We start from the raw sequence: 72,089 nt of genomic DNA, 5'->3' as shown, positions 1-72,089 counted from the left end.
AAAAAACATCTTCTCTCTTCAACAATGCGGCCACTAATTGAGAATGCTGACTTTGATGCATTGTCGAAATTGGCACAGATAAAATGTCACGTGCCATTTTGGCTACTATAGGGAATTGACTTGCATTGTGGTTCCACCATTAAAGCACATTCATCTCACGTTTTTCCTTCGTGGTCATGTAGGACATGTCAATTTGTAGGTACCGACGCAGCTCATTTGGTCCAAGTTATTTGTACGAGCTGCTACTTCCACCACCACGCTGTCATGTTCCACAAACCTCCATATGCTCTTCCCTACCATCCTTGGTCTTCATTAGGGTCTTACTACTCTGTTGGTTTTGGACGCTACTCCAATGTGCCTACTCTGATACAAAGATAAAGGCTTTCTAATTTTCTGTTAAATTCTATCAAAAGAAGAACTATGGTCATATTGTAAATTATGGCTTATCTTAGCAACCGTACAATTAAATACGCTTGATTTAAATCTAGGATCTATAATAAGACCTAATCCATATAAGAATAAAATATCTAACCAATATTTCCGGTATTTTTTTTCCATTGCAACAACAATATCGCGCAAATCTTTATTATATCTATATGTAGCAGAAGTTGTAGAAATTCGAAGTAAAGCATCTAACGCTACGTTAGTAGTAAGATATTAAATACCACTTAATAAATTAGTGGAATTGTAAAAAACTTTAAGAAACAAAAAAATAGTTTGCAAACCTTCCAATCGGATTCGTTGACGACTACCTTCGGATAGTTCTTCTGGTTGATAAACTCTGTAATTTGTCTTGCGGTTAGTATAGCATTTTCCAACATTAGGTAAGTGGAGTTTCAACGGACAGGCATGTCCGTACTTAACTTCTTTGGTTGAATCAGTGGATCTTCTTGGCGATAATATTTGCAAAATTCAGTCCATCTTGAATTACTATCAGCGATGAATTCGATAGTCGCACACCCCCTTTCAATCCTTGAATGTATAACTTTTAAATCTGCTTTAACAATCAAATTGATGATGTGACAAGCACATTTCTAGTGAAAAAATTGCCTTCACCATACGGATCCAATCTCTTTTCAAATAAAGAAATTGCCAAGGTGTTAATAGCTGCAGTATTAAGTGTTAGCACCACTACTCTCTCAGATAATAAATATTCTTGCAGAACTTCAATAATTGTAAAATAAACAGTTTCAGAACTATGTTTTTCATATAATGCTTTAAAACCTATCAATTTTTCTAAACAATATATTTGTGACACTCAAAAAACCTGTTTTCATCTAGCAACCCATATATCTGAAATAAGTGCAATAGATATATTCCTAAAATTTTGAAATTCATTTTTTTAAGTTTGATTTTTTATTTTATCATAAAGGTTTTTTATGTCCCTTCTAGTTGTAGCTCTACTAAAAGGGGTAAATGTTGGACAAAAAACAGTTTTAATCATGTAAACAAAATAAAGATTTTCAGATAAAGAAATAAGAGAGTCTGTAGCATATATGAATTTTGCTATTTCCTCTCGTGTTGTGAGTGTATTGTAATTCCATGTTGAGAGAGTTGATGATTGTGGATTAAAATTAAGTTTGAATTTGCTTATCTGGTGCGGTGCTTGAACTTGAACTAGACTGGCGGGACTGCTGCATTTGTACGAGGTGCTTCTTCTCCAAGTGCTGCTGTATCATCGAAGTCCCATTCTCAACATTGATAACGGTTGAACAAAAATTTCATTCCTCTCACATCTCTTCACCAATTAACTTTGGCCGTTTCAATTTGGCGAAGAATTGCCATACCCAAACATGACCCTCTTTGACGGTCAAGCCATGGAGTCGTAGCTTGGACCCAGTCCCAACCGTTTGTGGTAGTGGAATTGGAGTTGCTACCTCTTGAAAGGTTGAAAATAAATTGAACCCTTCTATATCTTCGATGGATGGAACGTAAAACTGATTTGCGGATGATCATCTAAATGCATAATTTTGGGAATCCATTATGAATTTATAAGAAAATAATAAATAATTAAAATGAAGAAATTGAATAATATAATTAGTAATATAAATAAATGTAAATATAAATTGAATTGAAGAGAATTTGAGAATTGGAGTAGAGAGATTGAGAGAAAATAATAGATTGAGAGTTGAGTTGTGAAGAAAAAGTGAAATATAAGGGGTGCTTTTGTGGCTTCAATAGTCAGTTCAATGGTCAGTTGACCGTTGCATTGAGCGGGCAACAGTCAGTTAACCGTTGGCTGCTCAATGCAATATTGCAATATATTTTCTTTTTTGTAAAATATCAATTTAGCCCCTATATTTATTGAAAATTTTTAAAAAATAAGGGGTTTTGGATAATTCACCAGGTAGCATTTAAAAAAAAAGGTTTGGCCCTAGCCTGGCCCTCCTCCACTGTTTGGGTCAGGTTTTGGGACTAGACCTCCTAGGACTAGTCTTTGTGAGACCGGTCCTGGCCCGGGTTTTTGGGTGGGCTTTTTGGGTCTAGTCCTAAATGTCCACCTCTAATTGGAACAAATTATGTATTAAGATGGACTGGACTAAGTCTTTTGAGCATATACTTTCCAATATGGCTGAATTTTTTATTTTTTTTGTTGTTGTATAGATTCTTAAATTCAGTCCCATTCAATGAATAATATAACTCATTGTTTATTCCCTTGTTTCATAGTCCTCTTTTTGTGCTTTTTTTCTTCTATATGTAGCCTAATAAACTATCGGCCGAAGTAGTCATTTTAGTCAATTAAATTAAGTTTGAAATTTAATTGAGTTTAAAATTGGAGAAAAATGATGTTATCATAAACCCTAATTAAGTTTGAAATTGGGGCAAAAGGGGTGCAAATAAAAACTTTATTAAGCCTAATTAACCTTAGTTAAGCATAGAGATGAGCGTTTTATCAGAGCTCCACCTCGAATGGAGTGGCGATAGACCTGGAAAATGGGCGTGTACAGGCCGGGTAGCAATGGGTGATGGGTATAGGTATTTTTTTTTTCATGGGTAGGAAAATGCATGACCCATACCCGCGGGTCACCCACAAAAATTTTTTCATTTATTTTTTTCCCTACTTTTTGTTATTCAAATTTCAAACTTAAAATTTATATTGTATTAATTTGAAAACTTGGTATAAAATTCCTTTATTAGGCTTTCAAAACTTGGTTAATTTGATTAAATTAATGGACAAACACAAAGTTGATTAAATTAAATTTGATTAAATTTCACCAAACATCATTATCAACATTTTATTTCAAAAACATCATTATCAATATTCAACATACATATTAATACATTCAACATTCAACACAATTCCATCATCAATTTCACCAAACATACATAGTAAACAACTTCATAGTAAACATAGTAAACAAAAATAGCGACAGAATTCTTCAATCGAATTGACAAATTTTATTACACAATGAAAGTGTTAGAAGACGCTATTGATTCCCTTATCTCCGCTTGGGTTAATGGCACAAGAAGCTGAGCATCATCAACTTCATCTTCTACAATTAACAAAATTTAAAACATTTAAAATATAAGTTAACTATCTTAGTATATTAACAAACTAAAATATTAAAACATGTGAAATATAAGTTAGCATGTTACCTTTAACTTCAAATCCAGAAATCCATATCCTAGTGCATATCAAAGACTGTGCATTCTCTAGTAAAAGTGAGTTTCGATACTTACTAAGCACTTTGTTGCCAACACTGAAACTGGACTCCAAAGCAATAGTTGTTATTAGTATACTCATGATATCATGGGCCATCATGGAAAGTATCAGGTAACGATCACAATATTTCTTCCAATGGTCCAGGATATCCATATTGTAAAATTTGATGCAATCAAACCTTGCCTCTCTCAAATAAGTATCCAATTCGGACTTCTTAGTAGCACTAAAGTCATTCTTGTAGTGGTCAAATTCCTGCACCATTTAAATATTGAAATTTAATAAGCAAAATTACAAAATAAACAAAACCTTATTAATCACAAGAATATAAAAATGTATAGTTAGTAGTGACTTACACAAATATCATCTCCAAGAATATTAGGACTACTAGTCTGTACCAAAGGGTCGGCGAGAACTTCATTGCAATTTAGACCCTCATAAGCAGTAAAAAGCTTATATAACTCCCGCTTGACCGACTCCAACTCTCTTGTTGCAATATTGGGTTATCAACTTTTTTGTAACAAAACTCAACAAACTCAAACTTGAAATGTGGGTCCAAAATTGCTGCAATAGTTAACACAACACTATAAGAATCCTAATATTTGTCTAACTTTACTTTCATTTGACTTGCCATAGTACTAACAATTTCATCCTCATTCTCTATCTCTTTGTATAAACGCACTTGAACTCTCCACACATTTCTAAGGTACAAGTTTGTTGTGGGGTATTTGGAACCCGATAAAAAGAGTAGTGGTTCCATAAAATGGTTGCAAGAACTTGCAAATCCTCACCCCCTTCCCATTTTTCATCTGAAGGACAATTTTTATAATTGGGATCTATCAATGACAAATGAACAAACACAAGATGGTATATTAATGCACTTTCAAGCATAAATAAGTGGAATTCCATCTTGTGGGAACATCCATTAGGCAATCCTTTTGAGCTTATCACACCAATTTGTGCAGCAAGTTCTCCAAACTTGATTATTTTAGCCTCACTTCCTTTAACATATTTCACAATTTCTTGGATCTTATGTAAAGCCGCGCTACTAACTTTTAACCCTTCTTGGACTATGACATTCAAGATATGTGCACAATATTGCACATGAAAAAAAGAACCACCACATAATAAAACATTTTGCACACAAAGTTGACTCTTTAAAATGTCTTCCATCTTATCATTATTACTTGCATTATCCAAAGTAAGAGAGAAGACTTTCTTTTCAATTCCCTAATCTTTTAAGAAACCATAAACAGTTTTTGACAAAAGAACCCTTGAGTGTGGAGGAGGAATATGGCAAAAATTGAGAATTCTACTTTGTAACTCTCAATTCTCATCAACATAGTAAGCCGTTAAAGAAATGTACCCGTCAATCATACAAGAACTCCAAATATCAGAAGTCAAGCTTACTCTACCTGGAACCCACTCTAAAGCAAGCTTAATCTTTTCCTTCTCCCTACTATATGTCTTTAAGCAATTAGCCTTAGCGGTGTTCCTAGTATAAAGCTTAACTTCATGATTCAAATACATATGGACATCCCTAGTTCCTTCATGCCCCATTATTGAATATGGGTAATTATGTTTTATGATTCCTATTGCCATCTTCTCATGATAAATCTCTTGAGAAATCCTCAAACGTTGCAATTTAGTATCACAATCCATCATTAATTGATCCACATTTCTAATGGTACGTTTAGGACAACCTTCCATATGACGCTTCAAATTTTTAGTCCCATGAGTGGAAATACCATATGCAGAAGAGTTACTACAAATCAAATAGTTTGCCTTCTCATTCCCTTTCTTATCTAGAAATATTGTAAATTTACCCCAAACATCTGGAATTTTATGTTTTTTTGGACAAATAGTACTACCACTGGAAGGAGGTTCAACTACATTACGACCACTTTCTATCACCTCCTTAAACATATTTGTAGACTTCTCCATGCCAATCTAAAGGACACAATAGAGTATTTATATTTAATCAACCAACCATAAGAATTCATTCAAAAGAATCAAAAACAAAACACTCCAAAATATTTCACAAGCAAACCAGCCCTACCAAAAGGCTGGATTTTTCCAACTCAACAACAGTAAGAAACAAAAGCAGCACTAACTAAAAACAGTAAGCTTTGGAACAAAGTAACTTGCGTATAATTCAAAGGGTTCTTCTGCAACTCAGTAAGCTTCAGGACAAACTAATTGTGCTAGCAAAATATAAGAATTAAATATCCATAAGAAATAAGAAATAAATATCCACAAAATAGTAAATATCCATTCGACATTCACACAAAGAATAAATCAGTAGTTAAATATACCAAAGTGAGGAGTTGCTGCCTTGCTAGGTTGCAATACGGTGACTGTGAGAGCTACTGGGTTGTAGTAATACAATGAGTCAGCTGGCTTGATGACGGTGGCCGTGAGAGTGAGTTGGTGATCGAGAGTGAGACAACGACAACGTGATACGATGATGGTGTCGAAGTGATAGAGATTGAGAGATTGAGTTGCTTCAAATGGCTACGGTGTGAGAGTAACAAAGATTAAGAGATTGAGCTGCGTGGGACGATGATGGCTTCAAACGACAACAGAATGAGACAATGAGAGTGAGAGAGATTGTCAGATTCAAAGCCGCTGCATGCAACAATGTGACCGTGAGAGTGACTGAGTAAATTGGTGACCATCGTCTGTCGGAGCTCCACACCGCACCGAAAAATACCCGCTTTGAGAATTACCTGCCCCACCCCACCCGAAAATATATAATTAATTAGTTATATGTTTTATAAAATTTTGAATAAGATAATAGATTTTGTGTAAAATGATCATCCTATAAATCATGTGATGCAATCAAATTTTATAATTGTTATCTTAAGTTTATTATTGAATATATTAATTTATGTATTAAGAGTAACTATAAGGCATAAAGTGAATATATTTTGATATTTGATTAAAGATTAATAATTTATTCTGTTTTATAAGGATACTTAATACTTTTGAGTAAAGATTAATAATTCAAAATAGTCTTAGTAATATATCTCTCAGTCTCTCCCTCTCTAATTAATAGATTAAGTAATTATGTTTTAGTGCCAAATATAATTACCATAATTATGCAATTAAAAGAAAGTCATTAAATTATTCATTTTTGATATATTTATTGAATATTATAAAACTAATCACTATTGAAATCTTCAATAATGAAATAATATTTCCCTTATGTGAAGTTTTATTATTTTTAGTAGAATAAACGACATATTCCCACCCAAGGTTTGACGAAATCCTAAGTTAGTACCATAGGTTCCATTTAGTCCAGATTCCCATCCTTAAAGTGACAAAAAAACATTTGATTGGTCATTTTACATGGACGACGCACGTTAGCAGACCACCACCTGTAACAGTCCTCCGGCGCACATTAGCAGCTGGTGCTCCCGACGTTTTTCGCTCTTTTTTCGGCGATTCTTCCACCCAAAATCACCCTTGTCACCGCCATTTGACTCCTTGCATCATCCCCTACAAAACCCCTAACCTTTCCAGCCACGGCAGCTCACCGTTTGCCATCCACAACTTCATTGAAAAACGGCCGATGAACACGAACTCTCGGTCGGCGAATGACGACAAAACGGTTGCTGGGGACATAGAGGTTTTATAGATTTGGAGACGGTGGTTGCATTGGTGGTGTCCAATTGGATTTTTGCGCCGGAATCGATCAGAATCCGGTGAGGAACACCTAAACCCTAAGCCTAATGGCACCGGCGATTGGAGGATCAAATGAGTCAGGAACCAGAGGGGTTTTGGACGATGGACTACGGGGAAGGATGGAGGTGACCAGGGGGTTCGACGTCGTCGAAAACAGCCCAGATCGGGCTGTTTCCGACGAGGGTGCGTAGTGACCGAGAGTGTTTTTGATATAATTTGAAAATAAAATGGTAAGTTTTATAATTCTACTAATTTAGGGTTAAGGGCATTATGGTAATTGCACCCTTTAAACCCTAAAAATTCATAACATTGTTACTTTAAGGGTGGGAATCTGGAATTAATAGAACATATGGTACTAACATAGGATTTCGTCAAACCTTGGGTGGGAATATGTCGTTTACTCTTTTTAGTATTATTAATGCAATGAATTAATGAATTATAGCCTATAATGAATCACATTAATATATTCTCAAAATAAGTAAAATATATTATGTCATTATACATTTTAATTTAATAATTTTTGATATATTTATTGAATATTATCAAACTAATCACTATTGAAATCTTCAATAATGAAATAATATTTCTTATGTGAAGTTTTATTATTTTTATTATTATTAATGTAATGAATTAATGAATTGTAGCCTATAATGAATAATATTAATTTATTCTCAAACATAAATAAAATATATAATGTCACTGTACATTTTAATTTAATAATTTTTAAATTAAATATAAACTATTAACAAAGTAACATAATCTAATAGAAATTGGAACTCTTAATCTAAGATGTATGAATTCACAAGTCCAAAACTCCAAATTGTCCAATGTCAAAATTTATCAAATTATTTATTTATTTGTTTTTTGGAAGAGATTGATTAATATTAAACACATTTATAATTAATTGAAAATATTATCTAACCAGTAACCCTCTAAATTTATTAAAAAGAAAATATTAATAAAAAAAAGTTATATATATATATATATATATATATATATATATATGTTAAACAATTAATCTCTCAAATTGACATATTTTTCATACAGAATTAGCTTCTAATGATTTTTTGGGGATTTTCACAACAAAAGGTTCTGAATGTAGGTTATGTCCTATGCAACACTATGTTTAACTTAACAGATAAACTAATTAGCCCTATTTTAGTTTATATTTGATTTATTTTGGATACTTGGATAATTGTTGGACTCATGGCAGTTGCAAGTTCCCCGCTATGACTCTTTAAGATGTTTAAGGCATAAAGCTGATGCAATTTATATAGAAATTAGAAATGGCCAACAAGGATTATTCCCCATCTGTGGGGAAATTTCCCCAGAGGGACTACTTCCCAGTAGGGGGGTATTCCCCACAGGCAGTATATTACATGAACAGGGGTGGGTAGGGAATGGGGATCATCTAATCCCTACGGGTCGGGGATGGGGATTCCTTGACACCCCCAACTCAAGTACATGTATTTTCCAAAGAGTCGGCTATGGGGACGAGGACCCTATTCCATAACCCCAACCCGAGCCGCGCCCATCTCTAATTAAGCAAGACTATATTTAATATTAAATGGAGTTTAAAGAGAAGTTTAAAAAAAATATAATAATGATGTATACAACAATAGGAGATAATGATCTATTTGATAAGGGCTAATGGTCATTGCCTGGATTATATATTCTACTCCCGTACCATTTTGAAGCCCAAAAAGCATTTGTTCTCCCGATCCTAATTGACCCAAAAATTCTCTGAATAAAAAAAGAAAGTACTATTTTTTTTATCCCAACGGCCAAATGTTCATTGGCGCCAGGTCCAGCTGTTTAAAGGAACCTGCAGGTAACAAATTCATTCATTCACTGGTACTCTCAGATTATTTTTTGCGTTCTCGCTCTCTCTATAAGTGATAATGGCGACACGAAAGAACCCAAAGAGACTACAATGTTTGAAGAAGAAGAGCAAGGAGTTGAGTATTCTTTGCGACATTGGCGTCCTTTTCAATTGCAAAGATATCGATGCATCTTCCATTTTCAGTTTCCTTTGATTCTTGGACTGAAGATTCAAAATCTTGTTTGGAACTGATTGACAAGTACGAGAAATCCATCAAGCATGGTGGTTCTTCTTCTGGTTATGGTTCTAGTTATGTATTGGGGAAGAGGGGGGAGCGGAGTGATACCAAGGAGGAAGGAAAAATGAAAAAGACTTTGAAAAGAGAGTTAAAGAGTGTCTGAAGTGAAGCGGATGAGGCTATCGATGCACTCTGGTTGGATGTGGAATGGTAACGAGCCGGTCCATTGATCAGCATGGGATGTTGACTGGTGTGCTGTCATAGGCACCCAGAATTAAAACCCTAAACATACACGTAGTAGTGTGAGTAGGGATCGTTCCCACGGAGAGTGTCGAGCCGAATTTTATGTTATGTGAACAAGGCTTTTTTTTTTTTTTTTGGCGGGGGGGGGGGGGGGGGTGGGGGGGGGGGGGGGGGGTTGTTGAGTAAAACAGAAACAATTTCAGGAAAAAAAACAATTCAAATTAAACTAACGAAATCAATCAAAATAACGAACCTTGGTTTAAGTCAACATCCACCATCAGAATCTTATAACTTATCATTGATGCAAAAACAACTGATCATTGATGCAAAAATAAATCAATTCTTACTCTGAGTATTCACCGTTGGAACTATTCCTATCTCTCCTTAGTTTTAGTTAATTAGGAAACAAGCGATCTAATTAATCTTACTACTAAACAACATAGACAAGCGCTAAAGAGGAATTGGTGGCAGCCTTAAGAACTAAAGAGATCGATGAAGCTAAACAACACAAACTCAAGCGGTTGTATTTAATTTAGTTGAATGTTCTTCTTAAGACTTAATAATTCCTGATGTAGCAAATTCTTAAACCCTAATTGCTTCACAAGTTAAAGGGATCAAACAATTACGGATTTGATATCTAACTTAGCAGTAGATTGCAACAAATAATAAACTAGTAGGCCTCCTAGTAATTAAACGCAACAATCATGACAATATGCATAGCAAAACATCAAATACTCAAAACTTAAATTGAACACTAAAAAAAATTAAATTAGATCTCACAGTTTTATTGATTCTGAGGCCTCCATTTCCTTCGACCAAGTTCTAAAAGTTTAGCCGCTCATGGCTATGAAAAACTCAAAAGAAATCGAATTCCAGCCAGAGAGAAATAGAGGCGTGTGTGATTATGTGTAATCCCTAATTTGATCTCCCTCTCTCTAAAAAATCCAATTCGAATTTTAATTCTACTAAATCTAAATCTCCTAAAAATATTCTAAAATCCCAAAATAACCTTTATCCTAATCTGAGTAATTGAAAATAAAATAAAGCCTTAATACAAAATAGAAAAGTGGTGATTCCAGTTGTAACTTGCGCGCAACAGGTCTTCAAATCTTCCAATAATAAACTGTCTATTTGACTTGCATGACAAGGCAGAATGTTCCAGAACGTCGGTAGTGCAAGTGCGTCAACTTCAAGCCCGATTACAACCTTGATGCAGTGAGTATCTCTCCAAACTAAAAACATGAAAGTTGTAGATCTCTTTCTTAGCGTTCCACATAATTTTGAATCATCTCAATCGGAGCTTGGATGAGAGAGTTATGCCCAGATTACGAACTGATGTCGAAACTATCCGAATTCGCTTAATTAGTTCCGTTTTACAAGTAACGCCTCCATTTGCATCCTAAATCAAAATAGAATAATAATGAGTACATTTAGGTAGAAAATAAGTATAAAAGACTAGAAATTAAGGGGGTAAATATGACATTTTGCATTCTCATCATTGACTGATGTAGATTGCAATGGCGACCTAAGTCTAGGCTGTTGATACGCCCGTGGAGATGTTGTCGCTATGGTTGTGGTTGGCAGTGTGCACCACAAGGCGTGCTTCGACACTTGCACGCTCTTGGTGTCGGCCTACAAGCTCCTCATTTGGCATTTCTTGGAGCATGAACAAAGGAGTTTGACATGCGTGCGAGTCAATGGGCTAGTGAACGCGTAAGGCACAAGGAAACTGATTGGTGGTATCCCTCACAGGTTGCACTGCCAATCGAACTTGATCTTCTATGAAGGGTTCGAGTGTGAGCATGCCTATCGGGAACTAAAACATGGTGAACTATGCTTGAGTGGGGCAAAGCCAGAGGAAACTCTATGGGAGGCTCGCAGCGATACTGACTTACAAATCATTCAGCTGACTTGGTTATAGGGGCGAAAGATTAATCAAACCGTCTAGTAAATGGCTGCGTCTGAAGTTTCCCTCATGATAGTTGTAGCCTGCATATGAATTCTTTCAAGTAAAGCCAATGATTAGAGGCATTGGAGGCTCAATGCACTTGACCGATTATCAAACTTTAAATAGTTAGTACGATGCGATTGCTTCATTGAGTCATGCCACAGAATTGAGAGCTCTAAGTGGGCTATTTTTAGTAAGTAGAAATGCGATGTGGGATCAATTGGAAGCTGGGTGATGGTGCCCAACTGCATGCTAACTTAGAACCCATAAAGGGTGTTGGTCGATTAAGACAACACGATGCTAATCATAGAAGTCGAAATCCCCTAAGGAGTGTGTAACAACTCATCTGCCGAATCAACTACCCTCAAAAATGGATGGCGCTTATGCGTGTTGTGATTTTTACAAGTGTACAAAATCGTGCAAGTAATAAAGTGTACGAATATGGATGTCGAACCCAAGGGAATTATTACCATCAATTACCAAATTAAACTATCCTATTACTATTTAATTAATCCAAATTTTATTAAGAAAAACCTAAATTAAAATAAACAATTGAATTTTAATAACAAAACTGAAAAGAAAACAATTAAATAAATCCTTGGTTTTAGTGCAAAATGACTGGACCTAGGGCATAGATTTCACACCAACTCTTATTCTTATGTATTAATAACTTATGCTAATTTCATTAAGCTGTTTTTACAGGCCAAACTCCTTAAATTTCCAATAATTTTCTCCCGAACAATTATCAAATTTACTCCTAATTACTAACCTGAATTATCTCTAATCAAATTTAAGCAACTAAAGATCGTTACGCTCTATGGAGTTTACCAAAACCACATAAATCATAAATCGCGGTAACCTATCCCTAGCGTTCTCTCAACCTATGGTTTTACTACTGTAGAATAACTAAGTATCATCTCTCGATCTCAACCTAGTCCACTAATTCATTCAATTCTTGGATCCTTAAGAATCAAAAGCATTAGGCATAATAATAAAACTTAGGAAGAAATCTTAATAAAAATTAACATAAATAAATCAACACATAATCTGGAGATTGGGCTACATCTTAGCCCTAGAAAATAAAATTCGTTTCATAGAAAATATAAAAGAAACAACCATCTTTATTGAAACAAAAATCATGAGTGTAAACAGGAACAAGGAAAAACTTCTCTATGATTTTGCTCCAAAAGCTCCAAAAATTATGATGCTCTTTTCTTTTCTTCTAATAGTTTTTCTTTTGATCTCTCCAAAAATCCCCTAAAATAATGCTAAAAGCCTTCTGTTTATATCCCACAAGGTTAGGGTTTTGTTTTCCTTAATTCTACTCAATTTAGGACTCTTGAACCCTATATTCCTAGTCAAAAACAAAAAATAAATTTCTAGTTGTTGTGACTGTGCCCCGGCACTATGCTGTAGCATTGTTGATTCTGGACTAACTGTGCTATGGCACAGTGCTGCGGCATGATGATAAATTCTTCTTCTTCAATTCAAACCCTGTATCATTCCTCAGCACTCTAGAGATAGTAATTTTTTAGCATGATAACGACAGAATCTAGAAAACTGGTAAACATGTGAAATGTATCCCTTTGAATCAGCTTTCCAATAGTCCAAGAATAGTCTTAATCTGAGTCTACAACATGAGTTATTGTCGAACCACCAAAGCATGCTCAAACTAAAGCTTAATCTACAATCTCCTCTTTAACTTCAAAACTCCATAACTTCTTCAATTCAACTCTGATTCTCGATCCGTTTGTTTCTACCCATCACTCATTCCGTTGCTAACATAATTCTTCATCTGAGCATAATATTTAGCATAGATACCTTGAAAACACTTAAACATACCCGTGATCCCGTAAAAGACATTTATGAAATAATTAAGCCAAATTAATTAATTTAAACCTAATTTTCCACAAATAATCCCTATAAACCATTTAGTAAATATGTATTTTCAATCTCTTATCACAACCCCCAACTAACTTCTTGCTAGTCCCTAGCAAGCTAAGCGACAAAGCAAGTTTTTTAACTTGAAAATTAAAAATAAAATAAAACCTATATCTAAACTATCCTAAATCACTTCTGTAGATTGACATTGTTGCATTTAGCGTATGCACAAAGCCTTTAAACCCCTAGGTGGCCCTAGCTGGATGAGTGGTAGTCTTGTGAGGGTTTTCAATGATGATACCCACAAACATCCAAATCAAACCTAGACTTAAAAACAAATGACTCATACAAAAAGTTTAGAACCATAAATGTATTTGTCTCAAAGATTTTGTCAATATGAAAGAATTTAATAATTAACAACATGCAAATATAAAGAATAAGCAAATTTCAACTACATTTTTGTTATTGACTCTCGCATAATCATTCACAAACCATTCATCCAAAACCCAGATGATTTTATGCATAGCTTTCATAGGCAAAGTGAGAAAAACAATAACAAATGTACAATCAAACTCCATAGGCTCACTTTTCAAACCACTCTCCACTAATGTAGAATCCATTCACTACCTCGGATCATTAGATCTTTATCATGGTTGTAACATTAGGCTAGGGTAATGGTTTATGAAAGAACGAAAAGGAATTTTAACAAAATGTAAGAGACTTAATATTTTACAGTAAATGACCATGAACAATCTCCTCTTTGCTTTCCTTCTCATTCACCCACTACTATTTCACATTCATTGAACTCTTTCTTCTAACAACTGCACCAACCCTCATTTAATGTAAACCTCATTCCATGTTCTTCTCACTACCTACTTCTTCCTATTTTTCTGCAATTTTTTTTTTCTTTTGCACTTTTTTTTTTCATAGGAAGATAGTAACTTGTAAAAACAATTGTCTACCCCACCTTGCTTCTACTATTTTTTTTTTCAACCCCCAACCTATCTCATTGCACATACTCAAGTTGTGGTCCAAAAGATACATTTATGTTCCTCTACCACACTTCTTTTCATGAGTTTTTCTTCTAATGTCACACCAAATTAAGTCTCTCACAATAAGATGGGTCGGGAAAGTGTTTTAGGCTTCATCATCAAGCTAAGATATAGTACGTTTTAAAAAAAAAAAAATAAGGCTTACCAAGTCTATATAATAGGCTCAAAGGGTTACCTAAGGATAAAATAATAAAGGTTGGCCTGAAAGGCTCAATTGTTCCAAAGAAACTTATCCTTCCCTATGAAATATGGATTCTAGGATTTCGCCTCAAGTGGTTATCAAATGAGTTCTAGAGTTTATGCATTATTTTCACAAAAAAATTATTGCCCATAAGAGCACACATAAAACGTCTCTAAGCTTCCGAATTATTAAACTAATCAAACCCATCACAAGAGAGTCATAACTAGATGCAATTGTCATCCACTACCATCCTTACACTACGCGAAAGTTAATATATTCTCAATGTTACAAATGCATCGCAATCATGGTCTTATCATTGACTTGTGTATGAGTTGCAAAACAAAACAAAATACATTGACTCTTTGACCCTACAACACACCTAAAACAATTCCACCCAAAAGATTCTAAAGAGATAATTAAAAACAAAAGATATTCAAAGATTTCCATCAAACGAAACTAAATTTGGCCATAAAAAAATAATATTCCTTACCCCCAATGTTAGATATGGGCATTGTCCTTAATGTGCAAAGAGAACAACTACAATACCCTTCATGCGCAACATTTCTGTGGAGATAATCTTGTGAAGGCATGCATAATGTTTGTCATGTCCAATAGTCATCGGAAATCTAGTCAAAATAAAACAAACTATACGTCTTTCTTGGCCAATTTAGTGTACATAAAAGAAATTATGGATGAAACATAAACAACTAACATATTAAACCAAACTAAAGTTATCACAACCTAACACATTAAACGAAAATCTAAAATAAATTCAAAACAAAAATAAAAATTAAAGTAAAGAGCTACAATTGCCTCCAAAGAAGCGTTTTATTAGAGTCGTAAGCTCGAATCTTTGTTCTCTTCAATCTGGAGCGTCAAGGAGAATCACAACCCATTCATCTTCAAATCCACCATCTTCATAAGGTTTTAATCGCTGACCATGCACCCTCTCATTCTCGATTTCGGCCTCTATAATCCTAGAGTTGGCTAAACAATTTTCTAGGGGTGGACTTGGGTAGTTTTCTTCTAATGGTTTACCCACAGTCTCATTAACAATGCTAATCTTAAAGCAAGACTCTACCCCAGATGGGTATTTCATAGCATCAAACACATTAAATTCTACTTGTTCATCCTCTACCTAGATTAGTTTTCCTTAATGAACATCGATCAACATTCTACCCATAGTTAGAAAAGGTTTTCCTAAAATTAGAGGCACCTCTAAATCTTCTTCCATATCTAATACAATAAAATCTATCAGGAAAAATAGTTTATCTACTTTTATTAAGACATCCTCTACTACTGCCCTAGGATATTTTATAGACCTATCTGCTAATTGAAGATGAACAGTGGTTGGTTTTACTTCCCCTAGGCCTAGTTTCTTATAAATTGAAAAGGACATCAAATTTACACTAGCACTTAGATCACATAAAACCTTATCAAAATGTAAACTACCAATAGTGCATGGAATCATAAAACTCCCTGGATCTCTGAGTTTTGGTGGTAATTTCTTCAAAAGTAGCACACTACGCTCTTTGATAAGCATAATCATCTCATGTTATTCAAACCTCCTTTTGTGTGTAAGAATCTCCTTTAAGAACTTGGCATACTTCAGCATTTGCTCCAACATATCTACAAAAAGAATATTTATGTGTAAGCTTTGAAACATATCCATAAACTTACCAAATTACTCATCCAATCTCTTTTTCTACACTCTGTGAGGGTATGGAAGGGTCGTTTCATCATTCGTTGCAACATGAGGAGTTTTGTCAGATTCTACTGCTGTGCCGCAGCACTCTTGCTTCTGTCCTCTGCTATGTCATGGCACTGTGCCAGAGCATGCTTGCTTCTGGTTTCTTATGTGCTGTGGCATGGTCACTTTTGTCCACTTCTAGTTTTTGCCCTTTTTCTTCTTCCTTGCTTGATTCCTTCAACTCCCTACCACTTCTCAACATGATAGCATTGAGTTTCTCCTTTGGATTCTTCTCAGTATCACTTGGAAACGTTCCTTGAACTCTTCCCACCAAGACATTATTATAAAGCTAGTTGATAAGGTATTTCAAAATACCAATCTTTTATAACAATTAATCAATGCTTGGACTGTTATGCAATTAAAGCAATGACAATTTCAATTTTTAATTTGAGAAATGGTTGTTATGCAATTAACTCAATAAAGTTTTTGGAGCTTTAAATAGTTGGTGGCAGTTTCAGTTTTTTTATTTAAAAAATGGTTGTTACATGTGGAAAATTAAGAGGGGAAAAACAAAAATTGTCAAGTATAAAAAGGGGGTGTTGTTCTCTTTTCAACATACAATCTTCTCACTTGACATAATTTGTATGTTGCTTCTTCATTTTTCTTCACTCTCTTATTCTTTCCAACTCTCCTTCACCACAACTATTTTGTCTTATATTGTTCTAGACTTCTAAAGAGTGTGCACTGTAAAAGGAGGTTCATCATTGTATCCTAGAGGTCAGTCTGCTGTTGAGACTTTTTGCATCAAGAAGATTCTTCCAATAGGGGTGGAAATTTGATCTTAAGAACAGTGCTTTTGCACACCTTGAGGTTGCTGTTTTGTTGCCATTTCACTACTATATCATTGCTATTTTGTTGTTGTCTTGCTGCTATTATTGTTGTTGTTTTCTTGTTGGTTTTCTATTGTTTTGCAGTTGTTCTTCCACTGTTTCGTTGCTAGATTTTCTACTAATTTGCATTAAATTTCAATAATCTTAAGATCAAAATTTAAGTGAAATCTGTCAAAATGGACATTGTAATTCTCACCACGAAGTCTCTTCCTGACATCTCCAAAATTGAGCCCTTTGCCGGAGCTCATTTCAAAAGGTGGCAAGAAAAATGTTCAACTCCCTGGATGTGCTTGGTTTTGTAGAGTACCTCACATCAGAAGAACCAAAACCTAAAGTGGACAATTTTGATCAAAAACTTGACACATGAAAGAAAGGAAATAAGGTATGTCATCATACTATCCTCGGTACATTATCGAATGAGCTTTATGATGTTTATTGCGCTTATAAGACTGCACATGAGATATGGACAACATTGAAAGAGAAATATGTTGTTGAGGATACTGGATCACAAAAATATGCCATAGGAAATTTCCTAGATTTTAAAATGGTAGAAGAAAAAGAGGTATCCATGCAAGTCCATGATTATCATTTACAAATAAATGACTTGAAAAATGAAGAAATAATTCTCCCTGAAACTTTTGTAGCTGGATGTTTAATTGAGAAACTACCAGATTCGTGGAGAGTTTATAAGAACAGTGTGAAACATAAGCGAAAGCAAATGAGCTTAGAAGATGTGATAGTACATATTAGATTGAGAAGACAAATAGGCTTAGAGATAAAGCCGATAAGGCCAAGGAATTGACATCCAAGGCTAATGTTGTTGAAAACCAAGTGGTTCCTCCTAAACCTAAGAACAAGAAACTGCAAAGTTTTAAGAACATTAACAAGAGATTTTTTAACAACTAGAACCCCAATACTTTCAAAAAGAAAGGACATTGTTTTGTGTGTAGGAAAATTGGACATTTTTCTAGCCAATGCAGATACAGAAAAATTGGAGACAACAAAAATCCTCTTAAAGCTAATCTGGCTAAGGGAGATGATGTTATTGCTGTTGTGGTTGTCTCATAAGTGAACATGGTTGATGAAAAGAAAGAATTGATAATTGATTCTGGGGCCACAAAGCATATTTGTGGAGATATAAATTCTTTCTATGAATACATACTAGTGAGGGATGGAGAAGAATGTGTTTACCTTGGTGATTCCCGCTCTACTCCTATTTTGAAAAAGAGAAAAATTCTTCTCAAACTTACTTATGGGAAAACCCTCTCACTAAGTAATGTTTTACAGGTTCCAAAAGTTTGATATAATCTTGTATTTGTTTATATATTGGGAAAGGCTGGAGTGAAAGTCTCCTTTGAGGGTGACAAAATTGTAATGTCCAAGAATGGGGCTTGTGTTGGGAAGGGTCATTGTTCTGGAGAGTTATTTAAACTCAATGTACTTAATATTATTATGAATGAAAATGCATCTTCTTCTACTTATGTTATTGATTCAATAGATTTATGGCATGGTAGATCAGGTCATGTGAATTATAGTTATCTGAAAAAGATGAAAGAATTTGGCTTATCATCAAATGTCAATATTTCAAATATTGATAAATTTGATGTGTGTGTGGAATCTAAATTCACTAAAAAGACTCGTAAACCAGTTCTAGATGAGAAAATGAGCTTCTCGATTTAATTGACAATGATCTTGGAGATTTGAAACAAACCATGACTAGAGGAGGAAAAAAGTTTTATATAACTTTTATTGATGATCACTCTAGATATGCCAGAGTATACTTATTGAGAAGTAAAGATGAAACAATTAAAATGTTCTTAACTTATAAAAATGAAGTTGAAAATCAACTCAATAAGAAAATTAAAAGGTTAAGAATGGATAGAGGAGGCAGATATTAGTCAAATGACTTTGATTCCTTTTGTAGAGATCATGGTATTATACATGAGACTACACCTCCTTATTCTCCTCAATCTAATGGAGTTGCTGAAAGGAGAAAAAGAACTTTAAATGAAATGGTGAATACTATGTTGATTAGTTTTGGAGCACCTTTGATTTTGTGGGGGGAAGCTATGGTTTAAACTTGTTATGTACATAACATAATTCTTTTTAAGAAAACAGGAAAAGGTCATGTACCTAACCAAAAATATTTTAAAGTATGGGGAGTTTTGATAAAGTCCTGATTCCTAAACCTAAAAGGAAAAGGTTAGGACCCAGGACTATTGATTGTATGTTTACAAGTTATTCTCATAACAGTGTTGTTTATAGATTCATGGGAATAAAGCAAGAGGTTGGTTTGTGTGATGCAAACACAATCATTGAATCTAAAAATGCAGATTTCTTTGAGAATGTTTTTCCTAAGAAAATCAATTGTAGAAAGGCTTTACCTCAAAATGAAACTTTTGAGAGTTCTCCTCAAAATGAAACTCTTCAGAATTCTTCTGAAAGTTTAGAGTTAGAAATAAGGAGAAGTAAGAGAGTAAGAAAAGCCAAAAGTTTTGGTGATGATTACTCTGCCTTTCTTACAGAGAATGATCCTCAGACTTATGAAGAACCAATGACTTCTTGCGATGCATCCCTTTGGAAACAGGCAGTAAATAATGAAATTGAGTCCAATATGAGTAATCATACATGAGAAGTAGTTGATTTGCCTCTAGGAACTAAACCAATGGGTGCAAATGGATATTTAAAAAGAAATTAAAGACTGATGGATCAATTGATAAATACAAGGCAAGATTGGTTGCCAAAGGTTATACAAAAAAGAAAGATATAGATTATTTTGACACTTATGCTCCTGTAACAAGAATAGCATCAATTAGAGTCTTAATTGCTTTAGCTGCAGTTTACAAATTACATATACATCAAATGGATGTAAAGGTAGCTTCTCTTAATGGAGATCTGGATGAAGAAATTTATAAGAAACAACCAAAGGGTTGTGTTATCCCAGGTAATGAGCATAAAGTGTGCAAACTGGTAAAGTCTCTTTATGAACTTAAATAGGCACCAAAACAATGGCATGAGAAGTTTGACCAAGTGTTAGTCTCAAATGGTTATACAATTAATGATTCAGATAAATGTTTATATTCTAAATCATTTGAAGACAACACTTATATAATAATATGTCTCCATGTTGATGACATGTTAATATTTAGTGCTAATAATATGGATGCGATAATTAAGACTAAGGAGTTTCTTGCCTCAAATTTTGATATGAAAGATATGGGAGAGGCAAATGCTATTCTTGGGATTAAAATCATTAAGATAAATGATGGTCTTAAGTTATCGCAACAACACTATGTTGAAAATTTCTTAAGGAAATTTGGGTATTCAGACAGTAAACATGTCTCAACTCCTTATGATGGAAATACTCAACTTAAGAAAAATACACAACATAGTGTGAGTCAAAATAGATATGCCCAAATCATTGGTAGCCTTATGTACTTAATGAATAGTGTGAGGCCAAATATTGCTTATGCTGTCAGTAGATTAAGTAGGTATACTCATAATCCTGATAAGAATCATTGGATAGCATTAGAAAGAGTTGCTGGATATTTGAAGGGCACCATTGATTATGGGATAATGTTTGGAAGTACACCACTTGTATTAGAAGGATATTCTAATGCCAATTGGATATCAGATTCAAATGAAATAAAATCCACAAGTGGTTATATCTTTACACTTGCTGGAGGTGTTGTGTCATGGAAGTCTTCCAAACAAACTTGCATAGCTTGGTCTACCATGGAGTCTAAGCTTATCGCCTTAGAAAAGGAATGTTCTAAGGCTGAGTGGTTAAGGAATCTCTTAGCAGATCTTCCCATTGAAACTCACCCTCCTATTTTAGTATCAATCCATTGAGATTGTCAGGCCGCAATAGCTAGAGCAAAGAGCAAAATTTATATTGGGAAAAATAAATATATCCAGATAAGACATACCCTTATAAAGTAGTTGCTAGAATCTGGGGTAGTGAGCAAAGACTTTGTGAAGTCAGAGTTAAATTTGGCCGATCCTCTGACTAAACCTCTGAGTAGAAGGTTAGTGGAATACATGTCGAGGGGGATGAAACTTATGCCTAAAGCCTAAGACAAGAGTGATGGTAACCTTACCTATGTGATTGGAGATCCCATGAAGTAGGTTCATAAGGGTAATAACAAGTCACTTGTTGTCTTGATAAGTATTAACGAATTTTATATCTATAGAAAGTTCTCCCTATGTGAGATAATACTAATTGCAGTGAATAAGGTTGAGTAAAATTACTCTTAATGAAATCCATAGCCAACATAAAATGGTGGTGTGGAAAAAACTGCAATTCACACCTTATTGAAATTTACCTCTATGAGTGTGGAATTGGGTCGAATCCTATGAGAGCTTAGGCAGGCATCTCTAGAGCACTCATGAAATCCAGGCTGGTACAAGGCCATAAAGTGACGAACCATAGAACAATATATAATGCAAAGAATTTAGTGTGAGGAACTAATCCTCTGAATTACATAAAGAAATTTTTGGTTCATAGAAACCTAGTTTCACCAAATTTCTGTAATTCACGTTTAGTTACTCAATGATTGGTTCATTGTCCGAAAGACACAAACTCATAAACATTAAGTTCTATAATTAGTGGTAATTGGTTATTTTGAAATATGTGGGGGATTGTTATAAAGTTGGTTGATATGGTATTTCAAAATACCAATCCTTTATAACAATTAATCAATGTTTGGACTGTTATGCAATTAAAGCAATGACAGTTTCAAATTTTAATTTAAGAAATAACTGTTAGGCAATTAATTCAATGACAGTTTTTGGAGCTTTAAAAAGTTGGTGGCAATTTCAATTTTTTGATTTAAAAAATGGTTGTTACATGTGGAAAATTAGGAGGGGAAAAACGGAAATTGTCAAGTATAAAAAGGGAGTGTTGTTCTCTTTTCAACATACAATCTTCTCACTTGATAGAATTTGTATGTTGCTTCTGCATTTTTCTTCACTCTCTTATTATTTCCAACTCTTCACCACTACTATTTTGTCTTATATTGTTCTAAACTTCTAAAGAGTGTGCACTCTAAAAGGAGGTTCGTCATTGTATCCTGGAGGTCAGTCAATTGTTGAGCCTTTTTGCACCATGAAGATTCTTCCAATAGGAGTGGAATTCTAATCTTAAGGATAGTGCTTTTGCATGCCTTGATGTTGCTGTTTCATTGCTATTTCATTGCTGTATCATTTCTATTTTGCTGTTGTCTCACTGCTTTTTTTTTTCTTGTTGGTTTTTTGCTATTTTGCTGTTATTCTTCCACTATTTTGCTACTAGATTTTCTGCTATTTTAATACTAGTTTGTACTAAATTTCAACAAATACTATATATTTGTCCCATTTGAGCATCAAGGTTCCTTATGGAAGCGGATTGATTTTGCAACAAGACTTCATATTTCTTTCTTGTCAAATCTTTTACTCGATTCCTCCATAAACTTTGGAAGCACATTCTCCATGTTGGATTTCTTTTCTTGAGGTTGGACGCTCGATGGTGGTTTGTGCTCATTGTTGTTGCTCCACGAAAAATTTGGATGATTGTGCCATGCTGGAGTGTATGTGCTAAAGTACAGATTCCCTTGCCCTTATTGAAAATTGTTGACATAGTTAGCTTGTTCCGGTTGAGCAAATGGATTCCCTTCTTGACAATCCTTTAACAAGTGATTCCCTGTACAAATTTCACAAGTTAGAGAAGACAATTCAATAGCATTTACCTTTAGGGCAACTCCCAATTGCTTTTGGATGGCTGAAAGTTAGGTAACCAATATGATGTAGCTATCAACTTCGTGCACTCTTGTTGATGTCCTTGTTAAATATCTCTCCGAAGGCCTCATGTAGTTATTGCTTGCCATCACTTCAATCAAATTATAGGCTTCCTTTGGTGTTGTGTTATTCAAATCTCCCCCACTTGCAATATCTATCATAGCTTGTATATTTGGCATCAACTCATTGTAAAACGTTTGCATTTGCGACCATATTGGCAACCCATGGTGAGGACACTTTCATAAGAGATCTTTGTACCTTTCCCAAGCTTCATAAAGTGACTCCATATCTTTCTGGTAAAAATTTATAATGTCACTTCTCATCTTGGCAGACTTGATAGGTGGAAAATATTTCATAAAAAATGCCTAAACTAACTCATTCCAAGTCATGATACTTCCAGGTTGTAGAGAAATGAACCAAACCTTAGCTTTATCCTGAAGAGAGAATGGGAAAAGCCTTGGCCTAATTGCATCATCAGATACCCCATTATGTCTGAATGTGTTGCATAGCTCCAGAAAATTGGCAATATGTAAGTTAGGATCATCACTAGACAACCCTGCGAATTGTACTGAATGCTGTGTCATCTGAATAATGGTTGGCTTTATCTCGAGATTATTTGCTTGAACAGGTGGTCTCCTAATGCTAGAATAACACCCTTCAATAGTAGGACTAGAGTAGTCCTTCAACACTTTTTGGATAACCATTGCTCCACCAGCCACATTACCCCCTTCTGCATCATTCCCATGGACTTCCTCGTCAGTGTTTCCATGATCATCTCCTATTGTCGAATCAGCCATTGGATTGGATTCTTGTGTGCTAGCCTGTCTTCTTACTTTTCTCAACTTTCCAATAGTTCTCTCAATCTCATAATCGAAAGGATCAAGCTCAACACCTTTAGAACATAAGCTCTCCAAGATCTTAAAAAAAAAAAAAAAATACAAAAACAAAAAAAAAAAAAAATCAAATTAGCAACTAAATAGCACATAATTATATTATAAAAAAAAAAAAAAATTCCCCGGCAATGGAGCCAAAAATTTGTTGTGATTTTTGCAAGTGCACGAAACTATGCAAGTAATAAAGTGTACAAATATGGATGTCGAACCCAAGGGAATTACTACTATCAATTACCAAATTAAACTATCCTATTACTATTTGTTAATCCAAATTTTATCAAGAAAAACTAAAATAAACAATTGAATTTTAATACCAAAACTGAAAAGAAAACAACTAAATAAATCTTTGGTTTTAATGTAAGATGACTAGACCTAGGGCATAGATTTCACACCAACTCTTATTCCTATGTGTTGATAACTTATGCTAATTTAATTGAGCTCTTTCTATGGGTCAAACTCCCTAAATTTCCAATAATGTTATCTTGAACAATTATCAAATTTACTCCTAATTACTGACCCGAATTTTCTCTAATCAGATTTAATCAATTGGAGATCATTACGCTCTATGGAGTTTACCAAAACCTTACAAATCGCGGTAACCTATCTCTAGCGTTCGCTCAACCTATGGTTTTACTACCATAGACAACTATGTATCACTCTGAATCTTAACCTAGACCATTAATTCATTCAATTCTTGGATCCTTAAGAATCAAAAGCATTAGGCACAATAATAAAACTTAGGAAGAAATCTTAATAAAAATTAACATAAATAAATCAATACATAATCAAGAAATTGGGCTCATCTTAGCCCTAGAAAATAAAATTAGTTCATAGCAAATATAAAAGAAACAACCATCTTTATTAAAACAAAAAATCAATGAGTTTAAAGAGGAACAAGGAAAAACTTCTCTATGATTTTGCTCCAAAAGCTCCAGAAATTCTAATGCTCTTTTCTTTTCTTCTAATAATTTTTCTTTTGATCTCTCCAAAAATCCCCCAAAATAATGCTAAAAGACTTCTATTTATACCCCACAGGGGTTAGGATTTTGTTTTCCTTAATTCTACTCAGTTTAGGACTCTCGAACCCTATTTTCCTAGCCAAAAAAGGGAAAATAAATTTCTAGCTATCATGGCTGTGCCTCGGCACTATGTTGTGACATTGTTGATTCTGGACTAACTATGTTGAGGCATGATGATAAATTCCTCTTCTTTAGTTCAAACCTTGCATCATTCCTCAGCACTCCAGAGATAGTGATTTTTAAGCATGATAACGATAGAATCTAAAAAAGTGGTAAAAATATGAAATGTATCCCTTTGAATCAGCTTTCCAATAGTTTAGGAATAGTATTAATCCAAGGTCTATAGCTTAAGTTATTGTCAAAACACCAAAGCATGTTCAAACTAGAGCGTAATCTAAAATCTCTTCTTTAACTTCAAAACTCTATAACTTCTTCAATTCAACTCTGATTCTTGATCTATTTGTTTCTACTTGTCACTCATTCATTGCTGACATGATTCTTCATCTGAGCATAACATTTAGCATGGATACCCTGAAAACACTCAAACACACTCGTGATCCTGTAAAAGACATTTATGAAATACTTAAGCCAAATTACTCAATTTAAACCTAATTTCTCACAAATAATCCTATAAACCATCGAATAAATATGTATTTTCAAGCTCTTATCAATGTGTGAGACCTATACTTGATCGTTGGGGCAAGTGCCAAGCCCTAATAAGTATAAGAGTGTTGACAGCAACATTAGGGAGTCCAAAGACATCAGTAGGGGCCTTAGGAAGAGTTATCTTAATGGCCCACCCACCCTAGATACGGCTCTCAGCTGAAGGTAGGGTTCAGTAGCTGGAAAAGCACCGCACGTTACATGGTGCCTAGTACATCCACGGTGGCCCTTGAAAATCTGAAAGACTAAATGTCATCCACGCTCGGTCATACTAATAACCGCATCTTAATGGAACAATGTAGGCAAGGGAAGTCAACAAAATGGATTTGTAACTTTGGGAAAATGATTGGCTCTAAGGACTGGGCATGAGGGTCTAGGTCTTGAACCTATTGGTCATTGGTGGACTACTCGAGTTGTTCTTACAGCGAGAACGAATCGTCGTGTGTCGGCCGAGGGACAAACTAGGAACAACCCCTTCAAGGGCCTTCCTCAGGCATCAAACAATTGACTCAAAACTAGCACGGACAAGAGGAATCTAATTGTTTAATTAAAACAAAGCACTGCGATGGTCCATGCAGATGCTTATGCAATGTGATTTCTGCCCACTGCTCTGAATGTCAAAATGAAGAAATTCAACCAAACATGGGTGAACGGCAGGAGTAACTATGACCTCTTAAGGTAGCCAAATGCCTCGTCATCTAATTAGTGATGCGCATGAATGGATTAACGAGATTCCCATTGTCCATGTCTACTATCCAACTAAACCATAGCCAAGGAAATGGACTTGGAAGAATCAGCGGGGAAAGAAAACCCTGTTGAGCTTGACTTTGGTCTGACTTTGTGAAATGACTTGAGAGGTATAGTATAAATGGGAGCCAAAAGGTGAAAGTGAAATACCACTACTTTTAACATTATTTCACTTATTCCATGAATTAGATGTGGGACACTTTTCTTTTTTTGGACCCAAGGCCCATCTCGACAGGCTGATTCGGGCGGAAGTCTCGTGTGGAGCAAAAGGATAAAAGCTTGTTTGATTCTAATTTTCAGTACGAATATGAACTGTGAAAGCGTGGCTTATTGATCCTTTACACTTTTGGAATTTGAAGATAGATGTGTTAGTAAAGTTACTACAAGGATAACTAGCTTGTGGTAGTCAAGTGCTCATAGCGACATTGCTTTTTGATCGGTCGATATCGGCTCTTTCTAGAAGCATGGGTGCCATGAGAAGCAACCTTAGCAACAACACCCAAATATGGCAAAACAGGCAACAACAAGGCTACTTGGCTTGTTTTGAGGCATGGGAGGTTAATGTGGGCTATTTAGCTACACATTGGTGCCATGGGTGGCCAAGGCATGTGCCAAGCCCTAGCACCTAGTTGTGAGAAAACAGACCACAATATGGTGGCATGGTAGGGGATGGTGGTAGTGTGCCTTAGTGGTGGCAACAATAATGGCTTGATGGGCAGTGTGGGTGGTAGCAATTGATGATAGCTAGTATGGCTTGGTGGGTAGTGTGTGTGGTGGCATGTGGTGGTAATGGCACTTAATGATGGGCAATATGGGTGGTGGCGCTTGGTGGTGCCAATGTGGCCTGATGGGTGTGGGTGGTGGTGACGAGGTTGGTGGTTGTTGGGTGCCGGGTGGTGGTGGTGGTGATGGTTGTGGCTCGGTGCTACCATGGTGAGCTACTGTTGTGCCATGGTGTGGTTAGGTAGTGCCATGGTCTATCTGTTGTTTTGCCATGGTGGGATGTTGATGTGCCATGGGTGTGGAGGCATTTGCTGCACATGGTAGGCTGTTGCTACACATCGTGTGCCTTTCTGCTGCACATTGTGTGCCTACATGTTGCCACTCATAAATTTCATGGTAGGTTTTTTTTTATTTTTTTCATTTGACTAACATATATTACTTTTGGTCCGTCAAATTAAACTCCAAAACCCTAATTGAACACTGCTAATATAGAGTAAATTTTTTATTTAGTCAAACCTTAAAAGGGGAAAGAACTTGAGCATTTAAAATTTCAAACCTACTTTAGATGTTGCATATCGAACAAGGTATATGTTATTGAAATTCCAAAATTTTAATATTCCAAACAATTTTTTTAATTTGGCATTAAATCACCATAAAATCAAAATAAATAAAGAATGCCTAATACCTAATCTTTTTTTCCTTGTAGCTCTTTGCCCAAATTGGACATTTTACATATTGACATACTATATTTCTCTTAGGTTGAAGAAAGAAGTTTATCAATTGTGAAGATCTTAAAAAGAAGAAGATAGTAAATAAAGGTGTTTTGCGTTTCCTACGTGTATAATTTGTTTGTTACGCATTTTGCATTGTATAAGTTAGTACAATACACAATTTTTTTGTTTAATTATTAGATAATTATTGATTTCAAATGACAGTAATCAATTTTCTTTCTAGGAAAAAAAATAATTGGTNAATTGAAAAAAAAATAAAGTCCTAAAATAAAATAGGAAAGTGGTGTGTCTAGCTGTAACTTGCGTGCAACAGGTCTTCAAATCTTCCAATAATAAACTGCCTATTTGAATTGCATGACAAGGCGGAATGTTCTAGAATGTCGGCAGTGCAGGTGCGTCAACTTCAAGCCCGATTAAAACCTTGATGCAGCGAGTATCTCTCCAAACTCAAAACATAAAAGTTGTAGATCGCTTTCTTAGAGTTCCACATCATTTTGAATCATCTCAATTGGAGCTCGGATGAGAGAGTTATGCCCAGATTACGAAGCAATGTGAAAACTGTCTGAATTCACCTAATTAGTTCCGTTTTGCATTTAACGCCTCCATTTGCATCCTAAATCAAAATAGAATAATAATGAGTACATTTAGGCAGCAAATAAGTATAAAAGACTAGACATTATGGGGGGTATATATGACATTTTGCATTCTCATCACACTACCTTTAATTTACTTTTTGATGCCAAAGAGTTTAATGTCACTAACACCTTTGCACAATCCCTTTATTGCAGATGCCTCCTCCTGGCAACCAGCCTTTGAGAAGTTTTGGAATTCTGTTTGCCAGCAACCTCTCTAAGATCATTGTTTGGTACCATGCCTTCCCAGCAGCCTTTATTGCAGATGCCTGCTCTTGCCAACCAACCTTTGAGAAGTTTCCTCTCATTGTTTGCCAGGAACCTGCAAAATTATCCGGCACACACCTGCAGACACGTCAACTTTTTTAAGTAAAAAAAAAAAAACAAGTAAAAAAGTTATAGAGTGGGTAGGTGAGAAGTTCACTCAGTCTGTCTCTTTCGGTAAAGCTCCATATAAGCATGACACCTGCAGCATCAGCACCACAACCCAAGTATCAACATCAATATCAACATCACATAAACTACAAAATTCAAAGTCCAACTTTCATACCTTTTGATTGGGTTCTACTCACTCAAAACGGATCCATCTGCCCATGGAAGTAGTCGACAACCCAGCCCTTCCGACAGTCTCTCATTGTTTTGTCATTCAAGTTGTCCATCGGGGTGTTGGTCATGTCGAACTCAATAAATTTCAGGGCATATGCCCCACATTCAGCACTACAATAGGAAGTAGGCATTAGCATTAGAATAAACTTATAGAATAATTGTATTATGTAAGTTAGTTTTATACAAAATTTACCTTGACTCATTTATTGGGCTGGTAGAGTGCTTAATTGACCACTTTCCGGTTAGTACTTGATCACCCAAGCGCCCAAACATCCCACTGTCATGCAACAGCAGTGGAAACAACCTGGACAGTGGCTCCAACTCGACCTCCAACTGCTTGTCTCGACAAATAGTTGGGTTGCAGTTAAGGATCTTCAGCAACCCTTCCTCTAGATGCGCGACGACTATTATCCAGTGCATCTGTTTAATGAGGATGATGCAGTATACTCTTTTAACAAAGGCCCAACCGTGGCCATATTTGGGCCGATCCCCCCGTATATACTACATAATTATGTCATCAAAATGAAAATCATCAGGGATGCAGTCCAACTGTTGTGGGGCCAATCTTTTTCGCTTCAGTCCTTTTGCTGCACCACTAGCAATGGCATTTTTAATTATAGTGCAATATGCCGAAACAAGCGTTTGGTCAAACGCCAAATCAGTGATAGCACAGTTGGGATACAATAGATCACTATCAGTAGTCTGTTGTAGCCTCATCAATGCCAATATCTCATCGATGTGCTGCATCAAATAAAAACAACAAGATAAGTATGGAAAACATAGGCAAAATTAAGCGAAAATAACCTACCAAGTCCTCAAGCCACGTGCCCATCGTCAACAACTTCTCAAACCATTCCTGGGGATAATCCCTTGTCTTACACTTTATATGGGCATTACTTCATGATCCATTGTAATAGGCATAGAAGAGTTTTTTCTTTTCCTCTATTGGCCTATATAAATTGACATTTGAGTCCATTTTTTACGCCCGCGCGCGCAAGCATCGACGCCCGCGCGCATGGATCGACGCCCGCGCGCGCAGGCATCGACGCCCGCGCGCAAGTAGCGCACGCCCGAGCGCACAAGCAGCAGCTGTGGGCTTGCCCACTTCCTCCCCCTTCCTCCATTTTTACATCCCCACTTCCTTCCCCTCCCACTTCGCCCTCCTCCATTATCACCACCCCACTTCCTCCACCAACCTCCTCAACCTCCTCCATTTATGGTTCTTCCTTGATTTGTTTCTTAATTTTCTTCTTCTTTATCTGTGTTACTACCATGTAAGGCGATTTCACAAACTTGCTCTTTCGACTCTCTCTTTTCAGCCCAATATGCACTTCAACTACCTTTAATTCTCCACCAACTTCCTCCTCCATTGTACCAACTTTCTCTGCCAACTTATCCACTTTCTGCTCCACCTTTTTCGTGCGCTCTTCCATCTTGTCAAACCTGTCATAAACGGCTATTGTCAAACCTGTCATAAACGGCTATTGTCAAACTCTCAAACAGGCCGTTTATGAGGTCAACCACCTCATTCTCCCGACGCCGATGTCTAGACAAAGCGGTACTTGTTGTACCGGTTTGCTGAGGCATACGAACCTCTTCCTCCCTCTTCTCCTCATTATCCTCGGGCCTCCTGCCGATTAGAGCTTCATCATCCTCGGCATCAACCACGTTGTCAAGCAGTGGTCCTGCAACTGTCATCACATGCGTGACCCCTTTTAGGTCCCGCATCAGGCGGTCTATTCGTTCATCCCTTTCATCCTCCAGTGCTTTGAAAGATGTGACATAGTCCTCTTCCGCTTCATCCCCAGTAGCGATGAGAACGGGACAGACAACTCCCTGCAATAAGAAACAAAATCAATCAGATTGAAGCGACATTTTAAAGCAACTGCATATTCAAAAGCTTAATCCTTTAATCTTATCTTTGCCGCTTCAATCTTAATGTCTATTTGGTCGTAGTCCCAATAGGTACACCTCTCAACATGCCACCGCAACATCCTAGGAAATTGCTGTTGCATATCCAAACTGTTGCTTCTCCCCCCAGCCTGAGCGAAGACAAGGATGGCCTCATACATCCAAGCCTACATTGTAAAAAAACAGTCCATATCATAATTCAAACACATATATTAAAAAAAAATATAACAAAAAGCTATTAATATTTACCTGCATTGCCCACAGGAAGCCAAACAAATTGTACGTGCTTGGTTTATCCTTCCCGACCCATTAGGCCTGCTTTAAAGTCATGTCTGGTTTTTTCAAGCTGTTGATGGTTCGCTCAAATGATATCCATCCCCACGAATAAGAATTAAAGAACTCCAAGTCACTTGCAAACAACAACCAATCATTCTCAACAGCTTTTGTTGAGTCACCAACCAATAAGATCGAATGTAAAAACAATAGCAAGCACACTTTTATCTTCTCTCCATCATTAAACCGAACTGTTTCTAGCCTCTCCTCTAAAACGTGTCCTGTAATAGACTTTGCCCCCTGCAAAACCTTCTTACGAAACTGTTTGGCTCCCGGACTTATCCTTATTGCCTCTGTCTCTGCCTCTGCCTTATCTGGCACTTCCCCGCATCCTAAGCCCGTCACCAAGGCACACTCCATCATCCCAAACCGTAGTTGCTTTCCATCCACCACGAACCACATTTCTTTTTTTTTTAATTGCATTTTACTGAGTGCAGCAACATGTAATGCACTCCCTGCCCCCAAAATGCCTTTTTCCAATTTGTTCCGATTCTTAAAAACGGACTTAAACAAGTGCGACAGAAATCTCTTGCACCATGCCTCATTCCAGCTAAAATGTCCCTTATTCTGTCAAAAACATCCCAACTCAACCTCACCATCACCCTTGCAGGGAAGTATGGTACCTTCTCACTTATAAGCTCTAACTCGTAGTCCCTACAGTTTACGGTCTGCACAATCGATATAAACAAAATGTCAGCAACAAAAATAAACCAAAACAACTAATAAACAAAATATCAACAACAAAAAATTACCATTGTAGTCGCTTAAGCGATTTCGGATTGCTTAAGAGATCTTGACCCTGCCTCATTTAAGATCGCTTAAGCAATCTGAAATCGCTTAAGCGACCAAGAATAAACTGAAAGAATCTCTTAAGCGATACAAAAGATCGCTTAAGTGATCTTATATCTGTGATTCTGCCTCGACAAGATCGCTTAAGCAATCTGAAATCGCTTAAGCGACCAAGAGTAAACTGAATCAATCGCTTAAGCAATCATGAGTAAAAGAGATTAATCGCTTAAGCGATACAAATGATCGCTTAAGCGACTGTACAAGCAATATTCCCAAAACAAATACTTACCCTTTCTTCGCCGGCCTCCTCGTCGCCTACATTCTCGTCGGCCTCCTCCTCATCGCTGAATCCTCGGACGACTCCTTCTGGCCTGAATTCTCATCGGACTCCTCCTCTTGGCCTGAATTCTCGCCTGACTCCTCATCTTCAGAACCGTTTGCCAATTCTTCTCTCTGTTGTTGTGCCATTGTCATCTCCTCTGCCTGTGGACCACCTTCACTGATCGGATGATCCACCGGAGCAGCCATTGAACTGCTTGCGCCACCGGAATCTAAGATTCGAAGTGGCGTTGGGTTTTCCTCCTCATTGTGAGTGTCAACCATGGTTTTGGATTGAATTTGGTGTCAAAGTTTGCAGTTTCGATCAGAAATGTGGACTATATCTCCGGAAATCGCATAGATTCTGTTTAAGGTTCAAGAAATCGATTTTAGGGTTCAAGAAATCAATCGGAAATCGTGACTGTATTCTGTTTAGGGTTCAAGAAATTGATTTTAGGGTGCAAATTTGTAGGTTCGATCGGAAAAAATCACAGTGTCTCCCTTTGGTTCACAAAACCGCTTTTTACTCTAATGAATATCGATTAAGCGAGGTGAATAGGTGGAGCTTGTTTTGATAAATTTCAAATTTTAAAAACTTTCATTATTTTATTCGACCCACATATGTTTTAATCTTTTCATTTTAACTCATTTTACGTGTTTAATTAATCATAACTATACCACGTCATCTTCTCTAAATTAAAAAAAAATGAAAAACATTTTCAAGACCATTTCTTAACTCGAAACTTGGGATGGCCTGGTTCTAAATTTTCTCCGCATTTGCTGCGCACCCAAATTTCCCGAAATTTTCGTCCCCAAGCACCTAATACCCGCTAACAAAAAATTTTTGTCCCCAACATGTCACTCTTCTTCTTCAAATCTTCTCCTCTCAATTAAGTCGGTCTTCCTGAAATCTCCTTCTCTCAATTAAGATTTTTGCAATCTTCACTCAAATTTCCTCCAAATACGACGGCTCGTTCCCTCTCTCTCTCTAAACAAATCCATCTCCACCGTCCGTCTCCACCCACGCCACAAAAGCATCACCTCCTTGCCCTCAACCCATCGTCCCGCCTCAGTATCTCTCCGCACTCAAGCTAACCAAGCCGACCTCCCGACCTTTCTACTTCTTCCGACTGCACCACCGACCCTTTGGTCTCCAAGCTCGAGGACGCCATCCACCTCCTCAAACCCAACTAACAAACAAACCCTAGAAACAGCCATCGGACATGGCCATCACCACCACTTCTACTTGTTTTGTTTATGTTTAAGCGTTTTTGTGAGTTTTGTGTTTGGGAATTCAGGAGGAGACGCTTTTTTCACCTTTAGAAAAGCTTATCAGATCCAGATAACGTCCTTCAAAGTTGGGATCCCACGCTTGTTAATCCCTGCACTTGGTTCCACATCACTTGCAATCAAGACAATCGCGTTACTCGAGTGTATTTACTCTTTCTTGATCTTTCTTTTATTATTATTATTTTCAGCTTTTTTTCCTTTTGTGTTAAATTTTTCCCTTTCTTTGTAAGGTGGGTTTTTAATTTCTGATTTTAATAATGCTTAAATTGCTCATTAATGGGCTTCAACTGAGGCAATTTCCATTTCAATTACATATTACTGATGAGCGTATGATAATTCATGCAGGGATTTAGGTAATTCAAATCGGTCTGGACATCTAGTCCTTGAACTGGGGAAGCTAGAGCATTTGCAATATTTATGTTTTTTCCCTTCAATTCTTCCCTACACTATGCACTAGTATATGTTGTTAAAGTGGCATATGATGAACTGACTCCTTATGTTCAACAAATGTTTGATTTGCATCCGTATCTTAGGGATGTTGTTGTCCCAATTGGTGGGTACTTGATTGGTTCTATATTGGCTTGGGTGGTGATACTTATGGTTTTGAGGTGATTTCACAAATATGCCATACAAGGTCCTACTGCTTTACTACATGGAGGCTTGTTTGGAGACCAAGTTCCTTATGAGAAAAGTTTTTGGGGTGCTTTGGAGGATCGCATACGATATCTTATCACTTTCATGGCATTTGTTCAAATGCTAGTGGTTCCAAATTCAGTATTTTCCTTTCTATAATATTTTAATTGGCACTTTTATTGTTTTCCATGGTGTGATAAACATGTTTTTCACATTCAGTAGCATGATGGTGGCTCCTATCTTCGCTAACAATGTTCATTTATGTGTCTTCTTTTCTTCTCTTTTCTTTCTTTTTCTTTTTCTTTTTCGTTTTCCTTATTCTCTTTAAATGAAAGGGTTAATCTTCTGCTATGTCTTTAGAACTCTCTATTACTGAACCATCTTAATCTTAATCAATCTGTCCTACACCTTAAGAATTCATTATTAGTAATATTTTTGGGACCTGCTCTTTAACATCGTTTGTGTGAACTTTTATACTTATATGAAGATTCTTAAGCAATTGCTTAACTTAAAAGCTTAAGGTATCATTGGGACATTGCATTAAAATTTAAATCCAATAGGCCTCTCACTTGTAACTTGCACCAAGTAGATGGGTTGAGCCCGAATACTAGATGGCTTAAACCAACCGTAGATATAATAGAATAACTAATTACAATGCAAAAATGTTACATGTGAGGATTTGAACTCATGATCTTTAGTTTCTAATATTTCTTAAGCAGTCATTTGGCCGAAAGCTGAAAAGCTTAAGTTATCATGTAAGAGCCCAACATTCAATTTTAAGTCTGCCAATTCGGTTTGTTATAGTCTACTTGATAAACCATGACTAATTTAAAATGGTGCTCATTGAGAATTACCCACCTAGTCAATTCTTTGGTCTCATAACTTTTCGGTTCTCCCCTACTTTCTTGTCTATGGTTTCTACATCAAGGAAATGTTGTGTTTGTGGTATGTTCTGTTTTCAATCTTAATCAAAACTGAAATCTCTAGTGATGTGTTGTTTACTGCTTATAAGATGCTTGTGTGTAATATATATTTATGCATCCGAGGGCAATATCTGAGATTCTTAATGTGCTTTTGAGACTTTCTATTTATTTGTATTGTTTTACAAAATTGTGAAGGATTGATTTAATAGATTGTCCCAACTTTTATATGGATATAAATGAAGATGTTAAATTTTGTTGTAGATATATTTATTAAGATTGACTCTTCTATCGCTATATTTTGTGTAGGAGTGGCTACTGCTTTTGCTTCTAGAGACATCATTGGAAATGTGCTCAGTGGGTTGTCTATGCAATTCTCAAAGCCTTTTTCACTGGGAGATGCTATAAAAGTAAGTAAAACTTGCCTCATCATTGATGGTGATTCTAATTTATTCCTTTTAACCAAAAAAAAAAAAAAAAAAATCCTTTTACGTTTGTTAACTTTTCATCTAATTGTGCTGATAATGGATGGAAAGAAGTACTTTTATTTATCTGATGTAATGTCTTTGCTTAAGATTATTGTTGATCCTAGTATGTTGGGAGTTGAACTGTTAAATTGTGTGTAAATGAATTTTTTATTTATTAATTTTATACTTATTCTTAATGGAAGAAAATTGTGGTTGTTATTTGCTAACATTTTTGGCAAGTTCTGTTTTATTTTTTTTCTATTGCAGGCTGGAATAGAAGGCCAAGTGACGGAAATGGGACTTACTACTACAAAGTTACTGAATGCTGAAAAATTTCCTGTATTACTGCCAAATTTAACGTTTTACAGTCAGGTGTGACCTAATCCCAACACTACTGAAATAATCATTTTGAATTTGAAGTATATTCTAATGATCAATCTCAGAAAGTCCTTTAGAAGTTTTTAAATCATATTAACACACAAAATCATCCTTGTCATCTTTGTAGTTAATTGTGAATAAGTCATGTGCTCAATGGCGTGCTGTGGCTATCAAAATTCCTTTACATATTGATGATTTGGACAAGATTCCTCAGATATCAAATGACATTAAAAGCATGCTGAGATCAAACACCAAAGTTTTCTTGGGCAGGGAGGCTCCTTATTGTTTCTTGTCTCAGATAGAAAGTTCTTTTACAGAATTGACCCTTGGATGCATTCTCAAAACCATGGTAAAACTCTACTTACTGATTGTTTCAACTTGTACTTCAGCATTTTTTTTGTTTTTCATTTCCTAATGTCTTTCAAACTTATCTTATTCAGAGCAAAGGTGAGTTATACACCACAGAACAAGATATTCGCCTGTAGTCAGTCAAGATTATGAAGAACATTGTGCTTAATTGGGTAGCAGTTACAGGTTATGATCAGTTGATGATACAGCATACTGTTAGCGTAGTCCTTCTATAGAAATTTGGCCTCAGTTGCTAGAGAAGGTTTTGGAAACAATGTGGCGAACTTCCATAAACAAGTCATGGTATCAAAGAAAGGATAACAGCTGAGAGCTACTGTATGGATAGCTGCAGCAGTTTTGAAGATTGGAAGCTTTCCCAAGAACATGATATTGACTAATTTTGTTTCTTGTTTCACTCTTTTGGAATTGGAATCCTGAAACTTAGAAGATTTTCTGTGTTAGTGGTAAGTAGGAATTGTAATGTCGACAGTCTTTGTTAATAAAGAAGTGCAGTATGATTTGGGAAACTCAGCTTTTGTTGTTTTGTTTGTTTATATAGTGAAGTGAAAATGAATCTGGGTCATGAAGGAAAATTAGCAAGGTTGATTCATAAATTGGGTTTACGGTTAATCATCATATTATCAACTCAATTAGGGACGAAATTTTTTGTCCCCAATTCACCAAGCCATTAGGGATGAAATCTTTCGTCCACAATTGATCACATTATTAGGGATGAAAATTTTCGTTCCCACTTTACCACATAGACAAGGACGAAAAAATTTGTACCCAATTTCGACCTAATCAGGGATGAAATTTTTCGTCCTCTATTGTGCTTTTCTTTTGCGATGAAACAGTGTTATTTGGGATGAATAGTTATTCTTTTGTGGACAAAAATTTTTGTCATAGAATAGATAATCTTTAATGACAAAACCGTATTTCGTCCCTAATGGTGTGGCTTTGGGGACGATTTGTTTTTCCATAGACATTACCCTTTAGTAACGTGGTTTTAGAGACGATTTGATCTATCATCTCACATTACTTTTTAGGATGAATTTTTCACTTTCTGTGACGAAAATTTTCGTCACCTTTTTTTAAATTTCTTGTAGTGGATGTGGCCAAAGAAGTGATTTGGATCAACAAGTTCGTCACTGAACTTGGCGTGGTTTCTACTATTATTAATCCAATAGATGTCTATTGTGACAATAATGGAGCAATTGCTTAAGCGAAGGAACCATAGTCTCACCAGTGATCCAAACACATTTTCAAACGATTTTATCTTATCATATAAATGGTTTACGATTTTATCTTATCAGATAAATGGTTCAGAGGAAGGATGTGCTGATTTGCAAAGTACATATTGATGACAATCTCACCAATCCACTGACGAAGGCTCTGTTGTAGCAGAAGCATGAAAAGCACTTAAGGTCATTCGATATTAGAAACATGAATGATTGACTATAGTGCAAGTGGGAAATTGTCAATCTATTATTGTAATATTGACTCTTTGTAAGAATATTTATAATTAACGAAAGACATTTTTCGACATTGCGTAATTCGTTGTGATGTATGTCCTTAGGATGATAAAATCGTAACGAGGGTATCGAGTGCTTTAAATCTCGATAGTGAAAACCCTATGATCACATATGGTGGTTATTCTAGAAATGTCTGTAGCCGCTAATATTATTCTAACTAAGGGTATAGATAATACGGTAAGACTATCATAGTGTTGAACCACCCTGTCGAAAAGCAGTGACTGATCTCACTTGTTAATGTTGTTTGTTAACAACCTAGTGCAACACATGGGTGTTTGCTTTAGGCAAGTTCACTAGACAGACCCACCAAAGGATTCCACATAGATGGTAACCCTAATGTCTGTGGAATAAATCCTCTAACGGATGGTGGTACATGTGATCCTTAGACTTGAGATCACCGGAGCGCCTGGTGCACCAATTAGTGTAGTTTGACACTAGCTCAGTGTAGTTCTATTCAGGATTATCATAACGGTAGTGGTTGGCTGCATCAAAAAGTGTATCAAGACTATGGTGGATTGACAGATGATTAATCACTCCCGAGTACAGGAGAAATTATCTCACTGAGCAATTCAGTAAATAGACAAACTGTGGCGACAGGTTGTCGCTCAATCCAATCTATTGTAACTGAATACAAAAAGATCAAGGACATCTAAAGTTGACAATATTTTTATACCTCAGCCTTGATGAGATAATGTATGATAAAATGATTGATTACACGATAGCCACATCATTGATAGGTAGCTGTTTCGTTGAATCTGAATCTATCGGGTGGTCATAATGTCTTACCAAAGGCCAATCTTGGTTTGTGAGTAGTAAGACAACTAATTGAGTGTTAATCGCGATACTACTCATTGCCGATATGATAAAAAGCCTATGGGTCACAAACTTATAAAATAATTTAAGAATCAAATATGTAATAGTAGTATTTTCGTCTTTTAAGATGAGGGGCATTTTGGTAATCTCACAGTTCAATTAAATTTGTTTAGGTTGTTGCCAGTATTCAATTAAAATTTGTGAGATTATATATTTAAATATGTGTGCATATATTTAAATGGATTATTATTATTTAATATTAATATATTTTTAATGTATTAATATTTGTGGATTTTAATAATAATAATAATGTTTAATAATTAAAAATACCAATATTGCTTGTTTGGCTACAAGGATAGATTAAAAATGGAATCCATGCTATTCCTAAATGAAATTTTAATTAGGTATACTATAAAAGTACAACTTAAACTTAAAACAATATACAAAAAAAACCTAGCCACCTTTTTTATTCTTGAATCCATAAAGTTATTCTAGCAAAATTAACTTATAGTTTTTCAGATTGTCTTTGTGTAGATCAACGTTTGTATGATTCTTTACTTGAATCGATAGAAAAATAAAAGATTTGAAGAAGCCTCCAACCGCAAGTATAATTGGATCCTTGTTTAGATTAATTTACATTATAATGATGTATGTAAAACTTTATATATATATATATATATAGAGAGAGAGAGAGAGAGAGAGAGAGAGAGACTAGGATCCTCTGTTTTAAAACCCGGACCGAACCGGCTGGTTCGACCGGAAGCCGGCCTTTACTTTGGTCCAGGTTAATATAAAACTGGGAATGTTATTAAACCAGTTTTGGACCGGTAATGGACCGATGGAATAGTACAAAACCGTCAGTCCGATCGACTCAGGGCTTAAAACGGTTCGCTATTTTTGGGTATCTAATCCAAAAAATTTATATTCCTAATTCTTAAACCAATTTGCAACACCGTTTCATTCTCCATTTCATTTGAATAAAAAAACCAAATTGTATCTTCCATTTTCATCTTCTATTCTTCTTCACTTACTCTAGAATCTACTAGTAAAGAAAAAGAAATAAGGGGAGGGGAAGGAAGAAGAAAGAGAGAGGAGACAAGAGAAAGAGTAATGAAGAAGATTAGAAGAAAGAAAAGCGGAGATGAAGAGAAAGAGAAGGAAGAACAAAGAGGAGATGAGAGAAAAATTATAGTAGACAAAGAAGAAAGAGACGAAGAAGAAAGTGACGGAGAGTGCTGGCCTGATGTGGAGAGAGAAAAAAAGGAGAAAGATGAGGAGAGAGAAAAAAAGGAGAAAGATGAGGAGAAAGAAAAAAATAATTAACAATAAAATTTGTAGGTTGCATTTGCTTTATTTTAAACTTATAGGAGCTTATAGGTAAATTTTAGAAATGTATTTGCTGGTTTTCAAACTTATAGCAATTAATGAAATTGTTTAAAAAAGTGACTGCTATATACCAATCTGACCGACCGATTCAATCGATTGGACCGATCAACCCGCAAATCGACCCCCTTAACTGAGTCAACGATCGATCCGATTTTTAAAACAATGCCATGATCATGAGACTTAAAGTGATTGATGAGCAAAAATTTTTATTTTTTCGCTACCATCCTTCATTTATAAATTATTCTAAAACTCCTCTTTTAACCATATAAATTTGATTAAAAAAATTCCAAACAATTTTTAAAATTGAAATGTTACAATTAAACTTTAGACATATAACTAAATAATACTACACATACATCATTCTCATACAACATTTCTCATACAACATTATGTGACAAGATATGATTGGATGAAAGTTTAATTTAACTTTAAATTAACCAATCATATCTTGCCACATACTTCAATGATCATATCTGATTTCTCCATATTAGTTTAGGAATAAAAAATAAAAGTAAAAACAAAACCACAAATTACAAATAAATAAAAACAGATCAACGGTATTCTACAACAATTCTTATCATGCATATTAATTTGCCTTCTACATTTTGGGGGTCTTGTAATGCTCTAAACTTGAGTATTGAAAAATGATAGCCAAATTGCATTTAAAAAAAAAAAAAAAAAAAAAAAAAAGATCCCTTACCAAACACAAATTACAAATAACATTTTCCTACTTGCCACTCCAAAATTTTCGTCTTCCAAAAGGTAAACCAGCTATATCCAAGACAAACGATGAACAGGCTGAATAATGCCACTTTCAGATTTTATCAAGCTTTAAATCAGTTATCGTGCAAAGCCTTCATCAAATATAGTCTGTTGAAACTCTGTCCTGTAACCCTGCAAGCAATGAAACAAAATTTATCAATCACTGGAACTAGTAAAAAGACAGCAAGACAGGACCGCCGCAGAGGTGACAACAAAAACTGTTGAGGTCTCTACCCTATTTTATAATCTTTAACTTCACTCCCCAAAGACAAGCAAAGGCATAAGGTTTCCGTGTGTGTGTGTGTAGGGGACACCATAATAGAGTCTAAAATTTGCTATTAAGTACTAGATCTGATCAAGGAATAAATTACAACAAAAAAATCTAAAGAAGTTATTTTACAGGAATTTGGAGGCAAGTGATATCATAACTCCACTTTCAACAGCTAAGGTCGTAAGCATCAAATCCTAGCGGTTAGAAATTGGTATAATTAAATTTTATTTTGGTGACAAAAATCCAAGAAAATAAACCCACACTGAAAACAAGTGCAGAAAGTGAATTGTCAGGGTTGCTGGATTATCTCAACATAAATCATGTCGCATCATATCAATGAAACAAAATGTCAAAAGGGTAAGAGGCAATAAAATTCCCCATGAACATCCTATGCCTCCCACCCTAAAAACTTGCACAACAATTAAATTAATAAATATAAAGATGATGAAGAGAAAAAAAAACGCAAAGCTTTAATATCATCAATAGATTTTGAAACCAAATCATCTAATTGTTCTTCAAAATCAGCAAGGGCCATGGTACAAGGTTTCGTCCTTGAGTTATGTCATATTCAAACGAAATCTTGGTAAAGACCAGGTAGCCATTTTGCAATCAAAAGAGGCGTGACAGAATGCAATCTATGAAAGTCTTCTAAGATTTATAACATACCCATTGATTTGGTTGCAGTAGTTTGCAATTCGATTGGTTACAAGAAAGCTTTCTAACCGGGATGGCTCTGGGATTGGCTTAAAGATGGGATTTGAAGGATCTTCCTCAGGTAAAGGTTCTTCTCCAGCAGCTTTACGTGCCTTATTCTCATCCCTGCAAAACAAAACAGAATCCAGCATATTAGTTATATTGACTGATGCATATGAGTGTACAATTAAAGAAAAACCTCAAAAAATACTATAAAATAGAATAGAAATTGTCAGAAGGAACTTAAGAGGCATCTGTTAACATCTGAAGTCTCATATGACACATGCATGCTGGTCATATGAAATACAGACACATAACATGTTTATTAAAAGTTAAGCCAAAAAATAACCTTCTCTTTTGAAGCCATGCATGCTGCTGGGCCTGTTGGCGTGTCAGGTTCCGGTAATAATATTGGAACTGGAAGAGAAACATGAATCATGTTAAAGTAATAGTACAGACACTATTACAATACTAGGAAAAGAGGACACAAACCTTTTGTTGTTCTGCTGATAAATCATCCATGCATTCAATTAAAAATTCCACGTTCCTGGCTAAAAATGGACTGCTTGATAATCGCAGGCGGTCATAATCACACTAACACAGAACCAAATAATCCACAGTAAGATTAAACTGAAAAATTATAAACATGATGATCCTGTAAGTTCTCCAGTTACAGTTGCTATTTTACCTGGGTGACTGGCGTATCAGCTTCCAGCTCAGTCATAAAAGCACTGACAAGTGCAGAATTTGAGACTTTTATCTGTGATACAAACACCACCACAAATTGAAACAATGTTCTTTTTGTAAATCAAATAAGACAAAGCATCAACAGAAAATACTAATTGTCACACCATCCACCACCAGATATAAATGATATTTGAAATATACATCAGTAGCAGCTAGAAGTCAAATGCAAACCAAGGCACAAATTATGCCAGTTCATCCAATAATCAGGATCAACAATGACTAAGATCTCACAACGGAGGAAAATAAACTCTTAAATGAATGACCTTTACATAGAAGTGCTTTTTGATTCTCCCTCACCCAGGAAGAGAAATAATGTTACAACTGCATACAATTATTTCTTCTGAAAAAGGATTTAGGTAACAGCACAAAAAATAATAGCAAGAAATAATAGAAATGATTAAAATTTTGCACAAAGAGAAGAAATAGTTCATAAGCTTACAGGAATTTCCTCAAAAATATCCACCCATGACAAGTTTTTCTCTCTCAACCTGTTGGAAAAAATACAAACATTGAAATTTGATAATTCATATAAGCCAATATTTTTTGAAACGAAAACATAAAATTCCCATACTTGTCCCCGGTAAAGTTGTTATTGCGGTAAAGATCCATGAAAGAATCAGAAAGCTTCAAAGCCTTGAGAGCTAAGGCACCTTGATTTGACCTTGAAGGATCATAAATTATGCACACACAACGTCTAATATTCTCCTGCAACCACACAAAATGAAGTACAAATGAAACCAGGGAAAAAATGAAAGGAAAAAAGCGATCATGAAAACTAGATGCCATAAAACAGAGGTTCCATCAATATGGTAAGATGTTTCATTTTTGAGTCATTTCTTTCTTCCCTTATTTTTGTGCGACAAAAATATTCAAGAAAACAGAACTAAATATATAATTGATCAAATCTATCTAGTTATCATTAGCAGCTATTCAAAATGGAGATCTCATACATAACAAACCCATAAAGGTAAGAGTAAACAGACATAAAACAAGGTGTTCAGACAAAAAAGGTGTCAGAATTGAATGCGTGGACCGACTATTTGATCTATGACAAGGAGCCACATGACACGGAATTTTCATGGATACGCTAAATTTCCACCCAAAAAATTTGCACTAGCCAGGCAGCTCAACAAACTTTCTGCTTAATTTGATACCATATGGTTGGCTGACTTAAATGAGAAGTTATGTCATAAACTTACAGAATATTTCTCCTTAACATCTATGGAAACCTTTAGAGCCCTTCCACACTCGTACATATAATAAATATTTTATGCTTTGCATATAAATACAAAGAAATCAGCACACTCTTACCCGCATAACAGAAAAACACGTAATCAACCAGATGATGGACTAAACACTTTGAGTACCTTTGAATTTTGCTGGTTCAAATAACACAAAGTTTTATTAAGTTTAACGAATCAAAGGTAGATATTCTATTTCCAGAATTGCTGGAATGAGCTGTAGCAATGCCCATGTATCTTATCTTGGTTTAGTCATGTTACTTGTATTTTATAGCCAATTATATGTGTTGTTCCATAGTAAAAAGTCAGTTTTTTTTTTTTTTTTTTTCCCCATTTAGAAATTATATTCCTGTATGATTGAGGAAATTTGGACCTTTGCTTTGGCACCTGTCTACTTTTTTCCTAGATGTGATTGCTTCGGAACCCCCTAGGTGTAAATGCCAGGCTTATCTTGATTTTTCTTCTCTTCTTCACCGTCTCAACTTTCAACCCTAAACTCTAAACCCCAAGTAAACTTCTTACAATTTTGTTATTGTGAAACCAGAATCAATCTAAAAGCCATTGCTTTAGACGAAAAAAAAAAAAAAAAAACTCTTACTAATAGTTCAGAAACCTACATTCCACAGAAAAAAAAGCATTCCTGTTCTGCATTACAGCAAGTGAAACATGACAAATGTTGCTTGACAAAGGCACTCACACAATAAAGGGCTAAAAGTACTATAACAGTGATTTGGAGAGCATATCCTTTCACTAAGGAACAGAAGGCAAACAACAAACATACCTGGTAATTCATAAATGTCTCAATCAGTTCTACAGTCTGAAAACAGCCCAGCATTGTTGATTGATACCTGAAAACATTCGAGAAAAGAATTCATTAAATTGAGAAAAAGATTAAGAAGAACCAATGCAACCTATTTCATTGGTATTGCAACAAATTATCCCTTCAACCAATGAACAAAAAATGTTACAGTAAATAATTGATGCAAGCAAAGTGAAAGGATCCCCGAACTTTATTTTTACATTGAATTTTATTTATGAAAATTGTATCCAACTATTATTTTTTACAATTTGTAAAGAAAAAATTGAGTTAAATTCAACCTACTTTTAGGACGCTTAGAATAATTAAACATTAGGTAAGGGCTCATTGATTAGTAAATAAGATCGTAGAAAGGATCAATTTAGGGCTGCACTAAGGAGGACGAAATTTAGTTGGAACTAAACATTCAAAAGCTGCTTACTCTCTTTTACCCCTTTCCTATACTTTCCAAAGCCTAATTAGCCTCACTATTGAGACTTCTTTCTCGTCTAATTCTCTCTGTAGGCCGATTATCTTTTGATTTCTTAATTCATGGTATCTAACTTTCAAGCTGTAGGAATTTCATATCAAGGAAGCTTTGACATACTACAGTGAACTCAAGCAATCCTAAAGTACTATGCAATTTGAACTTCACAGAACTTGTACAATCCTTCAGGAAGTGAAATCACTTAAAACTTAACTGAAAAGCGAGAATAAGTATGTTTATTTAAAATAAAATTAAAAAAAAAAAAAAAAAAACACCTTTAAACTTTGTCCTCAATTTGTAATTTGTTGTGAAGGGTGCTAATGAAAAGTTTCATTGAATCTTTAAAACCCTAGAAGTTTTCTTTTTCACACTTTGAGCAAATAGGACAGTTATTAACCAATAATTTGAAGCTGGAGATTAAATTTGGCAAGGCTTACCATCCGACAGTGTTGTTATCAACATTAACCTCCCTCAAACACCTCATCATCTCAAGCTGGTAATTAGCACCATCAGCCTCAATCTCCTCATCCTCTTCCTGGATCTGTACTTGTATTCGAAAAAAATAGTAAATAATTACAACATAATTTTATATTTTCTTGGGAAATTAAAGTAAAAAAAGTTTATCATACCGGGAAGGGGAAACAGTTAGTAACTTCAAGAACGCTACCAACATCCAACCCTAGAAGCTGACCAGTCACCAAAGCCGGTGAAAACTCCTTGCAGTGTTTTATTATCTTCAATATAACCTGTTTGTCATTTTTTTAATTAAATAAATATATTAATCCATCATCAACGATTAATAAAAAGCATAAAATCGAAATATGAAACAAAAAGAGAGAGTGAGAAAAATACCAGTCCCTCGATTTGAACAACTCTTAGAGGAGTAGCTACTTCTTCCGTTGCCGCTACTTGAAGAAACGACCTTGCCATGGCTGCAAAATAAATCAAAACCTAATTTTACAATAAAGGAACATAATTTGTATGAATATAAATTTGGAAAGAGACAGGTTCACTCACAATTAGCCATTGTTGTGAAAAAATAATTCTCTAAACGAATAAGGAAGCTCTCTGCTCTGGTGTAGTGCGTCTGCGTCTGCAAAACCCTAGTCGATTGTTGGGTCTTTCCCGAGTAGAAAGCTAGGCTTTTGTATTTTTAGTAAACGACATATTCCCACCCAAGGTTTGACGAAATCGTAAGTGAGTACCACATATTCCATTTATTCCAGATTCCCACCCTTAAAGTAACAGTGTTATAAATTTTTAGGGTTTAAGACGTGCAATTATCATAATGCCCCTAACCCTAAATTAATAAATTTTTTTAACCCCTAATTTATTAGAATTATAAAATTTACCATTTTATTTTCAAATTATATCAAAAACACCCCCAATAACTACACACCCTCATCGGAAACAGCCCGATCTGGGCTGTTTCCGACGACGTCGAACGTCCTGGTCACTCCATCACCTTCCCCGTATTCCATCGTCCAAAACCCCTCTAATTCCCGACTCATTTGCCCCTCCAATCGTCGGCACCGTTAGACTTAGGGTTTTGATGTTCTTCACCGGATTCCGGTCGATTCCGGCGGTGAAAATCCAATTGGACACCACCAATGAAACCACCGTATCTAGATCTATAAAATCCCCATGTCCCCAGTAGCCGTCTCGTCGTCATTCGCCGGCCGAGAGTTCGTGTTCTTCGGCCGTTTTTCGATGAAGCGGTGGACGGCAAACGGTGAGCTGCCGTGGCTGGAAACGTTAGGGGTTTTGTAGGGGAGGATTGGAGGAGTCAAATGGTGGTGACAAGGGTGATTTTGGGTGGAAAAAGAGCCGGAAAAAGTTTACCGGCGGTGGTCTGCTAACGTGCGCCGGAGGACTGTTACAGGCGGTGGTCTGCTAACGTGCGCCGCCCATGTAAAATGACCAATTTACCCCTTTACCGTTATATCAAACGTTTTTTCGTCACTTTAAGAGTGAGAATCTGGAATAAATGGAACCTGTGGTACTCACTTGAGATTTCGTCAAACCTTGGGTGGCAATATGTCGTTTACTCTTGTATTTTTATTGTTCCCTCAGGCCACCTGGGCTGAAAGGTTTGGGCCTTTATTCTTTTATTCAATCAATCCCTACAAGGAGAGCAGTGTCAATGTGTTGAGGTTTAATTTATACACTCTCAAGGTGCATTTGGTTGCGGGTCTCCGAAAATTATTACTGTAATCTATCTTTTATTACGGGCATTACATTATTTGATTATCAAGTAATATCAATAGTTGTTATAGTTAGTATATAAGGGGTAATCAAATTACCTTCTCAACAGGTGTTATTAAAAGATTATCGAAGTAATCTACTATTCATACCAATTTTATCCTTAATTAAAAAAAACTTCAAACACAAATGCCCTTATATGTCTACCAAATAATAATTAGTCCAATTGTAAAAAATGACTTCTATAACCTCATAAATTAATTTTTTGGACAAAAATGCCCCTCACTTTTTATATGAATACCACGCAAAATTATTTAGCCACTGCAGACGACAAGTGGTCACCAGTCACCACCGCTAACTGCCACTGGTAGTCGTCAGAACGACACACGATCGTTTGAATCTAGCCGACTGTGCATCAATATAGCCATTTCTAGCTAAATCGAAGGTTGGAAATAGCCATATGGCCTTGGATTTGGTAAAAAACAGCTGATATATTCTAACCATTTCCATCCAGATCCATGGTTGTTAACGATCAAAATAGATCTGACCATTTTTTGCCAGATCCACGGCCATTAATAACCATAGATATGATTGTTAATGGCCTTGGATCTGGCCGAAAATGGCCAAATCCATGGCCATTTAGGCGGTAACGACCAGATCAGCGCACGGCTGGCTAGATCCAACTGGTCGTGTGTCATTTCGACGACTACCAACGGCAATCGATGGTGGTGGCGGGTGATCGGCAATCATCTACATTAACTGGGGATATTTTTAAAAATTTAAATTTTTGTTGTTGAGGTGTTTTAACTAAATTCTCAAATGTAGGGGGTAAAGAGTAATCTATCTAAAAAATAATAATATTATTATTAAAAAAGAAGGGCAATTCAGTAAAAGCCTCTGACGATAATATTTTATTCCTCCCAACCAAACATTTTAATTATTTATACCCACCAATCTAACCAAACATATTGATATAATATTCCTCCATAATTTTCAAAGTAATCTATCTTACTAGTAATCCTACATTTTCAGCAATAAAACATTCCCCGAATCAAACTCACCCTCATGGGTTTATCGATTTTGTAGATGAGACTCGAAACTTTCCGAAATGCACGGGTAGCCCACATTCCGTTAATTTTGTGAGTTAACTTTAACAAATAAAAAGATATTTTTGAAATTATTTGACTTTGTAAATGGTATTTTTGACTTTTTTATTTTTTATAAACCCTAGCTAAATTTTTTTTCTCTCTTCCTCTATTGTCTAAAATTAAAATATCCTTAAGCTCTAAAAATATGGACATTGTCATTGCATAAATTGGAATATTGTATAAATCCGATCTTGAAATATAAATTTCTTGCAACCTTAAAATATGAATGTGGTGATTGCATAAACTGGAACATTGCACAAATCCACTCTTGAAATATGAATGTTTTGCAACCTTAAACACAAAATGTTTACTACAAAAAAAATAATAATATTAAATTTATCAAAAATTTATCTCATAGTCTAAATCTGTAAAATAAAAATATTTGAACTCAAATCACATCTAAGATGTCAGTGGGGTGGGTTGGCTGAATACTAAGAAATTGATGCCCATGCCTGTTCCACGCCCATCTCTTTTATGAATACTCAAATCCACCCCATTATCTATTTTAAAAAATGCAGAGGGTTTGGGTTTGGATTACTCTTTTTTTTGGTAAACCTTGGATCGCTCCATTTGATCAATTTTTTATTTATATATATATAAAAAAAAAAAATCTAACACAGTCTATACAAACTATTTCATAATATATAAAAAAAATATTAATAATTTATAAAACAATTCATAATCTAAACAGTGATGTAACGCCCCACTTGAGGTACATAGTTTAGATTTGCTGTATTGCTTAAATGTTCATTTAGTTATTCCCAATTGAGTTTGTATGTTGTTATTTTTTGGTTGGTTGGTCTTTGGTTGAAATGGTATGTTGAGTTGGTTGAGTGTTTGGCTTGAAATTGGTTGAGATTTGAGGAATCTTGGTATTACAGTCTTCGCTGCGGCGACGTCAGCTCTGTGTTGCAATGTCGGTTCTGTAATTTTTAGGCGCAGCGACGGGACGGCAGAAAAGTTTCTTAAGAGTTCTAGAGAATTCTCCATAGGGGTAAAATGACTATTCTACCCCTAATTAGCAGGAAAAGTGGGGAGTAAAATGTAAGGAAATTTAGTAGAGAATGTGTTGGAGTTGGGGGTGTGTTTGTAATGAATCAAAGGACAAAGATGGAATTTTCAAGGAAGAGCAAGGGCAAAATGGGAAAGAGTGGTTATAATATGAGCTAAATAAGGGATTAAGTGTAGTAAACCCTCATTTCACCCATTTCCACCGCCATTCTCACTCTCTATTTTCTTCCCATCCTTCATTCAATCTTCCAAGATTTCTAAGGAATTTTAGGGAGCTTTTGGGTAGTTGTTAGTAGAGATTTCATCTAAAGCATTCTAAGGTAAGGATTCTTGCTTTAGATGAGAATTTGTTTATGATTTGTTGAAGTCTTATGCTGTTATTGTTGTTTAAAGTTGTAGAGACAAGACAAGACAACAAGGGGAAGGAAAAGTGCTAGAGAAGTTATTTACCCACAAGGTAAGTAAATCCAACCCAAGTTGAGATTTAAGAACTTTTTTGAGTAGAGATTTATGTATGTATGTGTATATATTATGTTTATTGAGAAATTGTGATGAGATGGATGATTATTTCTATTTATTGCTGTATATACTTGAGTTATGAGAAGAGTTGAGATTTTATGATGTTGAGTTGAGTTTGATGGAAGTTGGAGAGAGTTTTGAGCCAAATCCTTTGGGAGTGTCTACCATCTCTTGGCATAACAGGATATTATCTCCTATTCTCCTATCGCCAACAAAGGCTGCTTGTGCCGGGTCAATGAAGACAGGTAAAGCACTCTTAATTCTATTCGCAATGATTTTGGTGATACATTTATAAATAATGTTGCAGCAAGAAATGGGCCTATAGTCCTTGCACAAAGAAGCATTATCACACTTGGGAATAAGAGCAATTGAAGTACAATTTACCTTCCTAAGAAGCTTGCCCTCTTTGAAGAAGTCTTTAATATCCATAGTCACATCTTTGCCCACCACATCCCAAGCTTTCTTGAAGAAATAGGCACTAAAACCATCTAGACCAGGAGCTTTGTTATTGCCTAAAGAAAACATAGTGTTCTTGATTTCCTCATCCATCACTTCGGCAATCAAAAGTTTAGGCTTTCTATGTTTATTAGCCTTACTTTTGATTTTTTTCATTTGATTTCTCAATTTGAACCCTCATGGTTTCATGGAGCTTCTTCATGTGCTTCAACTTCTCATTGGCATCCATACTCGGTTTAAAATCAAGGGGTAAGAAAGTGAGATCAAAAGAGATAAGTGGATTTAATCCATATAACACCTTAAATGGAGTGTGACCCATGGTAGAACTTAGACTCCTATTATAAGTGAATTCAGCATGTGCTAATTGCAAGTCCCAATCTTTCAAATGCTTGCTAACTAAACTCGTCAAGACATTACCCAACACCTTATTCACAACTTCGGTTTGGCCATCTGTTTGTGGATGATGTCAAGTGCTAAACATCAACTTAGTTCCTAATTTACCCCATAAACTTCTCCAAAAATGACCAAAAAATTTGGTGTCCCTGTCTGAAACAATGGTTCTCGGAATTCCATGAAGTCTCACTATTTCCCTAAAGAACAAATCAGCAATTTTAGATGCATCATGTGCGGTATGACATGGTATGAAATGGGTCGCTTTTGAGAACCTATCAAACACTACCATGATAGAATTGTAACGCCCACACGGAGGTATGTAATTTAATTTATGTTTTTATAGCCCTTAGTTGATTTTTGTTAAAGTTATTTTAAGAGAATATGAAGAAAATGCCTTAAAACTTGCATTAAGGGTAAAATGGTCTTTTCACTCAAAATTAGTTGAAAAAGTGGGGAGTGAAAAGAGAGAGAATTTCATGTAAAATGCAATAAAAATGAGGGCATTATGGTAATTGACTAAGGGACATAGATGGAATTTCTAAGAAAGTGTAAGGGCAAAATGGGAAAGTATGTTTATAAAATAAGATATTAAGGGTTTGTAACCCTTATTTCTCTCCTTTCCACCGCCACTTTCCTTCTCCATTTTCTCTCAAATTTTCACTCAATTTTCCAAGGATTTTGAGGGCTTTTGAGTGGAATTTAATAAGGTTTTGATCCTAGGCAACAAGGGGTAAGAATTCTTGCTTTATATATATGATTTATTTGTGTAGAAGTTGAATTCTTATTAAGTTTATGCTTAGGGTTAAGAGAAGGTTTGAATCCAACAAGAGTAGAGAGCTTTAGTGGAGACTACTCAAGTATAAGGTAAGTAAATTCCACTCAAACTCCAACTCAAGTTAAGGTTTAAGAAATCAATTGAGTAGAGATTTCTTTAAGCATGTATATGTTATGATTGTTGAGATTGTTGAGAAATTGAGATGAGATTGATGATTATTTGTGCTTGTTGTTGGATGTTGTTGGATATATTTGAGTATGAGAAGTGTGTTTGATTGTATGATGATGGATTGAAATTCGGTTGGAATGGGAAGAATTTTGGGAGTGTTTTGCCGTGTAGGGATTATGAGGATACATGGGAATTTTGATCTCATTTTGGATGGTTTAAGAAACAAAGAGAACTATAATTAAAGTAAAGTTTGTATATGCACATTTATTGTTTGATGAAATGCCTAAGAGAAGCATGAGTATGAGTAGAAACTTTAATTTTATGCAACATTGCATATTTGCATTTCATGAGTGCATTTAAGTAAGAATTCTAAGCATGAGCCATCCATATGCATATATTTGTATTTGTGTAATAACTTAAGAAAAAATAAAGAATTTTAAGAATAAAACACTTTAAGAATAAAGAGAAAGAAAGAATAAGCACTAAAGAATTAAAGAAAGAAAAGCATTAAAGAAGAGAAAAGAATAGGTTGTGTGATGGGGAATCGTGAGTGCTAAGAAGAAATTCCCACATACACGCCACCTTAATTGAGTGGCATAAGAAGAAGAAGAATTGTACGACCCGTAAAGAGTGTATGTGGATGAGGGTTGTACCAAGAAGAATTCCTACATGCATGCCACCTTAATTGAGTGGCCTAAGAAGAAAGAAAGAATTTGTACGGTCCGCAAGAGTGCATCTACTCACTCACACGGCCAAGGTTCCAAATCCATACATCAGCCGAGACCGATTGGCAAAGAATAAGAAAATAAAGAATAAGCAAGAATAAAGAACAAGAAAAGTTTGTGTTGAAATTGACACAGCTTCTTCATTCCCGAATTCAGTGGAATTAGGCCTCCCGAATGGTGATTGTGTAAACATAGGGGTGGAGTATTCTTGGAAACTGAGGGCCTGCCCTTTGTGTAGAACTTTTGGGCATAATTTGAAGGAATGTCAATTGGCCCCTAGATTTGAGAAGGAAAGCGCTGAGAACAGAAACTTGAATCTTATGAGGTATAGGATTGCTTCTTCTAATGCTTGTTGTTTTTGTACCCCTGGGCTTGAAACTTTGGATCGCCTTTTCTTTGGTTGCGATTTCAACCAAGTCATTTGGAACTAAGTCCTTGAACTCTCTTCCCTTGGTTATGTTACCCACCCTTGGAATGATTATGTCAACCTCCTTCCTACAAGATGGAAGAAGAATAAATTTAAGTATTTACTTGGGAAGTTGAGTCTGGGAGCTACCGTCGGTCCTTTGGAGGGGAAAGTAAAGATGCTCTCACTATCCACAATTCCATCAAGTCCTTGGTGAGAGAAAGAGCTTTGGACCTAAGTAAGATTAAGGGGAACACTCATAATTAGAGACTTGCCAAGAATTGGGGGCTTCCTAAATCCATCTTCAAAAGTTCCCATGGGAGCTGATGGTACGGGAGGACGTGTTGTGATAGGTTCTTGTTGGTGTGAGCAGATTTTGGCTGGTGACATCATTGTGTTGGTTGTGGGCTCTATGTGTAAATGTCCGTGTTGTGGATGCTTAGGTATTAGATCTTTATTTTGAAAATTTTTGAACCTAACCCAGGGAATGTCCTATGGTAAGCTAGCTTCTTTGTATTCTTTTGGCTTCTCTTGCTTCTATTTCTTTGGTAAAAGGAATGGAAAAAAGAGAAGTCTAGGGGTTGGCTTAGATAGCATCATTCTTTTTGCACCTAACTTTGGGTATGTCCTGAGGTAGGTTGGCCGCTTTTAAGGCCTTTTGAATATTCTCTTTGTTTTCTATAAAAAGCTTACTTACCCAAAAAAAAGGGTCACAAAACTTCCCACAAAAGGATTTCACAGGGTTTTCGATTCGCGATTTTGACGCCACATGATTTTATGCTAGTAAACCATGCCCTCCACCCAGTACAGAAGTGATCCAAATCCAACAACACAACAACAATAATACACCACAAAATCAAGTTAAATTCGGCCAAGCATAAACCAGTTCAAAACACTTACTTGCAAATTTTCAGACCAAGACAAGTAGTAGCCTTCAAGCATAAAGGATCACTCTACCAACTTGAATTTAATTCACCACCAAATCCCCTTGCCAAGACTTCGATAAGGAATTCTCAAAAAAGAACACACAAGTTCTTTGAAAATGGATAAACCAAATATTTCATATATCTTGACTAATAATACAATGAGGAATAATTAACTTTATACAGGCAATTACCAGGATAGAAAAGTAAATCACAAATACAAAGAAATTACAAATAAAGTCAACAAAAATTACAAGCCATTCAATTAAAAACAAAGCCCATGCCTATTTAATGCAAAGGGGACATAAAACCTTAAATCTATGATCTTTGTCATAAACATTCTATTAGGTGTATAAGCTTGCTCCCATTTGATCAAAAGCCAATCAATGATCTTAATTAATTCTATTAATAAGGGTGCATGAAATTGGGCCTTGAGAATCATGGAAATGAACCCAATAAGGAGTCATGTGAATTCTTCTTTTATAAATGCAAATTGGGCAGAATTGGGTGTTTTGGGCAATTGGGCTTCTTTCTTGGTGGACTTGGACCTCTCTGTTAGCAAGTGATAGGTTATGCAGCGAAAAACATAGATTCAAAAAAATAAAAATCCGATCAAATGCTTAATCCCAAATCTAGGTATAGATTATAATGTTTACATGTTTATAAATTCTGCATTAAAACAATATAATAAATCCATACAAGGATTCAAAATAACTTACCAACGTTTGGAGGCTCCTTCAATACTTTAGTTTTGCTAGTCAATTCAAGAAGAGAATCGCACGAACGTCATCCACACGAAGATAATCCGGAGAACGTACTACTGTTTTGCCAGAACAAATAGAAGGCTTCAAGAATCAAGTGAATCAAAGAAAGAAATTCATCGATTCACATACACTTTGAAAAACGTGAGAGAGGGAGAAGGGTGGCTAGGGTTTTTCTTTTATTCAATCAATGAATAATAGTTCCATTATGTTTTAATTAAGTTTCACTTATATAGTGTAAATTATTTAAAACCCTAATCCCAATAGGAATAGCCATGGACTCTCAAGTTAATCCATCCTTGCAACCAAACACGCCCTTTATGGTATTTTAATTTTAATTAATTATTAATATAATTAAAATCAATTAATATATTAACATTTAATTATTAATAATAATCCATTTAAATACATGTGCACATATATTTAAATAAAATCTCACTAATTTTAATTTTAATATTAAAATTAAATACAGGCAACAACCTCAAAACATTTAATTGCACTATGAGATTAGCAAAATACCCTTTCGTCCTAAAAGACGAAAATACCCCTTTCACAAAAAAAAAAAAAAAATGATTCTTAAATTATCTTCTAAGTGTGTGACCCGTAGGCTCCTTATCATATTGGCAGTGAGTAGTATCACAATTCACACCAATTAATCGTCTCACTACTCACAGACCAAGATTGGCCCCTAGCAAGGCATCATGGCCACTCGATAGATTCAGATTCAGCGAAATAGCTACCTATCAATGATATGGTTACCATGCAATCAAATCCTTTCATCATCCATAATCTCACTGAGGCTGAGGTACAAAAATAGTGCCAACCTCAGTTATCCTTGATATCTTTGCATTCAGTTATGCACCAATGACCGGAATAATAAATTCGATTGAGCAACAACTCAATCCTACTGTGGCCACAGCTTTAGTGTTATTGCCATTCACCGAATTACGCCGTGAGATAACTTCTCCCGTACCTGGGAGCGATGAATCCTTTGTTGATCCACCATAGTCTTGATACACTCCTCAATGCAGCCAATCACTACCGTATTGATAGGTCTGAATAGAACTACGTTAGGCTAGTGTCAAACTACACCAATCGGTGCACAAGACACTCCTGTGATCTCAAGTCTAAGGATCACATGCACCACCCTTCGTTAGAGGATTTATTCCATAGACACTGACCATCTATATGGAATCCTCTGGTGGGTCTGTCCAGTGAACTTGCCTATAGCAAGCACCCATGTATCATACCAGGTTGTCGGCAAACGACCTTGACAAGTGAGATCAGTCACTGTCTTTTGATAAGGTCGTTCAACAATATGATAGCCTTATCGTATTATCTGTGTCCTTGGTCAAAATAATATTGGGGCTACGGTCATTTCTAGAATGGCCACCATATGTGATCATTGGGTTCTCACTATCAAGATTTGAAACACTTGACACTCTCATCACGGTTCTACCATCCTAAGGGGTATTTTCGTTAGGATCGCTATGCTTAACATGACCCAATCTATAATGCCAGATGTATGTATGGTTTTGATCGCTATGTTTAGCTTTCTTAGTTTCAACATTGAAAATATCCTTATTGTTTAAATCAAGAACATATAATCCATTATATAACCTTGCAATTCCAAATAGAATACCAGTCAAACTAAAGGACAACAATCTATTAGAAATCTCAAAACGATATCCTATATTATCCAAAGCGGATACTGAAATAATGTTTCTAGAAATTGCAGGTACAAAATAACAATCTTTCAGTTCCAATAATAAGACCGTAGGCAAAGATAAACAATAAGTCCCTACAGCTAATTCAGCCACACGTGGTCCATTTCCAACTTGTAGGACCACTTCTCCCTTGGCGAGCAATTTACTCTGCCTTAATCTCTACACATCAGTACAAATGTGAGTACCACACCTTGTGTCAATGACCCAAGATGTTGAAGTAGAGAAGTTAATCTCAATCATGTACATACCTAAAGTCGAAGCATCTAACTTCTTCTTGTTCGCGAGGAAAGCCTTGCATTGTTTCCTCCAGTGGTCAGGCTTTCCACAATAGAAGTAGACTACCTTCCCACCTTTCCCAATGCCACTCTTAGGCTTGAGAGCATCCTGTCCTTTGGGCATGAGATTGGGCTTGGGATTGGCCTTGGCCTTTCCCTTGTCCTTATCCTTTCCTTTATTGGCAGTAACCAGTAAAACGGGGTTGGACTTTTTCATGTCTTGCTATGCAGTCCTCAACATGTTCAGAAGTTCTAACAGAGGTTTCATCATGGTGTTCATATTGAAGTTCATTATGAACGATGAAAAAGTATTCGGTAAGGATTACAGAATTAAATCCACTTGTAATTCTGCATCCAACTCGAATCCCAAAGTCTCAAGCCTCTCTATGTACCCAATCATCTTGGCACATGAGGACAAACTTGGGCTCCCTCTGTCATGCGACTTCTAAACAACGCACTCGACACCTTGTACCTCTCATGTCAAGCATTTCTTTCGAAAAGCTCCTTGATGTGCAGAATTATGGCAGCAACGTCCATATTTTCACGCTGCTTTTGCAGCTTAGGTGTCATCGATGCTAACATAAGCCATTGAACAGTGTCAGCATCGTCAAGGAATCTTTGGTAAGTTTCCTTTACTTCCTGAATGGCATCAGGATTAGGCTCAGCCGAATAAGGCTTGTCAAAGATATATAATTTCTTTTTGGATTTCAGTACAATTCGAAGACTTCGATACCAGTCCGAGAAATTAGGTCCATCCAGCCTGCTTTCTTTCTCGATTATTGATCGTAGGTTGATATTGCTCAGTTTAAATGAATCTACAATACAGAAAAGTAAAGTTATTAGAGAATTCAATTTACAATCCGTGCATGTGAGTGTAGAAGTGGAATAATTCATAGACTTAATCCTTAGAGTCCGAATGAAGTCAAAACCCTAACCGTTTGCTTACATTGATATTACTCTTTTTTTAAATCTTGCTTTCATAATTTAGCTTCTAATACTTAGTAAATTTTGTTTTCAGTTTAGTTTTTAATCTCCCCCATAAATCCAGACAATTTTCGGTTTCTCCAACTTGAAAACAATAGGAAAATCAGTGATTAACAATCAATCCTCGCAGGAACAATACTCACTCATCAGTTTATTACTTTTTGCGACTGGTGCAATTGCTATATTGCATGTTGTAGTAACAATGCATCAAGTTTTTGGCATCGTTGCCGGGGATTGATTTTTGTGTTAACATTGAAATTTTCTTGAGTTAGCTAGATTGGAGTTTTATTTTGTTTTAATTGTTTATTAGTTAATTTTTGTTGTTCTTTTATGTTAGCTAGTGATCTCACGTTTTCTCTCGTTCTGTGTAGTTTATGTGAAGAGCGAGACGTCAGCCAGTGGTTCTTGTAGATCTTGAGATTGAAAGAATCGTAAGAAGACTTAACAGAGAGAGAAGAGAACGAGAGGCTGAAGTGGTTGAGATGGCAGAAAACAGAACATTAAGGGAATTCTCAGTTCCCTCAGTTGATGGCAGTGGGTCAAGTATAGACCAGCAGTACAAGCCAATAACTTTGAAATAAAACCGACAATTATCCAGGTGATCCAACAGTCGGTACAGTTTAAAAGCGATTTAAAGGAAGGTCCAAATCTGCACATTGCTAATTTTTTTGAGATTTGTGATACCTTCAAGTCCAACGGAGTGTCAGATAAAGCCATCAGATTGAGATTGTTCCCTTTTTCATTGAGGGATAAAGCAAAGGCATGGTTAGTGGCACTCAAGGTACCTTCCTGGGGTGAAGGAAATGGGAAAAAGGTAGAAAATAGATTTGTTAGTGACAAGGCTCGGTAACGATATGAATGAGCAATCCAAAGGAAGGATAAGGGGTTTATTGCCGAGCGTGGATTGACCACGGACAAACAGTGGAGTCGAGGGAGACATTGGGAGTTATTTATGAGTGAACTCATACATGCGGCCGTAGAGCCAATAGTGAGAGAGTTTTATGCCAACCTCCCTGAGTGTGATCCTTGGCATGTATTTGTGAGGGGTATTGATGTGCCAATCGATGCAAAGGTGATCAGTGATTTCTACGGATTGCCTCAAATTGACCGTGATAAGTATGAGGAATTTAGGAAGACACGGTTTAAGGATGAGGTGATATTTAAAGTCATAGCAAAACCGGATACCCTTTGGGAGATTTCGAAGAAGGGAAGGAAGAGCATTAAGGGAACTAATTTGATATCTATGGCTAGGTTGTGGCAGTACTTTGTGTGTGCGAGAATGATGTCGGAGACGCATTATAGTACAATGACTTATGAGAAGACATTGTTGGTTTATTCCATTGCCACCAGAAAGAAAATGGATGTGGGGAACATTATCATGACTAATATACAACATGCAGCCAAACTAGGGCGAGAGAGCGTCCCCTTCCTACATCTCATTACCGAGCTGTGCACTCAAGCGAGAGTCGAGAAGGCAGATGATGAGCCACTTATCCATCCTGCACCAGTCCTCGACACGAACTACTACAACAAGCATCTTGAGCGTCGACCCAGTGAAGGACCCAGATCCAGGACAAAACGACGAAAAGCCAAAGAAGCTGCCACATCATCCAGTTCAACATCCATAACAAAGGAGCTGTTGTAGCAGATTTTGAGCAAGATGAAACAGATGGAACGATGTCAGGGTTGGCTAGCAGAGCATACCCAGATGATGTATGATATGCAGCACAGCTGCTACACCAAGGTGTACACTGATACTTCGAGCTTCCAATAGGCAGACTAGGATTTTGATGAATGGATGGGCTCCGAAGAGGAAGATGAGGAGGCCGAGAATAAAACCTGAGCGCTTGTTTTGTAGTTTATTTTTATTTTCAGTTGTATTGTCTTTTATTTTGTACATTGAAACTAATTTTCTTTTTGTTTTGGATTATTTTAATTTTGTTTGAACTTCTTAGTAGTCGAAAGGGCAAGATTAGGATTGTAATATTTTCATATTAGTCAGTGAAATTTTCTAACACAGTGGACACCACAGAATTTTAATTGTTTTACAGATTATGGTGATGAGAAAGCCAAGGAACGGGTGTGCATTCTGTTGAGCGAAACTCTGACTTCACAGATTAATCAAGGAACTATCTCATACCTTTGTAAATTCTATTTTTCTATTCCTAAATTGTGCATAATGTGACATTGGGGACAATGTCATCTTTAGTTTGGGGGTAGGAAAAATTTGAACAAATTTTTTATTTATGTTTAGTTGTTTTCATGTTTTGTTGTGTTATGCCAATGATGAATTACATAAGTCTATGATGAGAATAGGATTGTTGGGATTTTATTGTTGAAAAATGTTAACCATTGCTTCAAGTTTATGTTGGTTGACTGAATTTAGCTTGAGGTTTGTTGAGTGGTTCAACCAACATTTTCATCATTTCGGCATGCTTAGAAACATTTTTATGTGATTAGGTTAAGTCTTGATAATGTTGGTGGACTCTAGAACCTAGTTGAGAAGTACTTGAGGCGAAATTCTAGGAATAGACATTATTGAGGAAGTGATTTAGGCAGTTTTTCGGAACGTTTGAGCCTTTCCAACCGACCATGAATTTTATCCCTAGTTACCCATTTGAGCCTTATGAAATCATCATTGTCCTATTTTTCTTGTGCAACCACTAATGCCCAAATCTTTCACCTTAAACACGTCTGCAACCTTTAAGAGAATTCTAAACCTAATGCAAACACAAAGAGATTGGACAGTTGTGTGAGATGCTTACGAACTAAAAGATTAGTTTGGGGGTTGTGAGAAGGGCAAGAAGAATAAGAGGGGTAATTAACCTCGATAAGATTATTGTTGTTTAAAAAAAAAAAAAAATTAGAGAATTAGAGAATTGCAATTCAAAAGCAAAAATAAGAAGTGCACATGTTTGAGGGTTATAAAATGGTTGGCATCTTGAGTGGTGGTTGAGAAAGAAAGTGGAAGTTGATGTAAGTCTGAGTGTTCTCTTGCTTTGTTTATCTTTTCCTTTTCTTTGAAGCTCACTAACCGAGCCTAACGTTACAAGCCTGTAAAGACCTTTTGATCTTTAGTAATGCCTAATCCTCATTATTGGAGAGTAGTTTCTGCATAAAATAATCAGGGAAGTCGGAATGTGGACTGAAGTGGGGATCACCTACTCGAGGGACCAATAGAGAAAGATAGTCAATGCAACTTATAACTTCTTGGAGTGTTAAACATTTTCTAGTAATAATTTTTCAACAATCTTTGAGACTTGAATAAATTCTAGGCAGTTCGTCGTGTTGAGTTTGAGTCTAATGTTTCTTATTTCATTTTCGATTTTGTGGTTTTTGTGTTTTTGTTTATTAGTCGTTTTTCTTGCAGTTGTGTTTTGTACCTGATGCTCGAGGACGAGCACGTCTTTAGTTTGGCGGTATTTGATAATCCAAGGATTATACTGTTTTATTTAGGTTTTTTAGACGGATTTTGGATACTTCTTAGTTCGTTTGTGCCTGAATTGCTACTTAATTCCACATATTTTATATTTCAGGCCCAAACATGTATTTTGAGCAAATAATGAGCGGATTGGAGTTTCTAGACCCAGAAGCAAGCGAATTTCATAAGTTGGGAAAGTTCTGAAGCAGATTGGAAGCACTATGAAGTTTGTTCCCATGGGAAAGCATTGAAGATCGAAGATTCAAGCAAGGAAGCAAGCGGAGTGCAGTTCCATAAATTCAGAATTTTTCAGGAAGGTTCGCCATGGCAAAGTTTATTCTTCGCCGCGGCGAGATAAGCTAGGCACGAGATTCACTTTAGCTCTTCACCGCGGCGAAATTCTTTCTTCGCCACGGTGAAGTCTGCAAAATTTTGTTTTCTCCCAAACGCACAATTTCATTTTAGGAAAGTTTTTAGTTTTTTGGGCAGACTATTTAAGAAAAACCTTGCCGTTTTCGTGGAGGTTCGTCTGGTTTCATCTAAGTTCATCTTTGTTTTAGAGTAGTTTTGACATTTTGGGAGAGAAAGAGAAAAGATTTGAGCTTTAATCTTGTGGATTCTTCAACTAAGGGAGATCTTTACTCTTTTCTCTTTGTTTCAATATTTTGACTGCTATGTTTACTGTTTTTCTTGCTATTTGTGTTAATTTAGTCATGAACTAACCCATTTTGGGTTAGGGTTTTCATGTAATTCGGATTTTTATGGATTAATCAATTGATTATTGTTGCTTTTATATTCTATTGCATAAATTGTGTGATTATTCTGATTTTTATTGATTTTATTTGTTGAACATGATGAGATTGAGAAATGAATCATGTTGAGCTTCTTGGGCAATCACCATTGTAGTATTGAATGCTAGAGATAGGTTTGAGAATCAATGAAATCAATCTAGGATTCCATTAGCTTAATGAACTTGGAACTATTAATCTTCAATTTGTTGGGTGCGGAAGCTTAATAGGGAAAAATATGAATTCATAGCCTGAGAAGGTATGTTTTACAACTTAGAGAATTCGATTTACAATCCGTGCATGTGAGTGTAGAAGTGGAATAATTCGTAAACGTAATCCTTAGAGTCCGAATGAAGTCAAAGCCCTAACCGTTTGCTTACATTGATATTACTCTTGTTTTAAATCTTACTTTCATAATTTAGCTTTTAATACTTAGTAAATTTTATTTTTAGTTTAGTTTTTAATCTCCCCCATAAATCCAAACAATTTTCGATTTCTCCAACTTGAAAACAATAGGAAAATCAGTGATTAACAACCAATCCTCGTGGGAACGATACTCACTCATCACTTTATTACTTTTGCGACTAGTGCACTTGCTATATTGCATGTTGTAGTAACAACGCATCATCACCTAACTAGATGAAAGCCAAGACTATGAGGGATTGAAACGCCACACCAAGAAACATAAGAATCTCTCAAGAATCAAGGTGATAAATTTGGTTGTTTGAACGCCACAAGATTAACTTGATAAATTCAAGAGTTTTTTCAAGAACGGAGAGGAACACAAGACCTCACAATGATAATAATTTTTTGAAAACCATATCTGTCCATTAAAATTTGTAATGCCCATCTATATACTTGGAACAACCCTCCAAGAATAGGAAAAGTCATAACTACAGCTTTAAAAGCAACACAAACATCAACATAAACAAGTCCCCACGTTTTTAGGCCTCTTGGACTTCTAGAGGCAACCAAAAAATAACTAAATGACTAAATTCAATGTATTTAACATAACCAGCCAAGACCATCAGCATTCCCTTATTTAATATCCTTGAAACTCAACAAATTCACGCCCTTTAATGGTCACACCATGCTGGTCATGATTTTGCATGCTAATTAGCCTCTTCAATTGCTTTGATGACATGGACTAAGACTTGATTATTATTTTAACGCATCTTGGTATCAGCCCAATTCTCTTGGATTAGCCCATTTAATGCTTCCTTGAAAAGTTTGGCTCTAAGTCTTGTAATTGGGCCACTAGGAAGTGACAAAGGGTCTTGTGCAAATTTGGCTCCATTCCCATGTGTATGATCAGCTTGTCTAGCTCCTTGGTTTGCATCATTCTCCCCCTCTTGAGAAGGATTTGTCCTTAAATCATCACCTACATCAAAAGGAGAGAAATCAGCAACATTAAAGCTTGCATTGACACCATACTCACCTGGTAAGTCAAGCTTGTAGGCATTATCATTGATGCGTTCCACTACTTGAAATGGTCCGTCACCTCGAGGTAGGAGTTTTGAACGCCGTTTCTCCAGAAAACGGTCATTCCTTAAGTGCAACCAAACCCAATCTCCTGGTTCAAACACTACCTTCTTGCGTCCCTTGTTGCCTTGATAGACATATTGTTTAGTCCTCCTTTCAACATTCAGTCGTGCCTTTTCATGAATCATCTTTACAAAGTCTGCCTTCTTTTTGTCATCTAAGTTCACTCAAAGGTAAAGAAGTTAAATCCAAAGGTAACAATGGGTTAAAGCCATAAACAATTTCAAATGGTGAAAACTTAGATGCAAAATGTATACTTCTATTGTAAGCAAATTCAACATGTGGCAAACAATCTTCCCATGTTTTCAAGTTATTTTTAATGATAGCACGTAGCAAAGAAGACAAAGTTCTATTCACTACTTTAGTTTGACCATCCGTTTCTGGATGACAAGTAGTGGAAAACAATAACTTGGTTCCCAACTTGCCCCACAAAGTCTTCCAAAAGTAACTCAAAAACTTTGCATCCCTATCAGAAACAATGGTCCTAAGCATGCCATGTAACCTAACAATTTCTTTGAAGAAGAAATCAGCTATATGTGATGCATCATCGGTTTTATGACATGCAATGAAGTGTGCCATCTTGGAAAATCTATCTACCACCACAAAAACTGAATCTCTCCCCTCTTAATCCTAGGTAAACCTAAAACAAAATCCATAGAAATATCAGTCCAAGGTTCACTAGGTATTAGCAAAGGGGTGTACAAACCATGGGGTTTCAACTTCGACTTAGCCTATTTACACGGGATACACTTCTCACAGATTCTTTCCACATCACGTTTCATATGAGGCCAAAAAAAAAATGATCATGCAAAATTCCTAAAGTCTTAGGTACACCAAAATGACCCATCAAACCACCACCATAGCTTCTCTCACAAGCAATTCACGCAAAGAACACATAGGCACACCCAATTTATTTTCCCGAAACAAAAATCCATCATGCCTATAAAACTTACCAAACGCCACTTTTTCACATGCATTGAACACATCACCAAAATCAGAATCTTGTGCATACAAATCCTTGATGTATTCAAAGCCAAGCAATTTTGTATCTAAAATGGAAAGTAAAGCATACCTTCGGGACAATGCATCAGCCACCACATTTTCCTTACCCTGCTTTTATCTGATCTCATAAGGAAATGCTTCAATGAATTCCACCCACTTGGCATGGCATTTGTTCAACCTTTGCTGCCCTTTCAAATGCTTTAAAGATTCATGATTTGTGTGAATCACAAATTCCTTTGGCCATAGATAGTGCTACCAAATTTCCAAAGCCCTTACCAAGGTATACATCTCCTTATAATAAGTGGGGTAATTTAGGGCTGCTCCACTCAACTTTTCATTGAAATAAGCAACTGGACAACCTTCTTGCATCAAAACAGCTCCAATACCTATTCTTGAAGCATCACACTCAAATTTAAAAGTTTTGCAAAGTTAGGTAAAACAAGCAAAGGTGCGTTAGTTAACTTTTCTTTGATCAGATTAAATGCCTTTTCTTTTTCTTTCCCCCACTTAAATGACACATTTTTCATGATGACTTCAGTAGAGGGGCGGCTAAGTTGCTAAAATCACGTACAAACTGTCTATAGAAGCTAGCTAAGTCGTGGAAACTCCTCACTTGGCTGATTGTTGTAGGCGTTGGCCACTCTTGGATTACCTTCACCTTTTCCTCGTCCACCTCAATTCCTCTCTTACTAACAACAAAACCAAGAAACACAAGCTTATCTGTGTAAAAGGTGCACTTCTTGAGGTTAGCAAACAACTTTTCTTTCCTTAGAATTTCCAAAACAGATTTCAAATGCATTACATGTTTTTCCAAGTTTTTGCTATAAATTAGGATATTATCAAAATACACAACTACAAATCTGCCATTAAATGCACGTAAAACATGGTTCATCAAACGCATAAATGTGCTCGGAGCATTAGTTAAACCGAAAGGCATCACTAACCACTCATACAAACCATATTTAGTCTTAAAAGCAGTTTTCCATTCATCACCTTCCTTTATCCTAATCTGATGATATCCATTCTTAAGATCAATTTTTGTAAAGACACAAGAACCATGCAATTCATCCAACATATCATCTAATCTAGGAATGGGATGACCATACTTTACTGTTATGTTGTTGATGGCCTGGTAGTCAACACATAGCCTACATGATCCATCCTTCTTTGGAACTAATAGCATCGGAACCGCATAAGGACTCATGCTTTCAGGCACATACCCTTTCTCCAATAATTCACCTATTTGCCTCTGAAGTTCCTTGGTCTCCATGGGATTACTCCTATAAGCAGGTCGGTTTGGAATTGATGCACCAGGCATGAAATCAATTTGATGTTCAATCCCTCGGATTGGAGGTAAGCCATAAAGTACCACTTTGAGAAGGACATCTTCATACTCCTGCAAAAGAGAAACAATATCGCTCGGCAAAGCACCGATGAGATCATTAGTACATAAAAGAGCCTCTTTGTACATGAGTATAATAAGGAGCCGGTGTGAAAATAATGCTCTCTTGATCTCACTTTTTTTTGCAATGTAATTGAATTTTTCCTCTCTTGCTCTCACTATGGCCGAAATCCTCTGATTTTTTTTTTTTTCACTTTGATCAATGTTTTTCTCTCTCTCTCTCTTTTTTTTTTTTTTTTGTTAAACTCTTTTTTTCTCAATTTCACCCTTCCTTTCTTTTTTTCATGTGATCTTTGTAACTTTATTGGTCCTCCATGACCTGTTTTGGAGTTAATGGCACAAGAGTAATAGGTTACCCTTTAAGAGTGAAAGAATACCTATTTGTGAATTCCTACATGCACGCCACCTTAATTGAGTGGCCTAAGAAGAAAGAAAGAATTTGTACGGTCTGCAAGAGTGCATGTAGATGAGGACTGTACTCACTCACACGGCCAAGGTTCCAAATCCATGCATCAGCCGAGACCAATCGGCAAGGAATAAGAAAAGAATGAATAAGAATAAGAAAAGAAAGAATAAGCAAGAATAAAAAACAAGAAAAGAAAGAATAAGAAAGAACAAAAATAAGAAAGAATGAGAAAGCTTAAACAAGCAAAGAAAAGAAAAGGTCGTTCAACACTATGATAGCCTTACCGTATAATCTGTGTCCTTGGTCAAAATAATACTGGGGCTACGGTCATTTCTAGAATGGCTACCATATGTGATCATTGGGTTCTCGCTATCAAGATTTGAAACACTTGATACTCTCGTCACGGTTCTACCATCCTAAGGGGTATTTTCGTTAGGGTCGCTATCTTTAACATGACCCAATCTATAATGCTAGATGTATGTATGGTTTTGATCGCTATGTTTAGCTTTCTTAGTTTCAAGATTGAAAATATCATTATTGTTTAAATCAAGAACATATAATCCATTATATAACCTTGCAATTCCAAATAGAATACCAGTTAAACTAAAAGACAACAATCCATTAGAAATCTCAAAACGATATCCTATATTATCCAAAGTGGATACTGAAATAATGTTTCTAGAAATTGCAGGTACAAAATAACAATCTTTTAGTTCCAATAATAAGCCCGTAGGCAAAGATAAACAATAAGTCCCTACAGCTAATGCAGCCACACGTGTTCCATTTCCAACTCGTAGGACCACTTCTCCCTTGGCGAGCAATCAACTCTGCCTTAGTCCCTACACATCAGTACAAATGTGAGTACCACACCTTGTGTCAATGACCCAAGATGTTGAAGTAGAGAAGTTAATCTCAATCATGTACATACCTAAAGTCAAAACGTCTAACTTCTTCTTGTTCGCGAGGAAAGCCTTGCAGTGTTTCCTCCAGTGGTCAGGCTTTCCACAATAGAAGCAAACTACCTTCCCACCTTTCCCAATGCCACCCTTAGGCTTGAGAGCATCCTGTCTTTTGGGCTTGGGCTTGGGCTTGGGCTTGGGATTGGCCTTGGCCTTTCCCTTGCCCTTATCCTTTCCTTTATAGGCAGTAACCAGTAAAACGGGTTTGGACTTTTTCATGTCTTGCTATGTAGTCCTCAACATGTTCAGAAGTTCTAACAGAGCTTTCATCATGGTGTTCATATTGAAGTTCATTATGAACGATGAAAAAGTATCAGGTAAGGATTGCAGAATTAAATCCACTTATAATTCTGCATCCAACCTGAATCCCAAAGTCTCAAGCCTCTCTGTATAGCCAATCATCTTGGCACATGAGGACAAACTTGGGCTCCCTCAGTCATACGACTTCTAAAAACGCACTCGACACCTTGTACCTCTCATGTCAAGCGTTTCCTTCGAAAAGCTCCTTGATGTGCAGAATTATGGCAGCAACATCCATATTCTCATGCTGCTTTTGCAGCTTAGGTGTCATCGATGCTAACATAAGCCATTGAACAGTGTCAGCATCGTCAAGGAATCTTTGGTAAGTTTCCTTTACTTCTTGAGTGACATCAGGATTAGGCTCAGCCGAATAAGGCTTGTCAAGGATATATAATTTGTTTTCGGACTTTAGTACAATTCGAAGACTTCGATACTAGTATGAGAAATTAGGTCCATCCAGCCCGCTTTCTTTCTCGATTATCGATCGTAGGTTGATATTGCTCAGTTTAAATGAATCTACAATACAGAAAAGTAAAGTTATTATCATTATTTAATAAGGCCTTTTATTAAAAAATTGCTCCCACAATTTTCCTTAAGCCAATAGCCCTCACTATTAACTCGGGAAAGCCACTAGTGGACTGAGATCCCATTTAGCCCATTTCAAACCTTCGCCTTAGAAAACAAGCCAAAATCGGTTGATTATGTAGGCCAACAAACTTGATCCACACCAGTTGATAGCTCCCACTACCAACCTCAAATGTGAAGCAAACCAACAAGCCAATCACACAATCCAACGGCCCAGTCGTCATCCTCAAGTGTGATTCCCAGTATCAGTAGAGTGGACACTACATGTCGCCATGTACCCAGAGCATGTGTACTACTCTGCTATGCCTATGACATATTTATCAACCTTCGCTTTGACAAACAAGCAAAACTGTCATTTTAAGTCGACCCATCATGATATGAACTCCACCAATAATTGTGATGAAACCCGATAACAATGATGCTTTGGAACCCCAAGATCGTGTATACAAGATTTGTTGAGCCTGGACCCGTCACCTGATAATCCGAAGATTATACTGTTTTATTTAGGCTTTTTAGCTAGATTTTGGATACTTTTGAGTTCGTTTGTACTTGAATTTCTTCTTAATTCCACATATTTTATATTTCAGGCCCAAACATGTATTTTGAGCGAATAATGATCAGATTGGAGTTTCTAGACCTAGAAGCAAGCGAATCGCAGAAGTTGGGAAAGTTCTGAAGCGGACTTGAAGTGCTATGAAGTTTGTTCCCATGGGAAAGCGTTGAAGATCGAAGATTCAAGCAAGGAAACAAGCGGAGGGAAATTCTATAAATTCAGAATTTTTCAGGAAGGTTCGTCGCGGCGTGAGAAGCTAGGCACGAGATTCACTTTAGCTCGTCGCCGTGGCGAAGTCTGTGAAATTTTGTTTTCTCCAAAACGCACAGTTTTATTTTAGGAAAGTTTTTAGTTTTTTGGGCGGACTGTTTAAGAAAAACCTTGCCATTTTCGTGGAGGTTCGTCTGGTTTCGTCTAAGTTCATCTTTGTTTTAGAGTAGTTTTGACATTTTGGGAGAGAAGGAGAGAAGATTTGAGCTTTAATCTTGTGGATTTTTACACTATGGGAGATCTTTACTCTTTTCTCTTTGTTTCAATATGTTGATTAATGTGTTTACTGTTTTTCTTGCTATTTGTGTTAATTTGGTCATGAACTAACCCATTTTGGGTTAGGGTTTTGATGTAATTCGGATTTCTATGGATTAATCAATTGATTATTGTTGCTTTGATATTCTATTGCATAGATTGTGTGATTATTCTGATTTTTATTGATTTTATTTGTTGAACATGATGAGATTGTGAAATGAATCATGTTGAGCTTCTTGGGTAATCACCATCGTAGTATTGAACGCTGGAGATAGGTTTGAGAATCAATGAAATCAATCTAGGATTCCATTAGCTTAATGAACTTGGAACTATTAATCTTCAATTTGTTGGGTGCGGAAGCTTAATAGGGAAAAGTAGGAATTCATAGCCTGAGAAGGTATGTTTTACAACTTAGAGAATTCGATTTACAATCCGTGCATGTGAGTGTAGAAGTGGAATAATTCGTAGACTTAATCCTTAGAATCTGAATGAAGTCAAAACCCTAACCGTTTGCTTACATTGATATTACTCTTGTTTTAAATCTTGCTTTCATAATTTAGCTTCTAATACTTAGTAAATTTTGTTTCAGTTTAGTTTTTAATCTCCCCCATAAATCCAGACGATTTTCGGTTTCTCCAACTTGAAAACAATAGGAAAACCAGTGATTAACAACCAATCCTCGCGGGAACGATACTCACTCATCACTTTATTACTTTTTGCGACTGGTGCACTTGCTAAATTACATGTTGTAGTAAAAACGCATCAAGTTTTTGGCACCGTTGCCGGGGATTGATTTTTGTGTTAACATTGAAATTTTCTTGAGTTAGCTAGATTGGAGTTTTATTTTGTTTTAATTGTTTACTAGTTAATTTTTGTTGTTCTTTTATGTTAGCTAGTGATCTCACATTTTCTCTCGTTCTGTGTAGTTTATGCGAAGAGCGAAACGTCGACAGTGGTTCTTGTAGATCCTGAGATTGAAAGAACCGTAAGAAGACTTAACAGAGAGAGAAGAGAACGAGTGGCTGAAGTGGTTGAGATGGCAGAAAATAGAACATTAAGGGAATTCTCAGTTCCCTCAGTTGATGGCAGTGGGTCAAGTATAACTAGACCAGCAGTACAAGCCAACAACTTCGAAATAAAGCCAACAATTATCCAGGTGATCCAACAGTCGGTACAGTTTAAAAGGGATTTAAAGGATGATCCAAATCTGCACATTGCTAATTTTTTTGAGATTTGTGATACCTTCAAGTCCAACAGAGTGTCAGATGAAGCCATCAGATTGAGATTGTTCCCCTTTTCATTGAGGGACAAAGCAAAGGCATGGTTAGTAGCACTCAAGGTACCTTCCTGGGGTGAAGGAAATGGGAAAAAGGTAGAAAATAGATTTGTTAGTGACAAGGCTCGGCAACGATATGAAGAAGCAATCCAAAGGAAGGATAAGGGGTTTATTGCCGAGCGTGGATTGACCACGGACAAACAATGGAGTCGAGGGAGATGTTGGGAGTTATTTATGAGCGAACTCGGACATGCGGCCGTAGAGCCGATAGTGAGAGAGTTTTATGCAAACCTCCCTGAGTGTGATCCTGGGCATGTATTTGTGAGGGGTACTGATGTGCCAGTTGATGCAAAGGTGATAAGTGATTTCTACGGATTGCCTCAAATTGACCGTGATGAGTATGAGGAATTTAGGAAGACATGTATAATTAAAGTAAAGTTGGTATATGCACATTTATTGTTTGATGAAATGCCTAAGAGAAGTATGAGTATGAGTAGAAACTTTAATTTTATGCAACATTGCATATTTGCATTTCATGAGTGCATTTAAGTAAGAATTCTAAGCATGAGCCATCCATATGCATATATTTGTATTTGTGTAATAAACTTAAGAAAAAATAAGAATTTTAAGAATAAAACACTTTAAGAATAAAGAGAATTTTAAGAATAAGCACTAAAGAATTAAAGAAAGAAAAGCATTAAAGAAGAGAAAAGATAGGTTGTGCGATGGGGAACCGTGAGGTGCTAAGAAGAAATTCCCACATACACGCCACCTTAATTAAGTGGCATAAGAAGAAGAAGAATTGTACGACCGTAAGAGGGCATGTGGATGAGGGTTGTATCCAAGAAGAATTCCTACATGCAAGCCACCTTAATGAGTGGCCGAAGAAGAAAGAAAGAATTTGTACGGCCGCAAGAGTGCGTGTAGATGAGGACTGGCTCACTCACACGGCCAAGGTTCCGAATCCATGCATCAGGCGAGACCGATCGGCAAAGAATAAGAAAAGAAAGATAAGAATAAGAAAGAAGAATAAGCAAGAATAAAGAACAAGAAAAAGAAGAATAAGAAAGCAAAAAATAAGAAAGAATGAGAAAGCTTGACAAGAAAGAAAAGGTCGTTCAACACTATGATAGCCTTAACGTTTATCTGTGTCCTTGGTCAAAATAATACTGGGGCTACGGTTATTCTAGATGGCCACCCATATGTGATCATTGGGTTCTCACTACAAGATTTGAAACAATTGATACTCTCGTCACGGTTTACCATCCTAAGGGTATTTTCGTGGATCGCTATGCTCTTGGGTAATCACACATTGGTGAGTAAACGGTCCCGTATACGCAGCGGAAACGAAAAATAAAATAACAGGATCGTTTACAAGAGCCAAGATCAAGGGTATGATTTTAACAATTATATTAAATAAAATCTGACTAAATATACAACATGAGTTAAGAGAAACAAACGCACGTTGAAGGCTCTCCAAATTCGTCGTCGAACGTTTTGCACGATCCAAGTGTAGGATCGAAACTGCGTAGTCCACACGAAGACAATCTCAAAAGAACCAAAGAGGGATTTGCTAGATCCTCTTTGGCTTCAAGATAGAAGAAAACAAAATCAATTGAATTGATTTTTAGGCTTAAGATGGTATAGCCGTGGAGAAGCA

The 72,089-nt window shown here is 36.1% G+C and overlaps 1 protein-coding gene, 1 non-coding gene and 1 pseudogene across 2 annotated transcripts; 2 read left to right on the top strand and 1 right to left on the bottom strand.

Moving 5' to 3' along the window:
- The first annotated feature begins 23,287 nt into the window (after positions 1–23,287).
- On the top strand, positions 23,288–23,394 carry LOC116133979. Its single transcript, XR_004128631.1, has one exon. It is a non-coding gene; the product is annotated as a small nucleolar RNA R71 (small nucleolar RNA).
- Positions 23,395–33,656: 10,262 nt separating this feature from the next.
- LOC116133975 lies at positions 33,657–36,996 on the top strand (annotated as a pseudogene).
- A 3,712-nt stretch (positions 36,997–40,708) lies between these two features.
- On the bottom strand, positions 40,709–46,239 carry LOC116133978 (eukaryotic translation initiation factor 3 subunit H-like). The gene is made up of 12 exons (XM_031419638.1): positions 46,215–46,239; positions 46,050–46,129; positions 45,827–45,943; positions 45,635–45,738; positions 44,696–44,762; positions 43,245–43,378; positions 43,113–43,161; positions 42,615–42,686; positions 42,419–42,520; positions 42,276–42,343; positions 41,900–42,052; positions 40,709–41,094 (listed from the first exon to the last, which is right to left on the bottom strand). The coding sequence occupies exons 1-12, from the start codon at positions 46,222–46,224 to the stop codon at positions 41,037–41,039; spliced, it is 1,014 nt and encodes a 337-aa protein (XP_031275498.1). The 5' UTR covers positions 46,225–46,239; the 3' UTR covers positions 40,709–41,036.
- Between the last annotated feature and the right edge of the window lie 25,850 nt (positions 46,240–72,089).

The sequence above is a fragment of the Pistacia vera genome, unplaced genomic scaffold (assembly GCF_008641045.1).
Source record: "Pistacia vera cultivar Batoury unplaced genomic scaffold, PisVer_v2 Contig278, whole genome shotgun sequence".
NCBI classification, from domain to species: domain Eukaryota; kingdom Viridiplantae; phylum Streptophyta; class Magnoliopsida; order Sapindales; family Anacardiaceae; genus Pistacia; species Pistacia vera.
Note: the sequence above shows the minus strand (reverse complement) of the source record. Positions and strands in the feature narration are given on the sequence as shown.

Excerpts from the sequence above, each read along its gene's own strand:
- LOC116133978 (XM_031419638.1), bottom strand. Across the intron at positions 45,739-45,826 it reads CTAACTGTTTCCCCTTCCCG|ATCCAGGAAGAGGATGAGGA; the intron begins GTATGATAAACT and ends ATACAAGTACAG. Across the intron at positions 42,053-42,275 it reads GCATGGCTTCAAAAGAGAAG|GGATGAGAATAAGGCACGTA; the intron begins GTTATTTTTTGG and ends TTTGTTTTGCAG.